This window comes from Rhamphochromis sp. 'chilingali' (assembly GCF_963969265.1).
Source record: "Rhamphochromis sp. 'chilingali' genome assembly, chromosome: 20".
Classification (NCBI taxonomy): domain Eukaryota; kingdom Metazoa; phylum Chordata; class Actinopteri; order Cichliformes; family Cichlidae; genus Rhamphochromis; species Rhamphochromis sp. 'chilingali'.
Window position 1 is genome coordinate 18,319,327 of NC_137947.1, and position 72,089 is coordinate 18,391,415.

Consider the following 72,089-nt stretch of genomic DNA (forward strand, 5'->3'; position numbering starts at 1 on the left):
CTTATTTGCCTGCAACCTAAGTCCTTGCAAGATCTGGAGAGGCACAATTTATATTTGCAGCACTTGATCTGGTATCACCCACACAAAGTCATGTCCGTCTAAAAGGATACACCATTGCCTTGTGTGACTATGTCAATCCCAAATTTAATATAATGTAATTCATTCAATTTATTTTTAGGTAGAAAAAGGTAAGTCTCAAGATTGTACAGAATTGTCAAACCAATAAATATTTATATTGTTTGCAGTGCTTACGGTAATGGACTGATCTGCTGGCTACAATCATGAAAAATTAGGTAGCAAATGCCCATTTATTTTAACTCATTGTTGATCAGCTTAGAATTTTCACAGTAAACGTATTGACTCCCTTAGGTGAAGCACAGATATTGCTAATAATTGCTGTTCCCATTAAGGCATCCAATAATAGCAGAGCATTTATAACAAAGTTGATTTCACCTAAATTAAACACACCTAGCTAAAATGTCTGCAGCGCTAAGATCAAGTTTATCCAACTGGTTGGTGAATGTGGCATGATATAAAAGTCTCCCAGATGAAGATGTATAGCGCACAAAACGACTCTGTTGCTGGATTTGTCGAGAATAAATTTATTGTTCTCATTGTGCGTACTTAATTTCTATTTGTCACAGCTTATTGTCATTATGGAGGATGAGACGTTAGAGGCCCCATTGTGGAGAAATGACTCACCCTGAGTTCGTTTAATGGTGGCACGTGTCCAAACACAGTCCACAAGGTGAAACAAAGAGAGGATTTGTCGTCTTTTAATTGCAGTTTAATAAAGATCTCGCACGGTATCAGCAAAACCTGACAGGCTGGTCCTTCTGGTGCTTGTAAATGCAATTGTGCTAGTCAGATGGTGCTATCGCAAATCATGCTGAAAGTTAGGTGACAGGTAGCAGAGCTCATGGATACTTCCTGAAAAGCTGTGACATGTTTTGGACACAGGCCAAGGATTGGCTGCATATACTGCTGTGTGGCTGAAAATCGAGTGCTGCGGGTTACTTGAGCAAAACAGGCAATTTTAAAATGGAATTTGTTTGAAAAATATGATTTTGTGCAGAGCTATCAAGGAATCTGGGACATTTTAAGTGACTCATTTTAGAGCATCTACACGTGACAGTATTTAAGACTAACCATGAAGAATAGTAAAGGTAGTTAATATTTACTGAACTTCATCTAATGTGTATGGTGAAAAAAAAAAGAGGTGCTGACAATTTGATGGAAAACATTTCCAAAATGGAGGCTCTTGAGGATTAAACAATGCCCTCTCTCGACACTGACACCACCCCCCTCCGCTGCTCTTGTTTCACCCCTCACTTTTAGTGCTGATGTATGGCTAATGTGTGACAGGGAGAGCTCCAGTAAAACCCTGCATACATGCCAAAATACATTTTACAAGCACTGCTCTAATCAGCTTGCAGCCAGAGGCTCATAAATTGCCTCAGTGTGTCTGGAGCTGGTGAACAAACGCAGCTTATGGTCACTGCTGGGTTGGATATACAACAGGCCACGCTCCTTGGGTAGAACCAACTCTGAGTGCTGCTGGTGTTGTTTGTGAGTCATTTCAATAAAGGGAGGGACAACCCAGTGCCGTTATATCAAAAAAAAAAAAAAATGACAGGGAGCAGTAATTTATGTGCTTGTTTAATCAGCTGAGTGCATGTAGGCAAATGTTTGCATAATGCTGCATGTTTTAAGTCAAGGCATGCATATCCCCATGCCTGGATGATCTCTCTCATGTGGAAAGTCTATAACATGTTAAAAGATGTCATCATACTCACATTTGAGGACCACTGGAGGAGTCATCAAAGTTTCCTACATTTCAAATTATCAAAATGATTAGGAACATTCCTGCAGGTAGGATGTGTCACCACTTCACCGGGGGGAGGTTGTTTTGTTCTTTTTAATCTCAGCTGTAACCTTCAGCGTCCTCCACTGACAGGAAATGCAGTTTATCAACTGGGGATGACACCAGCAGAGGTGATATATGCAGGACTGTACTTCCCCAGATAACTCTAATAACATAAATAAGCCCCGTTGCTGCTCTGTTCCCCCGTTTTCAACCAGCAGGGACATCCCTGAAGTAGGAGAGGTTGATCAAATGATACTTTGAAGTGTGCGGTTGAATCCTGCCATGACTTCGCCAAGTCCTTAAATGACATTCCAGAATTAAATAAAAGCACCTTGTCATTTCAGTAGAAGAAAACAGGAGGCGGCCTCTATCTGTGGTTGGTGTCGTCTTTTAAAGAACAATTTTTAAATATTTTCTGTGCCACAGCTTTATAATTTATAGGTGTGCTGCTTATACACATGAACTAATGTAATCCGAGTGTGTTGCTAATAAAGGAACAACCATAGTATGTGTTAGCCAAGCCCAGGATGTGTCTAAGGTCTAAGGCTACAACTGTTTGTGCAGAAAGGTTACAGAAGTATCTGTTTCCTTTACTATATTGAAGCAGATCCTCTTGTATTTACACTTAGCTGTGAATTAGAATTCTCATAGTCTTCTTTATTTATATCCTCTATTTTTCCTCATGTACTCAGATACATTTAATCCAATTTGGATCCATTGGATGGCAGCACTGAGAATGGCCTATATTTAGAGGTGCTTTTAATAAAACGTCTTATGGAAAGAATCCTATTGTTTTCAAAAATAAAGTGTGAAAGGGAAGAAATTTAGACTTTAAGTAACCACTGGCTAGCCCTAAAAAAAGGAGAAAACAGCAGTTCTCTGTCGTATGTTATACAATATAACGGTGCCCTGTAGATGTACACTGAAGCAAGGCAGATTTTGTGTTGAACAGTGTGCAGGACAAAGTCTTTTAATGACACATTTATAACAGTCTTCACCTTCAACATTTTTACATAGCTGTCAAATAAAACCTGAGCAGAGGAAGGCTCATAACTGCTGTGAGAGTATAGACTGTGTCTATGAAATCCAAGATTTGTTGCTTTTTATTCTGAGAGAGGATAAAGTTGAGCTTAGCCACACACACACACACACACACACACACACACACACACACACACACACACACACACACACACACACGCACGCACGCACGCAAACACACACGCACAAGTGCACAGACACTGCCTTCTGCTTGGGCAACCAATAAGTAGACTGTGGCTTTGGCAGTGCTCTATCTTATTTACAGGACGTTTGTTGCACTTGACATTTATCATGGCTCCGGGGCCGTGAACTTCATGCAAACGCCATCCATGCATTCAATGCCAAGAGCCTGAGGCCTCCTGTCTCAGCGTCATCACAAGTCTTTTCACGCTAAGATAAATCACTTCCACTGTACCCCAAGGAAGGAGAGGCATGGAGGTGGGGGATGAGAAGATGGAGAGAGTTAGATAGGGGGAGCAGGGACAAGGGGAGGAAGAGGGAGAGCTGAGGTTCAGGGAGAGGGGTGTTAACATCTAAGTAATACCCAGAGGTTAACGCCAGCCCCATTTCTCCCTCGTTAATTCATACAAATATCACTAACCATTATGAAGGCAGCATATGGTTTTGGGTAAATACTCTTTAGATCTTGGAGGGATGTAAACATTGTAACCACATGACTGCCCTCAGCCTCAGGACATGGAAGCACTCAGTCTTTATCATTTGATATATCTATTATATTGACCTGTAGGTTGAGCTTTTCTAAGAGATAAATGTTTATAGCTATTGCTGCAAGAAAATTAATAAATATAAAGCCAGAGTTCTTAAAACAGCATGTTCAGTTAAATTCTAAAGCTGATTGATGATATGGAGGGTGTGACATGATTAGCACTAATTATTCATGAGTGGTTAGAATTAAAGATTGTTACTTTACTTAATGGTCGGTCAAGCACTGCCCACAGGTACTTGAACTCCTTGAATATATCTATTTTACACTACTACACACTTATACTAAATGTCATAGGAAAATACTATATTTTTCTCCGCTCCGGTCATTTACAAGAACATAAATTTTTCAATATCTAATTTTATCAACAAATGATAAGCTGTGGAAATCACAGATGAGTCAATAATTTAATTGCTCGCAGATGGAACGTATAACACTGATCATCTCAACCAGTCAATCATCTCAAATGCTGGAAAATATTCAAATAGTTACTAATAAATAAGTTGCTGATGTGAGGAAAGTGTCAATACAGAGTGGATCTTACACTGTAATACAGTAAGTACTCTTATTGACCTATAATGACTTGGGAGCATCAGAAGTGAGCTTTGCAGTAATGAAAGTATTAGGACAATGACACAATGTTTTTAATTTTATCCAGATGTGATCAAAGTGAAGACTTTCAGCTTTAATTCAATAACTATTTAGGAATCGCAACTATTTGCATACGTAGTTCCGGATTTGCAGATGCCCAAAAGCAATTTAACAATTAACTGAAAAACAGCTTCATGTAGTCTGTTCCCTCTTTTTTCCGAATAATAGTTTATTATAGGTGTTGAACTTTGATAACTAACCATTTCAATTCTTAATATGAGGTCCAGAGAGATGCTGATGCAAGTTTATCAGGTCATCAATAGGCTAAAAAGCCTCAATAAACCCTTCAGAAAGATGTCAAATAAAACCTGGAGTGGCCAAAACAACAATCAATGTCCAAGTATACAATCAAGAGATGCTTTCATGAATGTAAATACTTTTACAACGAAGTGCAAACCAATGGTTACATTCAAAAACAGGAAGGCAAGATCAAACTTTCCCAGAAGACATCTACAAGAGCCTGCACAGTTTGGAGAAAAACTGATGTTTGGACAGGTCAGATTAAGTTGAACTTGAATGAAATAAAAATGGTAAAAATTGATTTACAGTTCAAATACAGCACACTACAGCCTTGAGTATTCTTGAGAATTGTTGCTCACAATTTTGCTGACCATTTATGACCACAGCGTATCCAGCTTGTGATGGCACCTTCCAATAAGATAACACATCATATCACAAAGGTCTAATAATCTCAGACTGGTTTTTGAACACGGCAATCAGTTCACTTTACCCACATGTCCTCCACAGTCACCAGATCAAAATACGCCTTTAAGAAGTGGAACTGGAAATTCACATCGTGGATGTGCAACTGACAAATCTGCAACAACTGTGTGACACTATAAGTTTCCTTGAAGATGTTTCACCTCTCATCCAAGATGCTTCTTCAGTTCTAAGAGTAACTGGTGGAGAGTCCCAGATTTTAAAGGATCAGGGATCTCTCTTTTAAGAACCCTTCGTCCTCTCTCTTTTGAGATCCCTTCCCAAACGCCATAATGCCCACTTACATCCTGGGCCATTTGACCTCAGTAAATCCCATGATAGGGTGGGGCTAGGATTCACAGTGGGTTCACCCGAAACCTTGGCTGATTGTGACCCACATCCGTTTTCACACCTTCACTCATGTGATTAGGTAGAGGATCAATAGAGGGTCTGTGACCCTCATGGGGACACTCCCATAGGGCTTAAAATCTGGGACTCTCCACAGGTTGCTCCTAGAACTGAAGAAGCTTCTCAGATGAGAGGTGAAACGTCTTCAAGGAGACTTAAAGAAGTCCAGATGCCTTTTTTCTTTCCAAGCTCCTTAGACTACGATGACCTGGATGACTGAGAACCTTCACAGGCATGTTTGACACTATCATGTCAACATGGACCAAAATGTTTTTGAATGTTTCCAGCACCTTGCTAAATCTATGCCATGAACAATTAAGACAGTGCTAAAGGTAAAAGAGGTCCAACCTGGAGTTAGCAAGGTGTACCTAATAAAATGCTCAGTGAGTGTATATTACCAGAGGTGTTTATAATTATATTAAAACAGGCAGTAATATTAATGTTGTTATGGTAATTTATACCCTGTCTCAAATAGCGATAATAACAGCAAATATTTCAGTTCACAAGAAACAACAGGAAAAGAATGTACACAACCCTGAGAGATATGATATGTGCAAAATAAATAAATAAAACAGACACTATAGACAACAAAACCCACTAAAACACTGACACTCGGACCACAGCACAGCCTATTACAGATAGAACAGTACAAGCTCTAATAGTGGTACACATTAAAAATGGCTTCAGTATACAATGATGAATGTGCCCACAGAGCCTACCAAATCCACCCAGCAGGTCTCAGTGCAATATATCTCCACGCAGTCAGCCCAAAATTATAAATCAAACGTCTCGCAGATCGGTATGATTCATGGCCATTTATTGACAATAATTTACAGAAGTGGTTTTCGGATGCTTTTAACTTTGCTGTGGCAGTAATTTACCAACGAAGGAAAAAAGAAAACAACACTGCTGTATGTCTTCTACTTGACTGGCAGTGCAGTAGCTAAGTGATATGGAGGGGTAAAAAATTAGATAGCTGATGAAAGCCCATTGATTCAAATGCTTGATGTTCTTGGAAAGGCAGAAGGATGACATTGAAGAATTTGCTTAGGGCTGCCTTCTGAGCATCTTGCAAAGTGCTACAGAGGTCTGACTCAGATCCAATGCAAAAATGTGATAATCATTTCAGGAAAAAACACACACCCAAGGCAAAGAACTAACAGACAGTACAACGTACAAAAAAAAAGAAGCAAAAACAAAAACCAGATATATTCATACCGAGTACGTTCTACTTGCATACCCTTCAAACATTTTCTACAGAGAAAACAACAGTGACAGTTTAAATCATTTAGGAGCCTATAAGGGCAACATCACTATTGTTTGACATTATGTTTGAATTGTATATCATAACCTATATCACTACAAGAATTCATTATGCCATGTTCCCCCAAAGGTGCTGCTGCTGATCACCACCGAGGCTATTTCTGGAGCTGTGTGACACTGATGATGTTGACAGCAATCACCTTCCCATATCACAGCTGCTTCAAAGGTCAGACCAAATGAGAGAGATGTGTAAGCAAGGCCAGTCCTCCTTCAACAGTCTGATCTGGCCTCAGGCACTCCGGCTGATGAGGCCTAAATATCAGCACTGGGTCATTATTTCAACTAGTGAAGCACTTAACTTCTTTACTCCCCGTCTCTGAGGACACTGCTGTAGCCATGATGATGGTAGATGAGGGAGAGAGAAAGGCAGGGCACAGTGTCAGGTTTTATCCCCAAAGTATGCAGAACAACTTTTTTTTCTTCTTCTCATGTCTCTCGGTGGATATAATTCCTGCACTACCAGGGTGAATTAATTAATTACAATGCTGGCTGGGTATCAAAGGTAAATGATTTAATTACATTCCCCGCGTCTTTGTTAAGAAGCCAACTGTCAGGCAGTGGTAAGTGGGGCTGTGGCCCTCTGTGGCGCCTAAGGGGTGTGTGTGTATGTGTGTGTGCATTTTGTGTTTCAGTATCTTTTTTACGTTTAAAGGGAAGGAATAGAGAAGGAGAATGTGCATCAGTTTATACCTTCCGACAGTACTTGCACATTTAAAAAGAATCTGAATCACCACTGAAAACACTCAAATTACTGTAAATGGAAGCTTTTATAGTCATACTGTTATTTGGCAGAATCGTATGAGTATATTAAGGCAAAATAAGTGTCATGTTCTGTACCACTTTGAGTAGCATCTGACTATACTAAATCTCATCTTCTAAAGTCATATTTCTCTAAGGCCAAGATACACCTTTTTAACCATATTTGAGTCTTCACCAGCTCTTTATCTGCTATTAATTGTAGCTGTTAATTTTACATGCCTATGGTTTGATTCTAAGCCAGCTGTCAGTTTATCAGAGTATGAAACAAAACCCTCATAATTCAGAACATTAACACTGAACAGAACCAGCCAAATCCCAGCATTGAGTTTAATACAGTTCTTAAATTATTACAGTCACCCATTTTAGTGTTAAACTTGCTATTTGGTCTATTTTCATGTAGAAATGCCCAGAGAGTGTGGATGAAAATAAGCTAGCAGCTATATCGAATACAATGGGCCTCTACTCTAAGGAGATTAAAGTTTTTGTAGATGGTCTTTGACAAATAAAAAAATAGAAGCATAAATATAAATTAGTTAAGCTGTTTTCATAGGGCTGGCAGATCAGGAAACCTAAGATCGGATCATTTTGTAATAGTTGTCAGTGTAGGTATTATGATGTGGTGGATAACATTACTACCATTTATGTATTTAACAAAAAACATTATTAAAGAACAAATACAATTAAAAAAAACGTTTGTTGCATCTTGTTTTGTTTTTAAGCCTGGAGTTTTGCATTTTCACAACACCCACTTGAATGGAACCATTTCTGGAAAAAATAGCGGCCCAGTCAGCTAATGCTAGCACTTGTTAGCTTGTTCGTTAGCAAGATGCATGGGTAATTCACTCTCGCAGTGCTAACTTTTGCTAATTTAAGACCTAATACATAAGATACTGGGGAAACTGGCCAGCTGATACCTTACGGTGTCTTTTATTACAACAAAAAGCCAAACAAGATGAATTAGCAGCCCCCTGCCAGTCATAGCGGCCCAAGCTATAAGTGGCTATTCAAGAAACTGTAATTTTTGGTACTTTCCATTTATGAGGTTGTTCTTTGTTTAAAAGTCATCCTGTATATTCAGAGGTGTTCACTTGCACTCAGAGATCTTAAAATTAGGCATCTGTTGCAAAGACAGTGAAAAAGATGGACCTAGCAGTTCTAAAACTGAAGCCAGTGTGGAAGTGCCTGAAGCCTGTATTGAGTCTGTGTTAAGTCTATGCTCTCAGATGAAGCAGATAAATTCAGGCTTGGTGTAGGACGGCACATAGAATCTCAAAATAACATGAATGTTATCTGTAGATACAGCATGTGATCACGCAGCTCATAAACAAAAGCTCCAAATGTACTAAATTCTCTTCAGCATCACCCAAGCCATTAATGATGTACACTGATAGCCTACGATCTCAAACGCTTATTTGATGAGCAACCTTAAAAAAAAAGAGAAGAACTCTTCAGGAAAATAAAGTCCACACATTTGGTGACAAAGCATCAGAAAGCACACACTGGCAGTAGGATCATGTTGTATTTTCAGACCAGTGGTTTATAGGGTGGATAAAGCTTTCATAATCCGGAGGCGGCCAGCGGCACACATCAGCTGATCTTGATTTTTATCTTTAACAGAAATGCTTTTGAGACATCACATACCACTGCACTGAAAAAGCGACCAAGTTAATGTTAATGAACAATCTGGGTTACAAATAATCCTCGTATCCACATGGCTGAATAATTGCTGAAGAAGCAGACCTGCATTTAAGATAAATCGAGCTGTTACTGAGGTTTTGTAACAGCACAAAGAAGCTGTTTATAGCACAGAGGCCTCAGATAAAACATTTTCTGGCCAAACAAGGTAAATGAAGCATAATTGGAAGCCCATTACCGAATTGAAAAACGGGTGTCTTTTGTTTTAACTGTGTTAGAATCGAACTGAGGGCGCCTCTCCTACTCTGTAAACCTACATTAAACTGCAGGACTCAATAATTATAATGTTCAGGATCCTTCTGAGGGGCGAAGAAAATCAATAGAGTAAGGACAAAGAACCTATAGCCATCACTTAATTCTCTTATCACTGTGATTTAGGGGAAGAGGAGGATGTTAAATAACTGTAAATCTTTAGCTATGACTTTGAGGGTGCTTTATGGCAGGTCTTACAGCGTCTCCCAGACAGAATGTCCATACTTTCCGCAGACCACACAATTTATAGCTTTATTACCCTTTGTCTTAAAGAGCAGGGAGACATAGCAGGGAGGAAGGAGATAACAGCCCTGCGCAGGGGCAGATGGGAAAAAAGTCGGATGCCATCATCGACAGAGACATATCTCTGTGACAGGTTTACGGCTCAGGAACAGAGCTTCTATTTGGGGGTGTCCCTCTTCAGCTGACTATCCCTCCCTGAACACCCACCTGTGTATCCCGAACACACACAACACATTTATTCCCAAACTGCAGCACATGAAAAGGCTGCCCCCTGTGGAAGGAGTGAAATTCAATTTCCGACTTATCCCTGGATGATCGGATTTACTCTGCTCTTCAGTTTCGTCCAAAACATCGCTGCCAAAATACCTTTCTAGAGGTCATAGGGAGGACTATAGGGAGAGAGGGCAGACAGAAGGAGGGAGGTGGAGCACTTTTTCACCACTGAGTCATGAGTTCCTCTGGTCCAGGCAGATGCTTCCTCATATTTTCTTGCAGAGCTGACAAGTGGCTTATTGTTTCCCTTGATAAGGGTACAGTGTTCTGGTAATGGGAATTAGAGGGAGGCATAAGTCACCAAAACGCAGGGTGAGACGGCATCAATAGCCTTTTGCATTTGTCATGGATGCAAAAGGCAAAGTTGTTATCAGTGCTATTTAAAAGAGCAAGGCCTCTTATTTGTCTTTGAGCTAAACTCATGGGTATTGTGAAAGCTAGAAATAAAAGTCACACTTTGCTTGAACCCTATGAAAGCTGTTTTATAGTGTTCAGGAACAAATGCCCCACTTTCCGAATTGTGTCAACTCATGATGGCTTGAGGATCCAAAAGATAATAACAGAAACCATGCTCAAACCGTGTGAATAGAAATAAAAGCAGCCCATGACGGAAGGCGATCTACAGAAATGTATTTATTGTACTAGTCCTTACCTTTACTCATTATGGGGGTTTTTTGTGTCAATTTACGACTGTTTCAAGTAGTTTCACTTAAATTAGGGTTGTGGCCATGGGTAACAGATGATTTGTTTCTTGTGCAGATGAAGAATACATTTTAAAGACATGTCTGTACACCTGACTCTGTACCTAAAATATGTACTTTTGTCTGTCAGGTATTTCTACTGATAATTTACAAATATACAGATAATTCAGAAATTAAAGGGAAAACAGGCTGTGTTTTGCTGTTTAGGACATTATGAAGAAACGTAGCTAGAGTAAAAGTAGGATAGCAACCTCCTTGCTACTAAGAAAAATTGATGGTTGCTCAGTGATTGCATTTTTTTTTCTGATTGCATGTAGTTGCAATGGACGCCCAGAGTGTACAACACTCTCAGACGATTGCACAGATCACTTGGTGGGAAACAATTACAGCCAGACTTGGATTGACTGCAGTCACTGTCAGACAGATTGGCGAAGATTTGCAAATAATTGGCATCTAATTTATAAATGCAGGCATATTTCTCATACGCTGCCATCAATCAGTCTGTGCTAATGAGCCAACTCATCTGCCACACATCTCTTTGCAATAGGTGACTCGACTCAACTGGTTGCAAGCAGGTTGGGTTCTGGTTATATTCCTATACAGAAACAAGGTTGCTGACATCCCGTTTCATTTTGCAGCTAAATTGCCATCCTGCAGCAACTACACCACTATTTGTGGAGTAATTTCTGAATTTATGTTTCTACTGTGTTCTGGCTGGACATAAGCAGTATATATGAGAACTTTTCTTAAATGTGAAAGTCTATGTATGTAGACTTTCAACAGATTTGCAATTTTGGCAAATTTATCACAGTTAATTGCTGGAATATTACAAAGAAAATTATGCGTAATTGCCAACTTGATCCTATTCAATGGCAAAATGACAGCAGACTGATAGTAGCAGAGTCTGTCTTGATGCTGCAAAGTAGTTTTGTAGATGGCAGCAGAGTGCAAATGGTCACAGACCATAAATACCAACATGTGTTCACCATCATCAGAGGGATTCTCTTTTGGAAGAATGGTGTTACATCTCACCTGAAGAGTCCAAAGATTTGGAGGATCTATACCCGGGTGTGCTGAAGCTGCTTTGGCAGCATGTGCTAAATGACTTTTTATTTAAACTATTATTTCTTTGGAGTGGCCAAACCACAACCAACAAAAGCAACTACAAATAACTACTGAACATTTGCACTGAAGTGCACCCTTAAAGTACACGAAGTGGGTTACAAGAAAAGCAGACCTATTTGTGAACACACTTTGACCCAGTTACTGACCATGTCCCCGAACAATGCTGAGATCAAAGGGAGACTTTGTATTCTGCTTTTTGATAAGTTATTGTCAACAGCTGCTGAGACAAGAAATGACTACTTGCCAGAACGTCACACTAAACAGTATACAGGAAGTCAACACAACAATAGTCTTCTCAAGTGATAAAGACAAATGTTTGATGGTTCAGACTTCAAAACCAGCAACAAATCCATAACAGTTTCCTTTTCTGGAAAAGCAGGTGCTTAAAAGCAAAACTGCTATGACTTCTCCAGTTGCCTCTCTTTAACACTGGGGGCGTGAAACCATGTAGCAATTTTTGTTCCTCTCAAGAAAGTTTGAATAGTATATCTAAGAAACTTTAGCAAGCATATTTGCAGAGCTGCAGAAACTAAGACCAAGGGACGAGGATCACGGGGGAAAAAATCATACCCTCAGAGAATGATTTGTGGTTGTACAGAGTGAATCTCAAATCCTGAACCTTCCAACATGGTCAGCGAGTAAAGCAGCTGAGATGACGTCCTCTTGCTGACAGCTCCCCTTAGGGCCCTGGAATACATTAACCACTGGGGTCCACAGGGGTGTTGGGAATAATTACTCATTCCTGCCATGTGACACCCTCAATAAATTAAACTCCCCCTTTAAGTTTTAAAGGCAAATGCGTATTGTGGCTATCACTTAAAGGCTGGCCTCTCCGTGCTTGTGCATAATTTCTTGTAAGAATGTGTTACCACAAATTGGTAACAGGACCGAGCATCTGACTATAGATGAGTGAGCAATGTGCCAATGAAGTCCGAGGGAAAGGGGACACTGTGGAGGAAAATGCATTAAAGGCTTTGTGTATGTGTCTTCATCATCATTAATAAATTCTACTCCATCAAGCTATAATCTAATTATAAATCATGCCTTCATCTGCCATGAATCATCTCTGCACTGTGTTAGCTAAATTGGGGGAAGAATTCAGACACATCAATAAGATTTAAATGATGATTTCTTTTTTTTTCTTTTTTTTGTTAAAAAAAGAGCATCAGAAAAGTTATTGGCCTGACACAAAGGGACTGTTAAACCTCTGTAACTAATGGCTTTAAAGAAAATGTAATTATGATTTAATAATTGACAGATTAAGCTGAGGGAGCTTACATTTTTTGGCAATGGCCGTGATCCATAAAAATCAGTTTTTCTAACAGCTGCATGTCTAAGAGAGGTAATTACATTCTCTGTAAACATGTATAAAACCTAAGCAAACACGCCCAGCAGAAGGCTGTGGATTAGGGGTGAGATGGAGATGTCATCCCATGCTTATAATGGCACATCTGGAAGATAACTCTGAAAAATACAGCTGGTGATAGGTTCTTTCAAAAAAAATAAATAAAAAAAAGTCTCTAAATAAAGTTCCACTGCGCAGGAGTTACTACAGCGGTGACAACCCAAAGACAAGTTGTGCAAAAGAACATCAACACCTCCCCTCAACAAACACATGACGACCTCAAAAGCTAATTATGTGTCACACTGAGCTCATACAGAAATAATTTTTCTTGCTTTGCTGTACTTATTTTGCAGACAAAGCAAGCATCTTGAAGATAATTCTCGCAAATAACTTGAAAAAAGTTGGTCCCTCCACTTTTCTTTGCCACTTTGTTGTTTGTGCAGTGCTGACATATAACAACACAGCAACATTTGTGAGCATCTGTGCCAGATTTCCAGAGCAGAAAGACCCTTTGTCCAATGAGAAATTTGACAGTTCCCGTCTTGTTAGACTCCTCAGAGCCAATGTTCTGTCACTGCACAAAGAGACCACCGACTTCAAGTCAGGTGAAACTTTATATGTCCCTTCTGTCTTTTCTCTTTTCAGTATGCACTAATGATCTCGATGAGCAACACATATGCTGGTGACACATACAGCGGGCGAGAAAAGAAGGCGCAGTGTTGATACAGATACCGAATGTAATGTGTGAGATGTGTAACGTGATTAGTCGAGTCCCCAGCCAAGGCCTTCAGTCAAAGGCAGCAAAGGCAAAGATCATAAGACCCATTAAGAGATCCTTTGTCATGACGTGAAAGAACATCTGAGTTCTCAGCTGCCGCCATTCATTTTCATAATGACAGTAAATGCAGTTGAAAGCATTGGGATCTCTGAATGGCATTAAGCTCTCTTCTTTCAGTTTTGATTAGGTGACTTGCAGAAGATGAAGATAAATCATTTAGAGGAGGATACGTGTGTCAGGAGATAATGCCTCCGCTGGTTGAACATGGCGAAGAAACACTGGCTCAAACTGAAGCTGATGAAACACAGCAACAACCTGAGAAATTCAGGTGCGTGCATGATACAGGCATTCATTTAAATGCGCGCTGCTTGCATGAACGCCTCGCTTTTGTGTGCGAGTGTGTGCACGCGTGCTCATATCTGCCTGGCAAATATCTCACGTTCTTTGTGTTTCATGTCAGGCATCTCGGTCTCCGTGACAGCATTTCACATTGATGCGGCACGTCTCGGAAAACAAAACTAAGAGGGTTAAGTATCTGCAGTAAATACTTTGTCTTAGCATATTTAGCCAAGTTAATGTCAAAAATTAATTTCTGTCTGATTGTTCACCTGATTGTCAGCCTTTGAGCTCATTAGAATTTGCAGACACACATATATTTTTGTTTTAATGTCACTTATGCTTGAGCTTATCTTAAAAAGAAAAAAAAAATACATATAAACCATCACCTGGAGATTCAAATGGTTACTGTGGAAGTGCTAAATCCTTCAAAATGTCTTTTAAAACTTTACGAATGTTCTCAGTGCCCTGACCAAAACAAAACATGATGACAGGTGCCAGTTTACGACATCGCTCTCTTTATCTCTGCGTCTCCTCAATTTCCCCCGACAGAAAGAAAAAAGACAGACAGAGAGAGGAGAGAAAGGGGGGGAGAGAGAGGAAGCGCAGGGGACCTGAAGTGTGTTTAGGAGGAAGATGGCTGTCAGTAGCTGTCAATCGTCAGCTTTTTGATGCCATCGTCTTGGCACAGGCCTGTCTGTCTCACAGTGCAACAGCTATCAAAGACTCACTCACAGCAGAGACAGGCGCCAGGGTGGAAACACGAGGAAATCCACACATTCTCTCATTTACACCTGGCATAAAAACTTTGTGAAATGTGGGTCTGTGAATTAGAACGGAGCTGATCGTTCTCACCTGGCCTTGAAGCAATAAACACGCTGAAGTGAAAAGGCAGGCCGGATAGTGCAGTGTGGTAAACGGCTGAAAAGAGATTTTGACTCAGATTGCTTTTTTGTGTTTTTTATGATTCACGCGATTGCGCTTGCACTCTCTACACTGTAATTTCACTATTTATTGTAATCTGGAACTATAATTATGTGTTAGACTGGTTTCAACAGCATTTAGTGAGGCACATATTTAAGGAAAACAGTCCAGTCATACATTTCCAGTGCTTGATATTGTGATAGAATTGGCGGTGATTTATTAAAAGAAAACTCACTAGTTGCCTCTATTTTCCTATTATTGGCTGTCAGAGAATGCTGTAAGGTCTGTAACTATACTGGTGATAACAGCAATGTGTTCTCTGTCCGTGGTGAACTGTCTGTTTTTCATTTTGTCTGAGACAGATCTTGTATGCGGCCTTCACTTTGCACACCACACCTCTCCATTGGTCCAAGATAACATCAGAATGACTGTGTCCAGACCACCAGATCAGAACACAAAATACAGACGGGAAGGTGGCCGGTTCACCTTCCAACCATGTATGTTCAGCTTGGCCCTTGAGTTGCTTTACTCTGGCCATTTGGCAGGTGCATACGCAGCCAGGAGAAACAAAAAATACAACCAGATCCCTGCTCATGCAAACAGCTCAATCTCCTCTTGCTGCAGAGCGTAGCTGCCTTTGGGAAGCCCTGTCAACGCTTACCATTTGGCCTTGAACCTGCGCTAAGCTATTGAATTCATCATGGATAAAACATTAAAGATGTACATCCAAAAGGCTGTGGCTGGCTGTTTATTGGCACTCACTGCTCCATAAACCATTTTTATCCCTTGCAGGATGAGACACACATGCTCTGCAGTCCTATTGATGGTGTTTAACACAGAATATAAACTATAAAGCACAATAATAAACATAAGAGGAGCAAATAAATCAGATTCATAATAACCCTGAGGTGGGATTTATGTAAGCAAAGATAGAGTCTTTGTGCAAATTGATGGTACAAGCTCTATCAAAGCACCAGTGAGACACTAATATAGTCTTATAAACACACCAGCAACACTCTAAAGTAGCTTCTTTGGCTGGCCTAAGTGCTTAAGTAATGTATTGCTTTCATAAGTGTGCAACTTTGCAGTACTTCCTATTGTGGAAATATGTCTCCATCCTCTGGGTGGTGTGATTAAGAATAAAATACAAAGACTATTACAGTGGAATAAATTCAAACTATGACATAAAGCAGGAAAGCATTAGCTGTGTTGAGCTGAGCTGCCGCAGCAGAGCTCTGTCTTAGAGGCCCCTGTGACAACACCAGGGAACTCCAGAGGTATCCATCACCAGCACACACTGCCCCCCTAGCACCCGAGCTAATGTATCACCTCTGGATTACAGTAATATCAGTCTGATAGATGTTTTCTGAGTGGAAAGGGCCACGCATGCCCCAAACAGGAGCTGCAGTTGCTGGGTGTAGCTCTGCGGAGATGGGGCTTCTGCTCCTGGAGGTTTATTATACTTCTACCCCCTTCCTCTCCTGAGTCCAGGATCCTATTCCTCCTCCCAGTCCATTCATCCTGCCTTCCTTCACCATTCTTGGGCTACTTGTGTGCGTATGTACATGCATGCATGCCTGCTTTCATGTGTTAGTCACAGGTCTCTACTATGAGGCCCGACAGCCATCCTGGGGCGATGCCTGGGTCCCTCCAGTCAACTTTACTGCCTTCATTTGGCCTGATGAATGGCTAGCTGCCTTATCAGTCCCTCTGCCTGCAATCTCAAGTGGTTCCCTGGAGCCTCACAGTGCCTGCAGCTTTGGTCGCTCTCTTCAGCAAGCAGTCTTTCTGCCTCTTTTTACACACACACACATAGAGCAGAGACATTGCAAACAGAGGCGCACAATTACATACAGATAATACTATTCTGGATGTACAGTTCAAAAACGACATGCACACGAATGAAAACAATGCACTGACTGTAGCAGCCAAAACTCTGCGGCGCTCAAACACACACACACACACAAGCATGCTGCTCACGTCAGCTAGCAAATCCATCATCTTTATTTCTTCCCCAATGTGCTCATATTTTTCTTGTGGCTGCACCATGCTCACAAAAATATTTATTTTTGCAGATTTTTTTTCTTGAGGAAACACAAAAGAAATCACACCTCTCTTTCTCCCTGGCTCATGCCAAAATAATCAATGCTTTCCAGAGAGGGACTTGTGGCGCGACATGAGTGGAGGGAAGGCAGAAGGATGCAGACATAGCTCCAGGGCTCTGGTTGTAGATAATAAGTGAGGAGCAGTCCTTGGGTATGTTTTACAGCTATCAAGACTCATCATATTTGACATGCATTCTGGTGTTTACACAGTCTCCTCCGTAAAATCCTCTCCAGCTATAGAAGGGAACAGGGTGCACGGAGCACACACAACGCAGCACGTACACATTCTGCACACAAAAGTGCTTTAGAAAAGAGGAGCCAGTTGTTGCCTTTGCTTTCTCTCTTTCTCTCCCCCTTTTCTCCATGTCCCATCTCTTATCCACGGCACAATTGGTGGAGTTAGCACCTGTCAGCTGACTGACTTCTTGTTCCCGGTGGCTTATGAAAAAATCATGGCTGCTGGGCTTCAGAGGCTGCTTTCCCATCAATATGAATTCACCATGGTCTTCATGCAACATTAGGCCAGGTCCTGTTTTCATACAGCAAGCCACACGCTCCTTCGTCTGTTATACACAAGAGGAAATGAAAAGAGTAAATAGTCCTTTTAGAATGTTGCATTCGATCATGGGTGGAACCAAGTCGCCTATGAAAAGGACCAGTATACTTGGCGCTCAAAAGCACATTTGCTTTTCATCCCCAGATATTACAGCACCGTGCTCTGTGTCTTTTATTAGTGTGTCCTGTTTTACTGTAAATAAAACAGTACGATTCTCAGCAGAGCCCTGCATGCTTGTCCCTTATTGTTATATTCCAAGCAAGCATTTACACACATGGTTTGTATACACAAAGCAGCACTGTATGTAATGCAGCAGAGTTATACAGAGGCAAGTAGATTATACTTATAGACTGCAGCACTGGATGAACCAAAAGATCTTCAGCCAAAAACAGCATGGATAATTGAACCCACTCAAATGCTGAATAATGCTAATTTAACTATTTTTACTAACGTAAAGAAAGATGCAGACATTCAGCTGTAAATTTTTCAAAACAATGACTGCGAGCTCATGGTCTTTAAAATAGTATTTGTTTTACAAAGTTAATTTTTTATCGTGTGTGTGTAAAAATTACACCATAAATTTACTGCATTTATACTACTTATATTATATCGCAAGAAGGTAACATTTCTTTTTTTTCATATAACTCTGATGATCTTTTTTCATTTAAAACTAACTCCCCGTTTTTATAAATTCCAAAAATACAAAAAAATAAAAATCAAGAGTTTCAAATGTTAAAACACAAACTCAACTGGACAAAAGCCACAAGAATTCAAACAAAATAATCTGACATTTTTGGACATTAAGTTTATGAAATCTGACATTAGATGCGGTTTGTGCCTTTTCCAAAGAGTCAGAGGACTAAATACTAATAACTTTCAGCTGGAAATTGGGATGTATTAATCACTAATGAAGAGAAAATGAAGCACTACTTTTGCAAACCTATAACAGCTAAATGGAAAAATAGTCAAATTGGGAATTTTTCTCATCAACCTGCTGATAAAATAATGACTAATATGGCCTTCCTTTCACATCTGCTTGACTCTACCTAAAAAAACCACTGCATTACTTAATTTCTCCGTCTCTCTCTAACCCTTTTAAACATTGCTGAAAGTCAATTATCTACACCACTTCTCCCTGACATCGCTGCGTTAATACAAGTTGCTCTTGACCTTATGTTTGTGTGTCTTAGGCGTATGGGAGCGCTGTGCTTTTCCCTGATTGGATTAACTTCAGATGTGGTGTGTGTCCGTGTCTATTACACAGGCTGTGTTGTGATTTCGAACCTCGAGCCCAGTCCCCCCCCACAACCCTCTTCCTCAGTCACTGTCCCACTCCTCTCCTCCTTTACACCTCCCTGAAGGCTTGCTCTCCCTGCATGCCATCTCCCAACACCCCCCACACAAGGATTTTTTTAATGGATACACACACAGAGACACACACACTCACATATGCCTCAGCTCATGCCTCCAAACAGTCATATCCCATGTGTCTATTGCGCTGTGATGGAATGCCTGAAGAAACCTTTCATCCCTCCATCTGCACTTCTCTCTCTGTTCAGTTTTTCCAAGTCTGGAGGGGTCATCTCAGACAGAGAGCTTATAATCAGCTCAATTAACTGAGTATGATCGCCATGGAAAATTGGTCTGGGTTATAACATTATCATTAGCGCCTCAAGTGCAGTCACAATGGGACAGGGCAGTCAGATGAGCGTGAGACTAATAGGAAGGGAGGATGTAGTGAAGAACAGGAAGCAAAGGCATGGACACAGTTTGTCTTTGTTGACACACATAATGTTGGAGGAAGTATATTATGAAAGAGAAAATGGGCCTTTAAAATATTAGTATTCAGAAGAGCTAAAAAGAGCAAGTGTCCTCTGACACTGCAGACTGACAGCCACAGTGAGGTGTTGCAGAAGGAGCTCCACTGTATACAGGATAGCTAGAATACCTGCTGGCTTAAAACCAGAAGTTCATCCGGTAATTGTAACCAAGAATATGACATTTGTCTCTTTTTGTGGCTTGCTCAAGGTGTCAACACCTTTCGTATACCCAAGATTTTCTTCACTGTGGCTCACGTGCCCCCAAGCAGCCTGTTTGATCTTCTTGAGGACTGTCAAGTTAATGCGTGACTCCATGGAAATTGAATTCTGCATTTATTTACACGGCAGGTTAATAGAATAGATGCCTACATGATTTGAAAGTCAAACAACCACACCTGCTATTCATTTCTGTCCCCCCCCCCCTTTTTTTTCCCCACAGAAGCAGATCCACTGTTTTGTTCTGTATAGCTCGAATGCACAAAGAGAGGATGATAATGAACTGGATGGCTTATCCTCAACATTCTCGCTGTAAAATACACCGTATTTTTAATACAGAAACGACAAATAAATATTTCCATGATGGAAAAGCAGGTCTTGAGAATATTTTCCAACATCCTCATCTACATTCTGCAATCCCCTTGAGTGGCCTATATAAACTGACGCTCTTTGTGTGCACGTGTGCCGAGAAACACTACCTAAGGTCTTGCACACACATTGGCCCAGTTTGAGTAAAATCAGTGTCAATGCGTCTCTAATCGTGCGTGCTGGTGCACGGGCACGTGTGTGAGCCTCTTCTGGAAGCTTTAAACAGACTTGTCATGTTGGGCGATGCTGCTGTCAAACACGGGACAAATCTGAGCACGCCGGTTGAATGCTGAGAAATGTCTGTCAGTCGTCTAGACGTTGGTCTCTCCATTGTGATTAGCATCACTTAATATTCATGCGCACTTATCTGACTGCTGAGATGGTGCCAAACTGACTCCGGCTGCTTGAGTGCATCAGTGAAGCAGTCTTCCTGAGATAAACACACGAATGACATAACACCCATGTGGCTTTACAAGAGTGTCAATATGTGGCGTCCTTGCACTCTCTGATGGTGTCACAGGTCAATTCAACAAGAGGAAAGTGATATCCTTCCCATACAGAGGACTGAAGGCCTGCCTCTTTGTGTGGTAAGCTTGTTTTTAGCTTGTGCACAGACAAAAATGTGGATAAGCTAAACAACATTGCCACTTGCTGGCTGTTTTAAAGTACTGAACTTTAAAGTACTCTAACTCGATTATCTAGTTAGAGTGAACTCATATGGGGTCACAGTCCTAAAATTGGCATAGATTTTTGTGCAGGCTTCTGTTAAAATCTATAGTAGTGAGTAGCACATATATGGGACGGTTTGTAAATCTACTATATCTTCTCTGCATGGTCTGCAAAATTTAAAAGGCTTTTCACGCGGCACACGGCATCTTCCTTCCCGAACGCTAAATGCATCAAAACAGGAACCTCTTGAATTATTTTGTTTCATATTAGCAGTTGTACGTGTCAGTTTTGTTTTCTTGCTTCTTTACCACATATTTTTTCCTACCTCTGAGAGAGTATGTGAATGTGTACCATTGTGGCACCATGACAGTCACGGCCGGGAGGAGGAACAGTGGTGTGCACGCTGCAGATGGCAGCACACATTTTTTCATTCCTTAAACAGACACAAAAAGCAGCTAAGGGACCAGGACCTGTCTGTAGAATGTGCTGAGGAAGAGTAGGTACTTGGCACAAGTAGCAGAAACAATTAGCGTCACATAAGCAGAGGCCTGAAGCAGCGGGAGAGAGGGAGCGGGAGAGGATGGTGGAAAAACACGGCATCTCATTTTCACCAAGAGGACTTTAGCAGAGCTGTGCGCACACTCTGAGACATCCTCTTCCTTTCCCCATCACAACTCAAACATTTTTCAGAGACAGTTTGTGTCATGGCTCATTTAAGTGATGCGTTCTTGTCTGCGGCATGTTTTTGTTTGTATCTGTGCATTCTTAATTAGGGAATAGACAGAGGAAGCTCTGTGTCCTTGGAGAGACCTTGCATCCCACTCACATCCCCAAAATTCCTTTTTGAACATTCCTGGCTACTGTCTTCCCTGTTCCTGTTTTGAAGTTGTAAGACGAGACGATCTGAAAGCGTGTTTTCTGAACACGCTCCGTCGCACTTGCTCTATGAAACACTGCTCGTTAAACTTTACCTGCTTTACAGATAAGCTCAACAAAGATGCAAAACATTAAAAAGAATAAACTCCCTGCAAAGCTTGTAGGTTCAGTTTTTCTTTTTTCAAGTCCGTCTTAATGTAATAGTCCCAAATGACAAAATGAATGATATTTTTCTGCAGTCAGTTCTGCTGTTCCCATACTGTTTGTGAAGTCATCTCTCTCCAGCATGGAGAGAGATGACTTCACTGTAAGGAGAATTCACCATTCTTGTGCTTTCTGAGCTACTGTGCATTCAGCGGTTCAATTCAAAGAATGAGTGGAGAACAAAAGGTGGAGCAGCAAACAGCAAGTAAACAATAAACACTGGACAGGTTGGCGAGGCCTGCAACCAAAGAAGAAAACATGCAGTTTCAAATCCAGAGGTACCTGCACAAAAGCACAAAAGCACACAGAACAAGAGAACATAAGAAAAAGCACAAACTGCATGAGTAAGAAGAGAAAAAGTTAATGGCATGCAATATTGACGTATACAGCAAATGTACTGGGAATTAAAGAGAGAAGAGTAGATCAAAGGGCCATCAGCTCATCACTGGAGGTCTCCCGGGCACCTCTCCCTGTAGAAGCTTATGAAAGAGATGGTTCGCATTCAGCTTTAACTGCAAGCTTTATCAGAATAGTTTTAGGCCTATTCTATTGATAGGAAGGCAACAGCAACTCAAATAACCACTCATTACACCCAAAGTAACCAGAAGAGCATCTCTTGATGCACAGCATGTTAAAGCTTGAGGCAGATGGCCTACAGCAGCAGAAGACCACGTCATGTATTGTTTGGATTTTTTGTGACAAGGTTAAAATTTGCTCTTTTTGGACTTCTGGAGAGTCGTCATTGTGTATAGGTACTGCTCCGGATTGTAAAACTTCCCAGCAGCCTACATCAATAGCAGCATAGCAAAGGTATGGAGTCACTTGTCAAGATTGGTTCATTGAAATCTCTGCCAAGGATGCCAGGTATCTGTCATCATCCTAAAATTGGAGTATTTGGACAGGAGAGATCAGGAAAGTGGAGGTGTGAAAGTGACCCAGATGACTCTACAACTTGCTTGTATCCGCCACAAAATTGTTGACTACTGTCAGTACCAACCTTTTATCAAATGTCCCAGAGGAAATATGCACATGCAACTCTGTCATTACTGTTACTGTTGCCTAAATAAGTCTTCGGTGTTTCTGATTGTAATTTGACAATATCATACTGAGCGTGTGGCCCTGTGTTGGCTATTTCCTCAGTGCTATATGTGAGCTCAGCCTTGACTGAACATGGGTTTGATGATTTGCTAGACTTTGCTTAGGTTCCAATTTCACCATTGATTTTTTTTTTTTTTTTTATAACTAGAGCATCCTCTCCTGGGCTTTGTCACTGTTACTGATGTGTGTGGGTTTTTTTTAACCTATAATGATCACTCTCTATGTAGCTGTGTAACTAAATTAGTAGTGATGTGTACACAGTACATGCTGAGGAGACAAAGACAGCTAATGTCAATTAATATCAATTATAATATCTATCTAAAATACACCAACATTAACAAATTTACAAATAACCCACTGGTAACATGAGAACAAGTGAGCCTGTGAAAGTAAAACTGCTAAACTCCTGAATGTACTTCACTTATGAGTCATTTTTAAAACGATAAAAGTGTTGATTCTGCTGTCCAAAGTTACATAAATAGGTTTTCGCCCTAACTTCATTCTTTATTTATTTCACCACTTTTTGACTTCTTGCCCCTGGGTTGCACATACTGGCTTGGTTTTGTTGGACAACTGCCCTTGAATAAACACTGCAGATGGTCTGGATGACCTCAGCTGAAATACTGTAGCCATAATTGCTGACTTGCTCAGCCACCCTTTAAACTGCACTTCTTCCATGATATCTTCCAAGATATAAAAATATTAGGACTTAAATTTAACAGGACAGTAAAAGTGGAATTTCTGTGGTTCGATAGTGTTCAGCTCATGCATACCTTTCAACAAGGTTAGAATATAGATCAAGTTTCAGAGGAGCCACATTTTTTTTTCCCACATCACAATAACTTTAACATTTGGTCTTAACTTTCTCATTATTTTTGTTAATGTCTCTGTTGTGGTGCTCAACATACCCAAATGCCTGTCGGATTAAGCAGGGCAGTACCAGTACATGCATTCAGTACACTACAAACGAAAACAAAAAAGAAAGCCTCTTTAGCCAGCCTACCACTAGGAGGCAGCAATGCAGGCTAGAAAACAATAAGAAAATGCGCTTGAATCTCAATGAAGGATTATTAAGTGTCAGATCACATATCTTCCCAATAAACGGATATGAAATCTTAGAGATAGCTGTCAGAAATAAATGAAATGGCTGATTTTTGATGGCTATATGAAACTGAAAGTCGTGATTTTGATACCTTACATATATTACAGCTTTGCAAATCTGCATCTTGCTTGGGAATAAAGCCGTTTTGTTAAGTGGCAAAACATAGGATGTTACTCTTCCTCTTACGGTGGCCGCTAGTTGTTTTTATTCAATTGTTTTAGCACATAAATTAACACAGGGGGATAAGGGGGAATTAAAGATTCAAGTTTCGAATAGTTGTTCGCATTGTTTATTACACAGTAATAAAGTGCAGATTAATAGATGGAAACTATAAATACAACAGTCTTTCTGTACTATTTTTAGAGGACTCGCTGTCAACCACGGGTAAATCTCAAAATCATTAAGAAAGATTTGTTAAATAACTAAATAAAATAAATAAATAAATGCAAGTTATTAAAAAATATATTTAAAAGATAGTTGTCCATCTTATGCTTTGTTTTCTGAGTTTCATTCCATCGTGTGTTTTCCTAAATGCATCAACCTTGTGCTATCTTTTGCAATATCATTACAAATCAATACGTTGAGCGAAACCCTCTTAAAGGTTAACCAAAACAAATACAGGCTGGCACAAAAAGGCCTGACACAGTGAGAACTGGTAGATTCAAACAAAGAAGCTGCCCTGTGTTTCTTTACGAGAGCCCACAGCAGTAAGATAATGGCTGCAGAGATTAAAGTGCTTTTCTGTGTTGGACTCGCTCTCATACTAACAGGTATGCGATGACTTAAGTAAGGATGTGTGGTTGCAGTTTCTTGGATATCTCTGTTATCTCCATCTGTTTCATATTTTGTTGGTCAGGTGTGGGAAAATCTGCCTTTACTGGGAAAATCCATGGTATAGAGAATGTTGATCCCGTGCTTCAGTATGTAGCTAACAACTCACTGAGGGAGCACCCGGTCCTCACCAAACTCAGACTGGTAAGGTAACCAGACGAGCATAAAGACTGGATGATAACTTCATCACTAATTTCATGATGTTTCTACTGTAACATTTGCCACTTATCTTAGCAAGAAATACGTGACTTTTTTCAGTAAGATGAAACCAACCAAAACCTCTCTTGTTACCTTCACCGTGTTGTTTTTAAATTGCAGTTAATGCAATTTTGTTTCCAGAGTTTAAAAGCATAAATAGTAGATCAGGTGGTGACTCTAAATTTCCCATATGTGTGTTTGTGAATGTCTATGGCTGCCTGTCTCTTTACGACCTGTCCTGGTTTGGCCCGGCCTCTCACCCAGTGTCACCCTCGAGGATAAATAAATGGATATGGCAAATGGATTGATCAGGATTCTCTTGAACACCTTTCACTTAACATGCGCAGTCGTGCTTTGCCAGCATTAATTTACATGCTGAGGCCACCAGCAGGTTATTTAGGTCAGGTGTAGGGCGGGTGGTCATTTCATGCTCCAGGCTAAAAAACTAAAGATGATTGTGTCTTTGAAGTTGGGGCACCCAAACTTTAGGTCTCACTGCCATCTGATTCAACAACAGAATATTTTTTTAAAAGTACCTGCTTAGAATAAAATGTATTTCCTGCTTTAGTGTAGTTTCTGTTTGAGTCAACTTTTTATCTATTGATACTTATATTTAAACAAGGGCAATACAAGTGGAGGAAGACAAAGAAGATAATTAACACAGGATTGAAGCAGTAATAGCTTTGATCACTAGAGGGCAGCATAGTGCAACAAAACCTTACCAAACTGCATGCAACCTTAGTTTCATGCAGTTTAACAACACAATGAGCGTGTTGTCTATTATGTTAGTCAGACATTATATACAGACAGGTAACGCATGAAAGGAAAAGCTAAACCATTATATGTGTGGTAGTGTGCTGATGGAGCCTGGGTATACTATCTCAGAGACAAAGCCAACATGAAGCTGTCTGAAGTTACCACCTTTATCCAGTTATGAAACATTTCAGCCCTTATGGTATGCTCTCTTCCGCAATGATAATGCTCAAATTGATGTATGAAGATCTACTGAATGGCTTGTTTGAATGAACTGAAACATGCGCTATAGCCATCGGATATTTTTCAGTTATGTCACAGTTGTTCGGCTGGATTGACATCTGGTGTCTTTGGACAGTTGTGCTCGAAAGCACACTCTGCTGTTATCTTTTTTTTTTCTTTCTTTTTTTTTTAAACAGCAAATGAAGCAATATATTTAGGAAGAACTGACTTTCATCCTTCTAGTAAAGTTCCAAAAACTGATGATAAATGTCAAGTATTGAAACTTTATGTTTTTTCTTCTTCTGGTTAGTCACCTGGATATTAAATTGCTTTATATTTTCAATTCAGAGAACCCTTGAAGACCAGTGGAGTACAATGATGGTTGCCAGTGATCAAGCCCAACTGATGGCAAATCTCATTAGGCTGATTAATGCCACTAAAGCTATTGAAATCGGTGAGTGAGACCAAAAAGAAAAAGAAAGGCCATTTTAAAAGGCAACAAAAACTACTGTGGAATTAAACTATTTCATAATTATACCAATGCTGAATGTACTAATTAGTATCAAAGTGCTGATCCCATAATAATAATAATATTATTAATATTATTAATATAATAATAAAGACATTCTAAGTATTCTTCCAACTTATTATAATTTAATGCTTGCTTGATTTTTTTTGTCTGAAAATGATTTTTTTGTCTTGAACTTTGCTGTCCGATTTTTTTCAACCAGCTTAGTCGCACAACTAAATCACATCTTTTGACTAAATAAAGATTTACTTATTTTGATCATCTTGAATATAGTGATTTGTTTGGGGTTTTTCAGACTTTGTAAATTTAAATCAGTGACTGGGAATTTTAACCAGAGGAAATCAAATGTTACAAATTCAGTCTTTTTAAAAGGCAGCAAAGTTACATTTGACAGATATTGAACTGTTTGTAGATTCAGGTCCTCGATGGTGTATTATCTGTTATCCATGTTATGCTGAAGATCCAAATCTAAAGTGATTCTCCTTCAAATTATTATGCAGGGATGTACACTGGGTACAATGCACTGAATATGGCTTTGGCCATGCCAGAAAGTGGACGTGTGGTTGCCTGTGAAATAGAAAGCACCTACATAGACATTGCCAAACCCTTTTTTAAAGAGGTAAGAACAGCACAAGACACTTGCACAACACCACAATTTGGCATTTTGCAAGTTAAGTAAAACTGATTGTTGCTTCTGTCAGAGCTAAATTGTGCAGAAGACAGCATGCTGTACATTCAGACTGTCAGTACATCTTCACAAAACACCGTGGTCTGGACAGTAAAAAGGTGTCTGTTCAGGAAAGTGTGTCACATTAGAAGGCACGGCTGAGCAGGAAAATCAATACCTTTTTTAGCTTTTGCAAACACTCACTTTAAAAATCCCTGCAGATTTTCTCAATTACTGCTATTTAACGTTTTCCATAGGCGGGAGTCGAAAACAAGATAGATGTTCGGCATCAAATCGCTATGAAGACACTGGGTAAACACTTTCATAAATCTGTGTCTGTTTCTTTCTTTAAAAACAAGCAATTAAACCATAAATACATATATTTATATCTCTGTTTCACCAGATGAACTGATAGCAGCTGGAGAAGCTGGGACATTTGACTTTGTGTTCATCGATGCTGATAAATTTAACTATGACAGATACTATGAAAAGTCTCTAGAGCTGATACGAAAAGGGGGCATTATTGCAATTGACAATGTAAGTCCACTTCACAGAAGCACAATTAAACTCTGTTAGGGAAGTCATGCTGCAGTGTTGACAATGGGGAGGTGTGCAGCATGTTTTTACAGCTCTGTTGTTGTTGTATTTGAAGGTGCTGTGGAATGGAAAGGTTGTGAATCCTGCTCCCAGTGACTTGACCTCACAAGGTCTAGATGCGCTCAATAAGAAGCTACACAAGGACCAGAGGATTGAACTGAGCATGCTCACTGTGGGGGATGGTCTGACTATTGCTATTAAACGCTAACATCTCTAGTTATAGGTCAGACATATTTTTTCAGTGCATCAGTTCTGATATCAAATAAAAGCACATAAATTCTTTATATTGAGTCTTTTGTTGGTGTATTTAACATCAAATTGAGTGTTATATTTTTTCAGTCTTTACTGTCTCAATGTGTTTTATAAGATAAAATGCCCACGTTATGGTGCTGACATTTCAACATTAATTTCCAGTGGAAAGACGAAAACTACGTCATTGATAATTGTTTTGTGCTTTTAGTTGCATAAGTTTTTTGTTTTTTTAAATTTGACTATACAGAGTAGAGTGCACTGGTATCAAGTATTGCAATTTTGCCTTTGTATAGCACCACATTGGATTTCAAAAGCAGCAATCATCACGTGATTGAAGTGCAGAGATAGGAAACTAGGTGAGAATAGGTCTGCAATTGATTCCATTTTCATGGAATGATGTCTCATTGCAGTCTGATATGCAGCTGGTGAAAGTGAAGCAGAAAAAAGGGAACAGAGCTCAATCAGAGTTCAGTCAGCAATCAGAACATTTAAGTTTCCAGAACAACACTTTGGTGTGTTCTTCTAAAGAATGCATAGACTGGTGAGCAAAAGGTCAGAGGTAACCAGATTCTGTTGACATATGAAACTGAGATCAACATTTACTGAAGCAATGCAGAACAGGGAGAAGGAAAAAAATGGCTCATAAATAAAACCTTATCATCTGGGGCTTAGTCGGGTATCACTACCAACAGCTGAACATGACCGCAGAGCTTACTATGGCAATAACCTCATAGTGAAGTTCACAGGTGACACAGCAGTGTTGGTGCTCGTCATCACCACAGGCAGAAGGTAGACAGACTTGGGCTGTGGTGTAAGGAGAACAACCTAATTTTAAACATCAACTAAACTAAGGGATGATTGCTAAATTCGAGAGATATTAAACTATCTCTACATCAGTGGGGCGGTTATGGAGTTTCCAGCTTCAAATACCTGGGAATACACCTCAACAACACCCTTACCTGGCGTGAACACAACATCATCGACTGCTGTATTTCTTGAGGAAGCCCTAGGCAGTGGGGCTGAACTCCAACACCCTCAGTTCCTGCTACAGGTGTGTTGTGGAGAACACACTGACTGCCTGCATCTCTGTGTGGAACTGCAACTGCACTGTGGCAGAGAAGCAGGCACTGCGCAGCATCAAGTCGAGGTCCACCAGGGTGATGAACAGCTTTTGTTCCCAGATGCTGTGAGACTGCTGAACAGTACCCAACCGCCACGCCTCTGAATACACACAATTTTCATTCTGTATTTTTAATGGACTTAATAAACTTTTAATGGAATTAATAGGTCATTTATTCATTTAAAAGTGTTTTATTTATGTTAGTATTATTCTTTAATTACATTTATATATATTTTTTTAGCTTGACATTACTTTTATTATATTTTAATTAGGTCGTTACTTATTCTAATCATTATGAGCACTGAGACCTCAGTAACTTCATCTCATCCTGTCTTATTTCTCCATGATGGATGACAATAAAGAACTTTGAACCTTGACCTGCATCACTGGCCTTTATTCATGATGTAACTGCTGACAGACGTCACAGGATGAATTCTGAAGCATGCAAGACTTCACTTTCTCCTGAGATTCAGTCAAATGATGAAAACCAAATGGGATAGTGCTTCACAGTACAAATGGCTAATGACCCAAAACATACTGAGAAAGCAATCCAAGGGTGTTACCTGGCAAAGAAATGAAATGTTGTCGAATGGCTGAATTGGTTACCTGACCTCAGTGCAAACGAACATGTCTCTCACTCTTTGAAGACAAACAATCAGCAGCTGAAGGCAGCAGAAGGCAGCTGCTAAAGCCTCTCAAAAGATAAAACAGAATTTGAGGGTGGAGGGTAGGGAGAAAGGTACATGTAGTTATGTAGTTAATTGCTGGAAATATTAAAAATATTCCTAAAATTCATACTAATTAATTACGCCAATCTGAATCTGTCCAATTACTTTATGAAAATAGGAGAATAGGTACATACAACGACGCTGTACAGATTGTTATGATGTTGTTGTTGTTGTTGTTGATGATGATGATGATGATGATGATGATGATGATGATGATGATGATGATGATGTTGAATGGTCATGTTACCGGCGTCACATGCTTAAAATGTGGTGTAAGCGCTGATCAGGTATTAGCTGATGCTACACCCTCTCAGCACCGTGGACAGCTCCATTCTGCATACCTAGCATATGGCGACGGTTATAAAAACCCTCGTGGAGCCTCTCTTTACTGCACCTTTACAGCGCCGACACGATTCACAGCATGGATAACAGACTCTGCAACGCACACAGAATCGCAAAAGAGCTCGATTCACAACAAAAAGCTAGACATTTGCGACCGGATAGCGGTGTCGCCATCAGGGGGACGAACTGGACCAACCCGGTAAATGTACATGCAAAGTTTAATGACAAAGAAGTGATGCAGGGCTTGAATGATCGGCTGGCGGGATTCATAGAGAAGGTGCACCAGCTGGAACACAAGAACCACGAGCTGGAGAGAGAAATTGAAGAGATACGAGGCAAAGCAAAGCCCGCATCTTGTTTAGAGGAGGAGTATGGAGAAGAAGTCAGGAAGATGAGACAGCTGGTTCAGGAAATTGCACATCAGAAGCATCAGATTGATATTGAGCATCAGAATTTAGAGGAAGAGCTTTCCACCTTGAGACGGCAATGTGAACAAGAGGTTCGTAGCAGATCCGATACTGAGAGTAAAATCATGGTCCTGAAGAAGGACGTCAGCGACGCGTATCAGGCTAAACTACACCTGGACAAGAAAGCGCAGTCCCTCGTAGATGAAATCCACTTCCTGAAGAACAACCATGAGGCCCAGGTGGCAGAGATATTGGACCAAATCCAGGGAGCGCAAGTAACTGTGAAAGACCACGAATTTGGACACCCTGGCGTCACTGCGGCACTCCGAGACATCAGGGCACAGCTGGAAGGTCACAGCGCGTCCGACATTCAGCAGATAGGAGAAACTTTCCGATCTCAGATTGCAAGATTAACGGAGGCAGTTGACACCAAGAGAAAGGCTTTAAAAGCGAGCCAGCAAGAGATTCAGCAGTACAGGAAGAGCTTGCAGGCCAAAAACATCGAGTTGGATTGCGCTAAAGGTACCAGAGAAGCGTTGGAGAAGCAACTTCATGACGTCGAGGATCGCCACATGGAGGAAATTATTCACTATCAGGTAAAGTGGTTTTCATGTTATAATTAAGCCGTGCGCATTGTTTATATGCTCACTTAACAAATGTTATCTTTTCTGCCCTAGAACACAATCAAAGAACTTGAAAATGAGCTCATTAGTTGCAAATTCGACATGTCTGGTTATCTGCGGGAATATCAGGATCTGTTGAACGTGAAGATGGCTTTGGATGTGGAGATACTGTCTTACAGGTATTATTATCACGGTGGCTAACTTTTGTCTTCTATGGGAAAGAGATTATTTATGTACTCCATAGACTTTCACATAGATCCCACTTTTCAGACTCTTAGATTAAAGCAGCTCATAGTGCTTTGATCAGGCACTAAGAGCCCTGCATTTATCTAGACTGAAGCTAACTTCATTGTCCCAGGAAATCAATGACAGTGCAGTGCTGTGGAAATGATGTTACTGCAACAGTCAGTTGGTAATGTAATGAGAACAGTTCTTTTAAGGGTCTAGATGGAGAACATTACATTACAGTGTCTATGTCATGTATGAGGTCAGCCTTTGGTAAACTTTAGGTGAAATGTCAGGTGTTTGATGACATTTAAAAGACAACCAACACTTAACATAAGATTTGTCTTTCTTGTCCTGCAGGAAACTTCTCTGTGGTGAGGAGGCTCGGCTGTCCACAGAGTCAGACACACACATCTCTTTGCCCTATATCTACCATCAGTCCCCTATTTACACGCTTCCTTGCCATAACCGACCGGGAGGCCCACGCAGGCGAGCAGAGCCCCACTACAAGTTTGTAGAGGAAATCATAACAGAGACCACCAGGGAAATTGAGATGTCAGAATTTGAGGATACAGGCTCAGAAGAGGGAAATAATGAGCAGGGATGTTCCAAAAGTGAGAGAGGGAGCGGTAAGAAAGAGAATGATAGCAACGATACGAGAGAGAGAGAAGGTGACCAGATATCTGACAGTCAGCAGAATCAAGTATCAGTGGTAAATGAAGAGAATGGACGTGATGGTGGGGGTAAAGAGAGTCCTGATCAGGATGAAGGTAGTGAAAAGGGTTATAAAAATAAAGAAGGGTCACAGGAGACTGAAGTGGCTGAGAATGACGAAGAGAACAGCATAGATAAAGTTGCACAAAAGGAAGATTTATTGGGTGAAAGCTTTGTTGTTGAAGAGCTTGAGCATCAAGAAAAAGCTGAAAGCACAGAAAAGGTGGATATGACAACAGTTACAGTGGAAAAGGCTCAGACAGAGCTTTCTGTTAAACTTCATGATAAACTCCAAGTTAATACTGAGAACAAATCTGAGGCATGTGATCAAGGACATGGTGAGCAAATAAGTTTGACCTCAGCTCTTGCAAATAAGTCTGTTGGCGAAATCTCTGTTCATGAGTCTGAACAATCAGAAAAAACTCAAGAGCTAGGCAACGCTATTCAGGTTCAGGATAAGGTTAATCTTAATTCTGAAACAGATGAGAAGGCCACAGGTTTGACTGCTCAATCAAATTCACATACAGCACTTGTGAATGAGAGAAAGGAACATGCTGATACAGAGCCAAAGGAAAGCAGCAAATCTGATGCTGCAGCTGAGCACAAAGTAGCAAAAAGCATTCAAGATACAAGTAATGATAGCAATAAAGACCAAGAGAAAGAATCATCTCTTACATCTAATGTAAAAAGTCTTCCTAAAGTGGAAAGTCTACAAGCAAATGCTGGGGATAGAATTCAAACGGTTCAATCTGCAGTGCCAAAGGAAAAAACAACCTTAACTGCAGAAATCAATGAGTTTCATCAGGGGGCAGCAGACAGAAACCAAGCACAGCAACCAAAGGGGTCTGATGACTCCGATCGTAAATGATCCGGAAGGTGGACAGTGTAAAGTCAGAGAAACACAAGGGCAATAAAACCAAAACAGGGTTATGGAAGATGTGAAGAATGCTTCCATTTAATGAGACAGCAGTTTAAACAGGCAAATATCAGGCAAACAAAAAGAGAATGGCTTATCTAATTCAAGCATGAAGCAGAGTCAAGCAAAGAGAACAAATCTCAAGGCTGCAACTTCTTTTCCAACACAGAGAACACAATTTCTCTAATGTTTGCTGGAGTCTTGCCTCTAAACCTTAAATCAGCTTGTGATGTATCAAAAAATCCCTTTGAATCACAACAAAACATGTATGAATGTAAAATGAAAGCTGCCTTTAATTGTTTTTTGTCCATCATTATCTGCTTTGGTATGTGCTGACAAATAAATGTGAGATTAAAAGATCCTGATTCTTACTGTGAATGGAGCTGTTATATTTATGAAACAGCTAGCTCGTAACATACATACTGTTTACACTGATACTGTGATGCTCTAAACATATTAAACGCTTCTAATAAAGCTACTTCACTTACTTTGATTTTGAATGCATAAATGTGACATTCCTTTTAAGCCTATACCTAAAGAATTAAACCTGCTAGTACAATTAGGAGACATATCACATGAAATCAGCTGTATTTTCATTTCAAAACCTTTCTTTTTAAATGATTAAAAATAAGTTTGTATTTATTTTTTGCATTTTACACAAAATCCCAACTTTTTTGGAAAGGAAAGGAGTTGTAGGCTTCCATGAGGATTGATTCTCTCATGTCGTGCTGTTGCTTGTTCGTTAGTTTATTGATTGTTCAACGGTGTCCACTCTGTGCTCAACATCTGTTTTTGATATTTTATACCATATCATTCTCTACTGGACTTGATATTTCCAGAACTTTCCCCCCGTTTCCGTCTACTAAATATATCAGATGAATGTGGGTTTGACAGTAAAATCATCTATCATCCTTCCCAAAATATCACTTAAAAGACTCTGAATAACTAAGTAACACACATACACACACAAAAAAAGCCCTCAAGTGGCATGCTAGCTCCAACTTCAATCACCTTTGCAAGACTTGAAGCAGTTGATGGTCCTCATTAAATCTGACAACCTTAGATGGCTGAAGGGTGAATGGCATAAAGTGCTTTAATTTTGGTGTTCAAAGCACACAGAAGACTCAAGGAAGTTGAGACTGCTGTCTGTGCTGCAAAAACGCTGACAGTCTGATTACAGAATTACTAAATTACCTTTCTTGCAATATATTTGAACTATTTTTTCCTGCTCTGTCAGAACAACTTTAATTTGACAGAGGCTTAACAGTTTAAGTTTCTTAAAATATTTTGCCTCATTTAAGAGGTATTCACAAGTCAGATAAGCAAGCAAATTTGACTGAGCTAAGAGACCCTGATCCTCTTTCAAAGTTTAATATTAACCAGTTAATAAATATGGTATGGTTAGTGGTAATCTACCATCGAATACTAGAGTACATTTGTGGAGTTCAAAGACTTTATTGAAAATTAATACACACACAGAAGGACCTTCCAGTGGGCTCTTTGCTCTGAGTAGGGAAGCACTTTTGAGGGTGTACACGTGCAACTTCAAGTGAGAACTCTTGTTCTAGAGATTGACAGTTTGGCATTACTAAGAACATCAATGATGCGTCTCCCAGATCTGTTAGTACAGAAACAAAAGCTTGTTCCCGTTTGTTTGGCCTTGTACACAGGTGTCTTTCAAACTTGCAGTTCCAACTTTAAGCAACCCCCCAAACTATCAAGTTTTAGGGAAGGTAACATGTGCAGCTTTAACAGAACATGAAAAACTGCAATGGACAAAGCAAAACAAAACATCACAGGGATTTATTTTGTCCTTGTGTGCATCGACAGGTAGGTTTCGACCACATTTAAATATTAGCAGAAAAAAAAAAAAAAAAAAGTAGTGTACTAGTGTACTTAACAAGGTTGCAAATAACTGGATGACAAAGGAATATCAGATGGTCATGAGTGTGAATTCAGAGCAAGTATGACAATGCTCCCCAAAGATCAATGTATTGATGTTTACACATTAAAAAAAATAAAGAGGAGTGTCTTGGATTATCACAATAAAGCCACACAGAATTGATGACAAAGTGATTGTATTTATCGGATTATTATGGCAGTGCTGGACAGGAACAATGACATGATTTATAAATATTATGCCAAGAACTGTCTCTTGAACAGATGTGACTACAAAGTAAAAAGCAACAAAAGATAAAATGTACCACTGACAGAAGCACCAACTTGAAGTGGTACTCAAGAGTTTGTTGCAGTAGCCTTTGAACCATTCTCTCCAAGATATCCCCTTGCTGGCTTGAGTTGGACATTTAAGGCCAGGTTCTTCTGATATTCCCTAGTCCTTCCAGTATGAGGAAAGCTTAGGCTTCCAATTCCAAGCCAAGACCCAGCTTGTGGCCTCCTGCGTTGATGTTCTTTCCGTCGACCATACCAGAAAGGGTGAGTTTCACACCTGCACACAAGATGAACTCACATTAACCGTTACAACATTCCTTGCTTAAATCACATTCTGATACTTGTGAGAAAAACGTAGGCGGTTAAGTGTTTCTATAAATGTCTCTGTTATAGGTCAGTTTAGGGCTGTGCGATATGACCAAAATCTCATATCCCGATATAAGAATTCTATCGTCCTGATAACGATATAAATCACAAAAATGTAACATTTTCTGTAAATTCTGTGAATCTCGGGCAGCTCGACTTGTGGGAAGTGTTTCCAGCTGCGCGTCATGTAGCTGGAGTCGAGTGTTTTAACAGATGCATGAAACTATACATTTTTAGACATAAGTTGTAACAGCCGCCGTTTTCTTTGTGAGTATTTATTACACGGCGTGCTGCGGGGAAAAGCCTGTTCTAACGTTTGAGTCTAAGGTTTATTTTTTAGCACCTGGCGGCTCTCTTTTTACTTCTCTTTTAACAGGATCTTGAGCTTTATTGTGAAAGGTTTATGTGGAACATAAACAAGCGGACACGCGATGGCGTTACCGTCGTTGTTGCTAACGACGACGCATAAAAACAGGCGCTTGTCCGTCCGTAGTGTGGTTATATTAAATATAAGAGAAAGAGAGAACTTTAAGAAATTAATATAGCCACTACAGTGACCATCAAAACAATGAAAAAATATTACCGTAAACTGTTTATTTTGCGACACCACGAAACAAACGATAGCGTAAAATGAAACGATAGACGTTTTTAGATCCTCATCAGATATATATATCGTTATATCGAACAGCCCTAGGTCAGTTCATTTATTTATATATAGATCAACAAGTCTAAACTTCTGTGTGGAACAGCGTTAGATTAAAGGATACAAGATTAATACGTGTCGTAAGAATAGATGTTAATTAACTTTTCAGCAGTTGATGAACCTGTAGAAAAGCAACTCACCTGGTCTAAGGGTTTGGGTGTACCCAACACCAACAAGACTATTGTTGTTCACTTTAGCCTAAAGGGTGGGGGAGGGAAAAAAAGTATTTAAGAGTCAGTGTAAGACAATCACTTTTCCTTTTCCACGTTATTCTGAAACCCTGTGCTCAACTACTTACACTGATGGAGGCATCGTTGTCCAGCTGGTATTTGGCTGCAATACCAAAGCGTGTGCTGTTGCTGCCAGCAGTCCATGCCAGGTTGACTGCAGTCTCCAGATTGTCGCTCACCTTCTGGTAGATGGAGCCACCAAACTCAGCACCGTCATTGCTTTAAAGATCATAACACAGATTTTAGGCAACAAGAATCCAAATATGGGATTTCTTAAGAAAGTGTCAATTGACTATAACTCATATGCTTCCAATTTCTCAGAGTTAGGCAGCGGTTTTGGAACTATTTTGAAATTATTTATTATAAATTTGGGGAAAACATTTTAAAATTAAAATCCAAATGAGTAAAACATGATCTCTACTTACACATTGGTATGCAGTTGGAAGTCTCCAGTCTTGTAGCCAATGGCAAAGTTGTTGCGCGCCATTTTTGATTTGGCGGTGTCAAAGCTCATCTGGTAACCAGCGAGCCATCCCTCGTATCCAATGACAGCAGCTCCGTGGATGGTGGGGCCAGCAAAGTCAAAGTCAACATCGCAGCCCAAGTTGACGTACTCACGCTTGTAGGCAGCCTTAACTTTGCCGCTCTTCTTGCTGTTGATGAGAAAAAAAGTCCGTTTTCTAAAACTCAAATAAAAACTTTTAAATCAAGTCCAGCTGAGAGGTTACATTTCTCATAGTATAATAATAAAAACCCATTTGTCTCAGCAGTGGTGTTTAGTTTTAGCATGACACTGTAGCTGTAAACATGCCATCTCCATGTAGCCACGTAACTCCACCCTCACTATGAAAGATGACACGCTTCCTCTGGGCCATGTTCCCTTTCCTCATGTGATTTATATACTCCAGAAAGAAAGCTTACTTGTTGTTGCCTCACCATATGAGCAGCATAGTAAAGTCCAACATATTTCTTCTAATGAAGTTCAACTAACTGCTAAAGCACATTTAAGTAAAAAGTAAAGTAAAAATAACTAAATAGGAATGACTGAGAGCCAGTCTCTGTAATGGCTTTTTAAAAAGACTACCTCCATACTCTGATTAAGGTCACATGGCCAGCAACAACAACTCTCAGAAGGACATGGAGCAAAGATCTGGCTCCTATAATTACTAGTCTAAAGAAACGATGGTCATAACAAGATTCATTCATTAAGATTTCAATAAGAAATCACAGAAATTTTCATTTGATTCATCTTACCCAGTGTTTGGTGAGAAGGTTGTGTCAAAAGTCAACTTCAGTCCTTTGGCAATCTGTAAGAAACAATAATAAATCACTAATGAATGCTGTGTGGTCATCTTTAGAGTGTGTGTGTGTGTATATATATATATATATATATATATATATATATATATATATATATATATATATATATATATGCTTTTCTGTGACATGTTGTTAAATAACAGCAAACGAATACATTCCTAACCTGATCTTCAACGGTGATTTCTGTTCCCAAGGTGTTGTCGGTATTCCACTTCTCAGTGAAGGTCAGGCCATATTCTGACCGCTTGTATTTAGTTTCCAGACTTCCCACGACTTTGCTGGTATCAGTGTTGGAGGAACCAGATGTTTTGAATTCCTGTAAGAGGCAATTTTAGAAAAAATGCCAACAACAAGCATAAGGACAAATTGCTTTGGCATCAAATTACCATAAGGCTGCGCTCTTATTGCAGTTTTTGCCTCACAAATAAAATGACGAAAGAAATCTTACCACTCCGCTGGCTGACTTTGTCTTGACATCAAGCTTCACCTGGCCAAATCCTTAAGGAAAGACACATTGATTTTTTTTTTCAAATTATTTTAAAGCTTTCCTACAATTTTAACACATTGGCCAAACCTTCAAAAATCAAATCATACCATAGCCTTTGTTGAAGATGTCCTTGGCAGACTTGCCCAGGTCAGCATATGAAGGAGGCACAGCCATTGTATCTGTGAACAGAATTAACATACTGTGGTACAATTATCTTAATTTTTAATAAAAGAAGCTCCTTTCTGCTTGCTTTTTCACAAGTGGTCACAGTGGGTAGCTGTACTTGTGTCTGTTCATGATGTGAATGGAAACTGCACATGAATATAATAGGTAGACGTTGCTTTCACATTTTATCCCATCGAAGTGTGAAATACTGTCAGAGTCTGGAGGACATCTTCAGCATAATAATCTACTCTTTCTAAAGTTTTGACATCTGTAATGAAAACTAAGCCTTGCATTGAGGAGTTATAACCATTTCACCATCCCGCTGATGACCTGATGAGCAATGTACACTGCAGCAAAGTCAAACTTGTACTACTGTACTCGTCAGAATACAGTCTACAACTCTATGGTGAAAGCAGCCTATCTGGCTGATAAGAGGCAGCGGGCCTGGCTCTAATTAAACTACGCCTCCGCATTAACTGACAGTCACAGCTAGGCGTGGCGAGGTACATGCCTGTTCCTATTAGGGAGAGGTGTTACTTAAAATGATCGTTCGCTCAAGGAGTCCTCTAGTAGCATGGATAACCAACCATTCTACGTAGTGGATAACCAAAGCATAGCTAATGTTAAAGTTGTGAATGTTTTCCTAAAGTGCTTTTAAGCCACACATCTTACATTTTAGCAGCATTAAGCGCATAACAGCAAAACTGGCCAGTATTCCACGCGACATGTGTCAGGCGCAGCTAAAGCTAGCAGCTAACTTTGCTAGCCTGGAGAGTGCCGGTGTGTCAAGCGCTTCACAACTGATTAATCCGTGCTGTGAAGAAGAATAACATCGTAAGCCTAAATTAAGGAGTCTCTTACCAGTGGAAGATGATGCTAGCGGCGTAGGAAAGTGGCTTTTATTACAAATATTCCTCACAACGCAAAACCGAGGAAGGCGTCACCGGTTGGAGGGCGAGCTGAAGGAGACTTACGGCAACCAAATCCTGACCTATCACGTCGTAGCTCAGGACCCCAGGCAGCCACAAGGATGCCTGGGTAAAATCAAACTTGCGTCATTCTCGCGGGCAACCTACTTGTTTTGGGGCCTAGTTGCCACAAAGTATGAAAGCAAATTTTGGAATGGTTCCTATTTTCGTACACGTCTAAGTAGCAAAAAAGAATCGTAGTGCGAGTTGTTTTGTGTAATTTAAATACTTTTGCGATGCAAAATCTGAAAGGAAGTTTAACGGTATGTTTCTTTGTTTCCTTTTGTACGTAGCCTGTCAGTGCTAAAGGAAGTTAGCTAGCTCGAGCGACCGATTTTTAGCTTTTAATTGCTTCTGCTCACAAAAAGGACCAGACCTTTGTGATTTTTGAGGTGGATATTCGGGATACAACAACAGGTATGTCTGTGTTCTTGGTTATAAGAACAATCGTGATCGTTAGGTTAACTTTCAGCCGTAAAAAGGAACAGTTAAGCTAACGGCATTTGTTGTACTAAAGAAAAGCTAACGGAAAGAAGTCAAAACACACGTGAACGCCTTTATTAAACGGCCGTGTTAACTGACTCATTTTTTCCTGCATTCATGTCTTTATTTTCTACAGTGCGTGTAGTATTTTTCCCCGGTTAAGCTGTGTGTGTGTGTTTTTTTTCTTTTATAAAGTGGCGTAGTTATTTTTTTTCGTGTTACTAGAAAACCATACAAGAGAACCCCAAGGTGCTCATAATAAACTCTTGTGTCAGATAGTCTATTTATTTTGTCGTTTATTCAGTCCTGGGTCCTGGGCCCAGACCGACCACATGTACTACACCACCTCCTTTCAGGTCACTTGGGGCAATACCGGGTCAGGCTAGAGATGTAATTAGGAGCTTGTGGGTCTACCTTCGAGGGCACTTCCTGGTTGGATGTGCCCAGAGGGGAACTGGTTAGATGCCTGAACCACTTTAACTGGTGCCTTTTGGTGCGAAGGAGTAGTGGCCCTACTGTCCCTGTTGAAAGGATGAGGAGTTCAGTCGTTTGCAAAGGGAAAGTCCAGCTGACCTTTGGGGATATCAAAGTTCACTACTCACATCTCGTGACCATAGGTGAAGGTATGGTCATAGATAGTGAATTGACAGCTTTGCGTCTATGCTGTGCTCTCTCTTCACCACGCCAATACAGAATCCGCAACACTGCAGAAGTTACCCTACTTGTCAATAAGACCCCAAAATATTTAAACTTCTCCCCTTGGGGCAGCAACTCGTCTGCTTACACTTATCTTTGTACAGAAGCTTTAATAAATGACTGAAAGCTCCAATGTTTGATTTTTGTTATAGTGGCCATGGCTATGATTATGACTGTGGATCAGTTGGAGACGAAAACATTGTTACTTCAGGAGTCCTTGAAGACAGAAGAAAACCTGTTGGATTATGAATGTGAGGAGTCCTTGAAGACAGAAGAAAACCTGTTGGATTATGAATGTGAGGATGAAAGTAAGTATGTTGTTGTTATATCACTTTGAGCCTTCCACTTGACCATTTGTCAAAAAAAATTCATAGTCCAGAGTTTGGACTTATCCCTGCTTCGGACTGCTCCCGGCCAGACCTAATGGGTCAAGGCCCGACCACCAGGCACACACCTCCCCTGAACTATTCCCTAGATTATTCACTCATAAGGGTCTTTTGACTCTCTCTTTGTCTGGTCCCTCACCAGTCCCATGAGAGTAAATCAAAACTCTCGATTTGCAAATGTAGTCACAAGCTAAAATATATTTGGAAAGAACTACACCGAGGCGAGGTGTAGTGCATGTAGTATGATGAACATGCCCAAAAAAAAAGGAAATCAGGAAAGATGCAAACGCTTTTTCACATCACTGTACAAAATCATTGCTTTAAAATTTTAGTTTCATATATCAAGTAATTTTCAAGCTGTAGATCTGAAAAATGTTCTTTCGACTTCCATCCAGCATGTTTGCTTGCCCTTCAAAGTCTGAGACAATGTTTAAATATGAATATCTAAAAAAAAAACTGTTAAAGATAAACACCTGAAATTGTCTTTAATGTCTCTTATCATAAAACGAATCAGGATCTGTAAATTGGGACAGAGGCATCAAAAGTGTATATTGTATGTAGTTGTATTTAATGGTAATGCAAAATAAAACACACAAAATGTATTGTGACATGAAATTCTTAGTAACTGGATTGGAGATGAAATGGCCCATGTATTGTACTAGTGACCAAAAATCTCATCCATGTCCACATGGTATCTTAAGCTTTTTATTGAACAATAAAATGAGTATTTAAAAAATAAGTTATCAAAAGTTTCTTATTAATTTAACATCTAATTAGACTGCAACATAAACATAATGTTTGTTTTAGTTTAGTTTTGCTTTTGTATTTATTTTTATTTTTGTCTTAATTGCACATCACATTTTACACTTGTGTTTTTCTTTGCAGAACATATGTTTGAGTCTCCAAATGACTCAGTTTGCTGTGTAAATGAAACTGCCAGAAAGAGGAAACTATGCCAAAACGGCTTGGACTGTCCCAGACCATTTAAAAAGCCAGTGGTAGTGTTGACTAGACTTCCTGAATATAAGGTGAGGTCTCTGCGACCACCAACGCCTCAGCAGTTCTACAGTGAAGATGAGTCTCTCAGCAGCTCCGATTCTGATATGCAGTGGGAGCCAGAAGTTGATTCCAGTGATTCAGATTTTTCACCCTCCAACAATACACAGAAACCTGCAAGAATGAACAAATGCAGTGAGAGCGACAGAACACCACCACCTGCTTCACCTCCGAGCACCAGCACCAATGGTAAGGTCACAGACGCCATAAAATTAGCGTAACTTATCTTTACAGATGAACAGCAGTGGTTTAAAGAATTTTAAACATTTGTGTCGTTCCCCCCCCCCAAAGCGGCAGATGTGGCTCCTGTTATAATATCATCAGTGTTTGGCCATTCCTCCAAGGAAATAATAACTGCCCGACCTGAGGCACAGAAGGATGAACTCAAATTGAACATGGTGGTTCTGGCTAGGAGAAGACCTATGAGGTGGCAACGGGGGAAAATAGTCGAGATAGTTACAAGGGGTAAGAGAAAATTCTGCCAGATATTACAGTAATGTTTGAAAGAATTCATGCATTGAAAAAAGTTGATTCAAAATCCTGCATTAGAAAAGGCTGAAAGTAATTGATAACTGTTAATTGTATTTAGTTTCAGATGATCTAGAGATTTGAAATATCTTCTGATGTGTTTTGTTCTTTTCTCTCTCCTCTGTTTTTGTGAATGCTTTTGAGGTTTTTACTCTAGGACCAGCAAAAATGCGATTCATCTTATGCTCAGTAGAAATTGAAAGCTTTTTTTTTTTTTTTTCCTTGTCACAGCGTCATTTTCCTTAGACATAAGAACAACACTGCACATTAATGGCAGTGAATGAGTTTGGAAAAGACAACTTTTGTATATTTTGTTTTTCTGGTGGCTGGGTATATGTAAGTAGAGCTGGGCGATATGAGATTTTTTCATATCACGATATGTTTTTTTCATTTCAGGCGATAACGATATCTATCACGATATAAGCCAAATAACTATTTGTAAGATTTAAATGTGCCGTTGCTCACAAGTAAAATGTGAAATAATCAGCAGCTTGTTTTTATTTAAATATTTATTTCCCATAATAAGTTCAACAGGGTAGATGTACTTAAGGAACATGAGACTTTTTCAGATAAATAAAGGCAAATATTGCAAACTACACAAAAGGCAGCCGCTAAAGCGTTTAAGTTTCAAAATAGAACAAACAAAACAGACTAAATTGTCAATTCCACTTAGAAACAAAATATTAATTCTAAAAATAAATCTTAGTTTGTTTTACAGAAGAACAGACAAAACTGACTAACTTTTGTCAATATCAAATAAACTGAGAACTAAAAGGAAATTCTCAATCTCTCCTTGTTGTATAGCTTAGCTTTTAAAACAGTTTTAACATTTACTTTAGTCTGACAAAAGCCGAATGACGAATTAGCGCTTCCAGTCAGAGACTGAGGCTACGTCCACACGTACACGGGTATTTTTGAAAACGGAGATTTTCCGTTTTCGTTTTAAAAAATAATCCCGTCCACACATAAAGGGAGAAATGAAGGAAAACGCTGCTATGAACATGCCAAAGCAGCAGGTGGCGCTAGATTCCTAACCGTGCAGAAATGTTGGCCAATCAGAAGTCTAGAAGCCTCGGTGGGAAAAAGTAAACAAAGCTGGGGCATAGAAGCAGAACCGAGTCGTATGTGTGGAGGGACAGTAACTGTGTGTATATGTAAGCATTTAAACACTGCAGAGAGTACAATTAACAGTAACAGTATTGTAGAAATTCATTTCACCGAAACAATAACGTGGCGCACAGTGTGACGCATGCACCAGTTCATTGTATTTCCAGACTTGCTTTCGGCACAATTTACAGTGCACGCTACTCTGTTTTTTGTCAGACTTGAAATAGCCGAAATGCCTTCAAACTACGGAACTTCTTTGGCTCTTCCGTTCGACAATCTCTCCGGCATTGGAACCATCATCTGTTTTCTCTTCGGTCACGCTCGGTTGATTTTTCTAGTCGGCACACTCATTTCCTCCATTACGCGCTGGCTCCATTACCCGCTGGCTGCTTCCCAAACAAACACACGTGCGGCTTGGCACTTGTGCTGTACGTAACAAGTCACGCGACGTGACGCTGCGGCTGTGATTGGTTCGGCTCTGCGCTACTTAATTTGGATTGGCTGACCTGTTTTTTATTTTATTTTTTATTTTTTTAAGAGGACAAGAGCGGCGAGGTCTATCGCAATAGCTTAATTTCTCTATCGAGTAAAAGTTATATCGCGATACATATCGTTATCGTTCTATCGCCCAGAAGCAGTGCACCTGAAATTTGTTTGCCTGTCCTTAAATAGGAAAAGTAAAGTGCATTTGCTGTCATTTGACTGATTTTAAAAACATGTGACATGATGAGATTAGATGCCAGGTGAAGCAAGGTAGGCACAGTGAGCTGAGTGCAGAAAGAAATTTCAAAGTTTTGCTTTTCTGAAAATATTTTTTTAAGAGAGAGAAAATAAATTGATAAAACTGAAGTGAAAATTGGTCTCTTTTTTTCCCCTCTTTTTGCAGAAGACGGACGGTTAAAATACAAAGTCAGTTTTGAAGAAAAAGGGAAGAGTCTAGTATCTGGACACCATGTTGCTTTTGACACCACAGCAAAGGTGGAGCAGCTGTATGTTGGTGCCCGTGTGGTGATTCAGTGTCAAGATAACAAGTACCGGTTCCAGCCTGGTGTCGTAGGCGAGCTCCCCAGCAGAAAGAACCGCCTAAGGTGTTTATTTTAATTTTATGATTAAAATTGCTAGAAAACTTGTGTACCCTTTTGGCCATGGTTAACCCAATGAATTTATAGCGTGCTGTGCAATCAGATTTGACTGTTTAGCCAAGATTTTCTGTTAGGAACTGCTAACGCTGGAAGTTTGACTTGATGCTAACACATTTTACAATTCCAGGTTCTTGATCTTTTTGGATGATCACACGCCGGTCTATGTTGGGTTACCTTTAATTCATTTGGTTTGGAAACCTTGTAAGTTGAATTGTTTTTATACTTTGGGGGGGTTCATATTCATATACTCAGAAATCCTGTCAAGTGTTTTTATTTACTGACTGTACAGCTCTTAGACACATAAAACGAGTAACCAACTTTTTCTTTCTTCTTTTTAATTTTGTTTCAAAGTGGAAAACGTTGCAGATGACATTCCAGAGGGCCCTCACAAAGACTTCATAGAACATTACCTGAATAAGTGGCCGTACCCTCAGTTAACCCAGTACAGGCTTGGACAGACCCTTAATGCTGAATTGAACGGAGTCCTGCAAAAGTGTGAAGTGCAGATTATTGACTGCAGCTTAATGCAGGTTATCTTTCAGGTCAGTATTTCATTTATCTTTTAGTTTAAAAATTTTTACATTTGATTTTCAGCTGAATTTTATAACATTTATGAATCTAGAACAATACTAACACAAAGCATTCACAGGTAATTTTTTTAAGGTAAATTTTAAGTTTTATACGAGATATAATAGATAAAGTTGAGACACTGACACTGCTTTATGGAGACTGAGTGGCTCCAGTCACACAGGCCTAGAGATCGGTCGATGATTTAGCAACCGCTGATCGCTAGGAAAAAGCATGTATTCCCCAACCAGTTGGCAGATGGTTGCTGGCAGGCTGTGAAATCGATTGCTTTAACTCTGATCTTGCAGGCTTAGAAACTGTTCTTTGATTCGCTAAAGAGAGATGTGTATTCTGCAGCTGGTTGGTGAGTGGTTTCTGGAGGTTGCTAGATGAAATTGGTCACCCTATCCTTGGATTTGCAAAGATGCTGTAGTCGCCAGTAGTTTGCATGGAAGATGCAAACACTGTCCAACTATTCAAACATGGGAAAAACTGGGTCTGTGTTCTCTTTCAAAGCAAAAGTTCAAGTTTAAGAGAATTTGTTGAAAATATTTAGTTAGTGTCTTAGTGGAAAAATATTTGATATTTGTGGCATCTGCTTGTAGATGGTTGGCACATTCTTACAAACATCTGCATCAATATGCTTTTTTTAAGGCAGAAATAAAAGAATTCATCACTGCCGTAGGCTATACTTGTATTGCTATTTCAATTTCTTATATACATAGAAACTTAAAATTGATGCCATAGGTGCATCTGCTAAAAATCAGTGACAAATAAGAATCTTAGTGACCACTAGCTAAAGGGCGGAGGTGAAGTTTTCAGAAAATCACATGAATTAGATGACTTGAAAATAAGGCGAAGTAGGATTTTGAAATTGATAGCATAGTTGCATCTACTAGGATCTGATGTGTAGCATGAGCAGCTGCTGGTTCTTTTCCTTTAATTACTTACTTAGTTGCTTTATTAATTAAGTCTTTTTCTCATAGGAGAGTGAACATAAGGAGTGGATATACCGAGGTTCGTCACGACTGGAGCACATGGCAAAGTTTTTGGAGATGAAACACAGAGAACAGCTTGAGTGCGACTCTGACTGAACGTCCCCTGATGCAGTAGCTGCAAAAATTGAAACTATTTTACAATCGGACGAGATGCCATTTTTTTTAAAAAAAATTTTGGTTTTTTTTTTTTTTTTTTTAAATTTTTTTTTTTTGTGGAGAACCAGCAGCCAGTAACAAATGAGTGTGATGGTACAAGCATACTCACACTCATTTTAAGCTGTTCCAGCTTGAAACAGGTTTTATTTCTCCTTTTTTTTTTTTTTTTTTGTATTTACTTTTAATGTACAGACTTGAAGAAATATATATATATGTGTGTAGTTGGTGGATTAATGCATTTCCAAATGTTTGTCCAACATAAACAAATTACCCAATAATCGTTATAGTCACTCATTTTCTGTCCTTTTTTTTTTTTTTTTTTTTTTTTTAAAACACTTCTACACTGATTTATGATTGAAACGTGTCCTGTGCTGAGACGGGATAAACATTGTGTAACTTGGTTTCAGGTATCCCCCCCCCCCCCCGTATTATTTTATCCTGTAGATGTCTAAAGTAAAAAAAACAAAACAGATTTTCATAGTGAGAATTTTGAAGGAATGGAGATTGTGCTTTGAAGCATTAGTTAAAATGTGTTAGTTTTAATGCTTGCTCACATTTTCAGTGACTGTTTTCACACAGGAGAATTTTCTGAGGAAGTTCTGACATCACGCCCTTTTTCTTGCTACTTTTCAACTCCATAACTCAGGAACTGAATTGGATACTCATGGGTGAAGCAGTTCATGTCTGCCCACCATAATAGTGTAATTTTTCTGTTCTGCCACATTGAAAGGGCGTATGCAGATTTTTGTGAATAGTATTGACTGTTTAGCCACCAAAATAAACCAGTTGCCTAATGTTGTGTTTATCCTCCTTGTTCCACCTTCCAAAGCTGTAAATAGTTTCTGAGTCCTGTAGTTTTCTCTTGTCTTGTTGCATGTAGTGGGGCTCACACTTTGAGATGGGGTGAGGAGTTGTGCAATTTGTAAAAGGCTCAGCTCCTCTGTGTGAAAAGATGCTTCCTGGATGTGTCCCAGGAGAGCTGTTCTGGTCTTTTTACTGGAAAAAAAAACCCCCATAGGGGCAGTAGAAGAAGGGTGGATGGAAATCAAACAAAAGCCAGAATCACTGTGGCATGAAGGTTGTTTTACTTAAAAATTGGCACATTTTGTAATACAATAAAGATGAAGCTACAATGAACACAGAAGTTAATGAATGCTGATGACATACTGTAATGATGACAATAATTAACATGCAATTGTATCGTCCTAATATTATGGACTACATCTAAAACAAACAAATTATGGGAAATGAAATATATTTTATTTTTAGATTGTAACAGTATCACTTAAAAGTAAAGAAAAAATCAATTGACCTATACTGTACAAAAAATAAAAAGCTTCTGAAAAGCACTTGTATATAATATATAAAAATATATATGACATATATATCACTAATTCAGCCTATCTATGATTACAATAGCACTAGTAAATGGTTGGTAAGTGCTGTGTCAGATACAAAAGAGAAATACATAGATTTTTAAAAAAAATAATTTCCTGAGTATGGCTACTAACCACTGAGTTACTATTGAGCTTTTAAAATCTCAGTTTTTGTGTCCAATTCCTATAGAAGCTTGTTTCCACCAGTAAAAAAAAATGTTATCCATAAGTTACATTTCCAGGCTGTCTCAAAAATTTGGCTTGCTCAGAAGTTTGAGCCAGTGACTTGAAATTTTGAGATAACCCAGATATTTGACTTGCCTCTGGGCAAATTTATTATTATTATTTTCATACAAGCGCTGCTGCATGCCTCAGTGTGAGGGAAGCACAGATCATCCCGAGTAGAATAAATAACTGGTTTCCTGCATGTTTGCACAGACGTTTGTTCTGTAGTTACCTAGTTATTAGTCTCTGATCAGGGAATGTGACCTGAACTGAGAAATATGGTAAAAAAAAAAAAAAATCTGATGCCTGAAACACGTCAACTGGGCTGTAGTTAGCAAACAAAGCACAAACTGACAAATTATTATAACTCATTTTAAACCATCCAATAATTAGGTGCCTTGAGCTTGGTAGTCAGCCAAAGTGCTGTATGTAACATCTTCTGCGCCTCTTTCAGTCTGTGGGAGAACAGAAGCAAAGATGAGAGTTAGGCAGAATGAGTAAAGATGAGCTAGACCAGAGGATACTGCAACATCAGCTCTTGGAATGCATGCTTAAGTAAGCATGTGATGCTTAAGCTAAAGAGAGAACTATACAGTGTTTATATGTTATGGTCACTTTATTTACCATCTAAATTCAGCATTCATACATGCCAGCATTTGTTAACACTAAACAGTTGATGGCAATGCAAATGCTTTTGCCAGCCCTGATCACAAATTACTAAAAAGGTTTAATCTGATCTAGATGAAAAGAGGAATTATTACCTTTTAGGCTACAGAGAAAAGTATTCAGTCATCTAACTATTTAATATTTCAGTCTAAACAAACAGAACAATAACACTCGCTTATGAATGACTTTTAGTGCAACTGATAAACAAGCGAGTGTCTGCATTCTTTAAGCTTTGATCCTTTTCACAGTAGTGCTACTGATATAGCACTGAAGATTTAGAGTTGAACGTGTTGCTAATATTTACAGTATTTGGTCTGAATTAAAGCAGTGGTCTAGCCACCAGACACACTAAGACTGAGCCATGCTGTTTGTGTGGTGACGATGTAAAAAAAGAACATAAGTTTTAATGTCTGAGAAACATTGTGATACGGAGCTCTTATAACGCACCCTTTGTGTGGTTTGTTGAGTCATAGTAAACACAGAGCTGTATGTCACATCCACATCGCATTTAGCAGTGAAACTCTGAGAAAGAAAGAAGAGACAGATATGAAACAGATCAAAACAGACTTTAAACCTTTTTTATCCAATTACAAGCACGTGTAGTAAAATAAATTACTTGCGTGTAACATTATGTTTGTGAATGTTTATGGCTGTCACTTCTGAACTTTTCTTACATACACTGTTCACTGTATCTTAGTCCCTCTGATAACTGATATCAATATAACATTTTAAAGAGGAACTTTTTTTAACAGTGTGCACTAGACCAAATGTGGCAATTTACTAAGGTTGAGACACTTCACATGAATAGTTCCCTTTCAAGGGGAATATGTGGACTAAGAAGTTAGAGTATGAGATAAGATGTTTTCTCCTTAAAGTTTATTAGCACTTTAAGACTTCCTATCACATTCAAATATTAAATATACATAAATTTGATGGAAGATATGTATTCTTTTAAAAAATGGAATATAAAATGTGTTTTACCCAATACAGCTATTAGATGTGTTTTCTTTGTATATCCTTTTTCAAGGGGCAACATCTGTGAATATTTATCAGTCCTATGATCTTTAATAATTATTGGACAAAATCTCCAAACAGAACATACAAGTTTCTTTAATGTTATTAGTAAGTATCAGAGGTGGGACCAAGTCATTGTTTTGCAAGTCTCAAGTAAGTCTCAAGTCTTTATCCTCAAGTCTCAAGTCAAGTCTCAAGTAATGTCAGGCAAGTCAGAGTCGAGTCTCAAGTCACTGGTGTAAAAGTCCGAGTCAAGTCACAAGTCTGAAACTTTGAATTTCAAGTCCTTTCGAGTCTTTAAAAAAAAAAAACGAAAAAATAATGTTGCAGTTATGCTAAATGTAAATATTAGACCATGTAATTTTAAAATCTGTGTTTTTCTCAACACATGACAAAATAGTGAACTTAGAAAATATACACAAATTGTGAAATTGCACCTCTTTAAAATGCAGCTCAATTAAACCTAGCTCCAAGAATAATTTTCACCGACAGTTCTGAGATAAGCTGCATGTTATTCTTGGATGCGGTTGTAGGACCGGCTTTAAAATCGCATGACAAAAATATCATACACATTAAAAAAAAACTGTATCACCAACATAGCCTGGACAACATTTGCTAGTTAGATGAAGTCAGCTATCTCATCTTAGCATATTTATATGCATATTTATAATCATACGGTTCTTGGAGTGAGTGCACACACTCATGAAGTTTAGTAACTTCCGGTCACTGCAACAAGCCCAGGTACAGTTTACCGACGGATGGGTACAGGACCTTGAAATGCACCGTGTAGAACGAAAGACCATCGTACGTATCATAAGTTTACCAGTCTCACAAATCGTCGTCATAAATACACATTCCTTAACCGTTTATTAATAGGACCTTTGAGCTCAACGGTAATTAATTAGTAGTGGAAATAATTTCTGGTAGCATCACAGAAATGTAGCAGTGACAACAATATTGTATGCTGTAATCGTACTGGGCAATTAGTGATACAAAAAACCTGTTTTATCCTGTGAATAAAAGCATATGTTTTTGTCAATGTACCATAATAACAGAAGCGAAACACAATATTGAGTCAGGACAATTCACTATTTATGCACAATAAACAAAGGAGCATAGCGCGACAATTTCTGTTCAGCACCAGACTTGCTTGTAACCTATATCACCAATTATGTTATGAAAATGACGTATTAACTACTAAAAAACACTGACCTTCGTGTAAATGCTTGGAGCAGACTAACCTGTGAGCTGGAGTGTTCTGGGACGTTATATTTGATCTTTGAATGGCTGCAATCCAGGCCATCCGTCGCATCTTTGTTACTTCGGAAACATGGCTTGAACAATTTCTCTTCAACGACGTAATCCGATAACAACCGATCTCTTTACCCGTCGGCTTCCCGTGGCTGTCATGCGACCGGCTATTGCAGTTAATAATACAACAGCTTCTTGACATTTTTGTGTTTCTTTTTATCGCTGTATAACTGATTTTAATTGAAAGCCTGCGTGCGCTAGTACCGCTTGCCACGAGTTCCCAGAATCCTTTGCGGTTCTACCCGTGAATGACGTCACATTTTCAATCTCTATATAATATGCATGTTAAATTTTATATTTGGGGTGAAATATCAAGTCTTTTCAAGTAAACCGGTTCAAGTCCAATTCAAGTCCCAAGTCATTGGTGTAAAAGTCCAAGTCAAGTCACAAGTCTTAGAACATTTTTTCAAGTCAAGTCTAAAGTCATAAAATTAATGACTCGAGTCTGACTCGAGTCCAAGTCATGTGACTCGAGTCCACACCTCTGGTAAGTATATCACACATGGAAGCAGAGCAACAGTAAAGTGTAATGTTATTTTTAAATTTACACTCCATACTCTAGCTGGTGTGAAACACATGAAAAATATGATTTCCCACTTCGCTTTACAGTGCCAGTAACAACCGTTAACCACAGATCTTTATTGCAGCAGGATTGGATATAGTCCTTTCCTCTATGTTTGTCACATTTATGTTTCACTTCTGCATCTGCTGCTGTAAATGGGATTCTCCTCACTCTGTAAGTGTTCATTTTTTGTAACTAGGGAACCAAATTTGTTTTCTATGTGTAACAGACGTATACACTTCCCCGTGAGCCTGTGTCCAAAAGAGAAACCGTAATGCAACAGATATCCATTATTAAGGAAGTTATTTACATGATATGATTACCATTTATTCATGTGCTGCAGCTGTATTGCACTACTGCATCTACAAAGAGTACTTGGTTTTTCTTACCAGATTATTCTTGTTCTTAAATAATGAAAAATTAATTAGAAAAAAATGAATTCATAATGAATTAGCATCACATACCAGTGCCGTCCCTGATGATTCTCTTTTGGTCCATTCTGAAAGAGAAACAAGAACTTACTCTCAAAGCGCGACTGCAGTGTCGTCAACATTTAACGTTAAATTATGTAAGAAGAACGAACTGGTTTCATCAACGGTGAGCGCAAACTTACTGGATCCTTTGAGCAAAAACCAAATGACCAAGCTCACTGTTACAAAGAAGATCAACAAAGTCAAAGAGATGATGAGAACTGTTAGGGAACCACTGTGGAATAAAAACAAACAATTATCATTTCCATAGGTCAAAGTTTTCACATAATGGCAATAAATACATAGCGTGTAACCACAGTTGTATAGCTAGTGCATGTCAGTGCAGTCCTTTTGACCTTGATTGCTCATCCTGATCTTTAGTACTTGTTTTATCTGGGAAAGACAATGAATCAATAAACAAAAAAAACTGTGAGATTCAGTGAGGAATGACTGAGGCTACGAGCAAGAACAAACTGAATAATATTTTCTAATATCACATCAAAGCATTGCTAATCATGATGCATGTGGAATATTCATACAAACATATTTCAGGTTCAGAGTTGTTGTACTTACTGGGTGTGAAAGCTTCATTCACAGTTAAATGCACTGGCACCTGGAGGTCTCCTTTATAACATAAGTACCATCCGCTGCTCTTTGTGGTCACTCGACTCATGGTGACAGTGAAAACATTGTGGGCACTTTCATTAATGCTCACTCTTGTTCCATCTATTGATCCAGTTGGCTGTGTTACACACTCGCTGCCCAACTTGCACCACTTTATTTTCCCAGTTTGTGTACTGTAAAACTTGATGGTGATGTTTCCTCCATTAAAACCTGTAATATCCTGATGATCCACATAGAAACTGGGTGGACCTTGATGGAGAACAAGTAGTAAGTTGTTACTAGTCTTCTACTTTACATTTATAGCTTCTTGAGCATTTTTTAAAAACATGTTTATCATGACTCACATAATGATTCTAATATTACAACCAAGTCTTTCCTAATATTTTGGCTTATTTGAAATGTACTTGAATGTACTTATGGATTCTTACCCCTGGTGACAGACAGATGAAAATAGACTTTCACATCTTTCCATATCCCAGGAATCTCCACAGCACACCAGTAATGACTGTCCTGATCTGCGTTTAATTTTTTAATAGTCACAGTGAAGATTCTTTGTTTTTTGTCATCAGAGATTGAATATTTTCCTGACTGGCCTGGCTGGTTTGTTTTTACTGCATATGTGCATTCTCGATAATAGTATCCTTTACACAGATATTTAAGATAATTTTCGTACTGGGAGTCATAAAGACATGGGATGGAGATAGATTCTCCAGCTTTCACTGATACTTGACTGACTGTAGTTAAGCTGTGATCTCCTGCAACAAGAACAAATAAAGTACTTTAATGATTATATTTACTTAAACTGGTTATCTTTAATTAAAATATTATTCCTTCATGTGATTTCTCTATTATACATCTACTAACATTTGAACATTGGCAAGTATGAAAGTGCCAATAAAAAAACTATTCATTAATTTTATCATTTGCTGTTGAAACACGAGGCAATTAAATTATTTCTATGACTGACCTTTAAGTACAATGAAGAGGAGAAACATGATGAGATGAGCAGCCATGCCTGTGAGTGAATAGACTTAAACCACACAAACCAGTTATGTGGTTTACTGCTAGTTCCTCATGCTGTATTTATACTAGTACTAGTTGCATGATGGTGTCTGCAAGGAAGAATGACAGATATGCAGTGACATTTGAAGTATATGTGAAGGCTGACTGGCCTCAAGAAAGCCAGCAGAAAGATGATTGGACTAGACCAGTGATGTCACAGCCAGCTTGATGACATGGGAAAGTGGAAATGATCTAAAGCTTAGATTAGCTGCCAGTACTTGGGAAGCACACAGATGTGTAACTGAAGATCTTCCTTATTGAACTTACACATCATCACAAAGGGGGAAGAGGCTGGTTACAGAGAGGGGCTGTGGCTGCTGACAGAGTGGTGTGCTGCTAACAATCTGCTTCTAAACACCACAAAAACCAAGGAGGTCATCTTAGACTTCTGTAAGACTGCAGAGGATTATACCCCTCTCTACATAAACGGAGACTGGGTAGAGACGATGGCCTCCTTCTGATTATGATCTCAAATGATCCGTCACAGTCGGAGAATACACGAGTGATGGCAGTGAAGATGATACAGTGTCTTTACTTCCTGCAAATCTTCAGTAAAAACAGACTGAACCAGAAGCTGCTTGTGTCCTTCTACCGTGCCACAATCGAGAGTGTCATTACTTACTGCAGAGGGTCATACACACATCACAGAAGATCATCAGATGCTCTCTGCCCTCTCTGGAGGAGATTGCCACTTCCAGATGCATAGGAAGAGCCAAGAGAGCCCTTGAACAGTTTTGACCTTGTAGTGTGAACTTTCTGTCATGTACAATATATATTTCATATATTGTATTTTTAATTGTTGAATTATTCAATTATTCTAAAACTATATAACATTCATGCTGGTCAAGATCTGCAGCTTCAGCAGTGATTTTCATTTCTCCATGATTTCTCTTCATTATTATGTAACTTAACAAATAATATTATTGCCTTTAGTACTGGCTTCAGAACTGCATCAGTCCCATATAGTTAAGCGTTCAAAGTCTTCTGGAAGTTGAATAATCTGGCACTCAAATAATAAAGCAATATTTACAATACTGAGTTAGCAACAGTTGGAGAAATAACATCCCTTCATATAGAGAATAAACACATTTTTCCACTTCCACAAACAACATGAAACAGATACATCAATCCACTCAGTCATAATTAGTGATTATCGTTCTTATTTCTCTTACATTAAACAGGCAATTACAGAACCCAACACAAAATGGCGCCTTAATCCATCCTTTCTCTACACACTTTATTTCAATAGTTTGATTCATGTAGACTCAGAAATCTTACTGGGGATGAATGACTCACCAGAAATCAGTGCCCGTAGCTTCCCAGTGCCCCCACCAGTTTTCCCAACAGCAAACACACCAACATTGCTGTCCATTGAGTTGTACTGTTCATGTGGTGAAAATGTGTAAAAGGAGCAACACTTCGCTGTGTGAGAAACCATGTGGAGTTCTTTAAACATAGCTTGTGTGTGTGTGTGTTTGAATTACAAAACCACAGAGCTGTATGTCACATTCTCATCACAGTTTGCAAATGACCTCTGGGAAGCAAAGAAAAAACATGAGAGAGGTGAAATGGAAATCAAAACAGAGTTTAAACTTCTTTTGTATTGAATTCTAAGCATATGTAGTAAGATAAATCATCTAAATCACAGACGTTATATTTTATGAAAGTACAAGTACAACATATTCTCTGAAATTTTTTAACTTGATTTTGCTCATCAGATGGCATTCTGGTTCCTATCAATAAATAGTAGTTCTGTCAGCATTAATCTGCAGCCACATGCACACGGTGATCCGCGCTAACTCACTAACGGAGATTTGCCACATTAATGCGGTTATGGCGTTAACGTCATTATAACGAGATTAACGCTGACAGCACTAATAAATAGATAAAAAATAATAAGCTTAATGCAAAATGAATTAGCATGTCATAACAGGGATGATGATAGCCTCTAGGAAAACACAGTGGAATAAAAACAATACAACAAACTAAATGAAATTCATTACAGTTTTGTTTCCTCTTTGTTTTTATTGTCCGTCTGTACATCTAATTCAGGGTCACAGGACATACATTGTTGTAAGTTTACTTTTGGAAACCAACAATTTCTTAAAATACACAACAGAGTAGACCCAGCTATCAGGGTGAACTGTAACAGGCTGGAGTTGGGACCGAAATGCACAACTCAGCAACAAGGGCTATAAAACTCAACAACAGCTTTACAACAAATTACAAAGAAAACAGATCAGGTACAAAATAATTTGAATCTATAACTCTTCTAGGGAAACACAAGGTGTTCAGAAGTGGAGCCGGGGACTGCTATAGTACAGGCTCAGTAAAGAAGTGGACAGTGCTAAACATCAGCACTCTGAGAAGATGCAGCAGCAGATCTCAGACAATGACTCGGCCTCTGTGTGGAAAAGTTTTAGGAATATCACCAACTACAAGCCTAAAACCTCCCACTCCACTGATGACTTGCTTTTGGCCAACACCCTCAACGACTTTTACTGCCGTGTTGATGAGCAATCAAGCAGCCTTCACACCTCCATCAGCCCCAACAATAGAGACACCCTGAACACTCATTACCCCCACTTCCCCCTCTCCCTCCACAAGAAAGCCATCACCATCGTCAAAGACTTCACCCATAACACCCCCCTTCTCACCCCACACCAAGGAGAATTTCACACCACCTTCTCCCACTACAACCCTTCATATTTATGAAGCAGATGTGAGGAAGCAGTTTAAAAGCCTGAATGCTCTGTAAGCTCCTGGCCCAGACGGTGTGTCTACTGCCACTCTCTGTGCAAATGAGCTGGCCCCAGTGTTTTCTGGCATTTTCAACTCCTCACTGAAGGCATGTCATGTACCTGGCTGCTTCAAGTCATCCACCATAGCCCTGTAGCATCTGGACTTCCCTGGAACCTACGCCAAGATTCTGTTTGTGGGCTTCTGCCTTCAACACCATCCTTTCAGACCATCTACAAGGCAAGCTTTCCCAGAGGACTGTGCCTGATCCCATCTGCCGGTGGATCACTGACTTCCTGAAAGACAGGAACCAGCATGTGAGGCTGGGGAAGAATGTCTTGGACTACCGGACCATCAGCACCGGCTCCCCCTAGGGCTGTGTTCTTTCTCCTCTGCTCTTCTCCTTGTACACCAACTGCTGCACCTCCACCCACCAGACTGTCAAGCTAATTAAGTTTGCAGATGACACCACCGTTATCGGACTCATCTCAGACGGGGATGAGTCTGCCTACAGGAGGGAGGTTGAATGTCGGGTGTCCTGGTGCAGCCACAACAACCTGGTGCTGAACGCCCAGAAGACAGTGGAGATTACTGTGGACTTCAGGAAGCACACAGCCCCACTTCCCCCCATCATCCTGACTGACACCCTCATCACCACTGTGGACTCATTCCGCTTCCTGGGCCACCATCACCCAGGAACTCAAGTGGGAGCCCACCATCACCAAGATGTACTTCCTGAGGCAGCTGAAGAAATTCAACCTGCCAACACGGACGATGATGCAATTCTACACTGCAATCATCAAGTCCATCCTCACCTTTTCCATGACCGTGTGGTATGCTGGAGCCACCGTCAGGGACAAACAGAGACTGCAGCGTTTTGTGCACTCTGCTGAGAAGGTGATGGTGGCTGCAGTCTCCCATCTCTGCAGTACAGGTCCTGCAGAGTACACCTCCAGGACACTGGGCATGCAGCTCGGATCACAGCTGACCCTTCTCACCCTGGACACAGTCTGTTTGACCTTCTCCCCTCAGGCAGGAGGCTCTGGTCCATTCGCACCAGAACTTCTCGCCATAAGAACAGTTTCTTTCCCTCTGCTGTTGGACTCATGAACAATAACCACATAACTGTTCCCACCACAAACACATGACCCTATACTGTGTTCTCTGCATCTGTTCCATTTTTGCACCGATCATCACCTGCACACATGTATATATTAATCTGCTTAGCACTTTTAATTCTTATTTTTATGTTTATTTAAGTGTTGTCTTACAGTATGTTTTGCACTAAGCACCGCAGCAATTTCCTAATGTTGTAAACCTGCTCAACATTTGGCAATAAAACCCTTTCTGATTCTGAACAGGAAGGACACGGCCATGAAAGATGACACAATGAAGATCAGAGGGAAAATGAGACAGTAAATACAAACACAGGATAAGGAGGGGATGGGAAACAGGTGGGAACACAGCTGAGACTAATCACCAAAAACATGCAAAGCTAAACTAGATACAGAGTATAAATAGTGACGCAAAATGGGAACAGAAACTCAAACTTGACACAGAGACAGAAAGCTAAGCAAAAATAGAAACAAGATTAAGCCAAATATGGAAACACAGAGATTAAAGGAATATTGTAAACCAAACTGAAACCAGGAACAAAAGACCAAATATAGACACTCTAGAATATGAAACCAAAATACAAGGACAATCAAACCAATTAAAATAGAAAAAAAGTCCCCAAAAACTCAAAACCACAACAAAGGTTTTTACATGATGCATAAAGATTCCTTATAAGCCATAAAATAAACATAGTTGTATATGTAGTACAGTCCTTCAGACCTTGGTTTTTCATCCTGATTTCCGGTAAGTGTTTCATCTGTATAAAGAAAGAAATAATAAACAAACAGTGCGATTCAGTGACTCAGGAATGAGTGAGTTTTCTACAAAGGATTTGCAGAGAATGGCAACAATAACAAGTTCTAATTTTATAACAAAACATTAACTGTGCATGAGAAATATTCATGAACACATATTTTAAATTTACAGTTGTTCTTAATTGGTTGTAAGCGTACTATTAACAGTTAAATGCACTGGAGGTCACTTTCATTAATGCTCACACTTGTTTCGTCTATTGATCCAGACAACTGTGCTACACATTTGCTGCCAGACTTGCACCACTTTATTTTTCCAGTTTGTGTACTGTAAAACTTGATGGTGATTTTTCTCCATTAAACCCCTTAATATTCTTCTTTTTTTTTTTGCCTGTCCCGTTTAGTTCTTTTACCATCAGAATTATTGGCTAAAGGCAAAGAAAGATGCCCAACGGATTTACTTTACCAAATAGACCATCCCAGCCTTGCCGTATTGGTCTATTTGATTTACCTTTGTTTTTATTGTTTATTTTATTTTCACTTACTACACATGGGACAGACATGACTGGGGGAAAGTAAAGGGAGAAAGAACGAGGTAGGGAAAGAAAAACAGCGGGGAAGAGGAACAGTGATAAAGGGCAAAAAACAAAAAACCAACAAAACAAACAGACAAAACATACATATATCAATCACCTGGATGACCTGTTGAGAAACAAAAAGAGAAAACAAAAAAAGAGAGCAATATAATAAACAACATCATCATGATAATCTATGTGAATATAACAGTAAATACTAAATATTGAATATTATTATGCAGCCCTATAATAATAGTAATAACCCTGTAATATTCTTGTGATCCACATAGAAACTGGATGAACCTTAATGGAAAAAAGTAGAACTTTTTTGTGTTATTATTCATATATGATTCCTTTTTAACTCCCTCAACACTTGTTAAATGTTTTTACTATAACATGTATAAATGTTGTCTATGAAAGTTGATTATTTGAAATGTCAAGTCTTACCTCTGGTGACAGACAGACGAAGCCTGTCTTCCATGTCTGGTGTTCATGTACCTGAAACTCCACAAAACACCAGTAATGACTGACCTCACATGTCATGTTTTTAACTGTCACAGTGAAGTTTTTTTGGTTTTTAAATCTTCTGTCATATAACAAATCACTTTTGTGTTTGTCAGTGTAGTTGTCATAGACCCTGACATTTGTCCTAGATATCTACATTATAAGTCTTTATTCTGGTTTATTTGTGGTGTTGTTCAACCAATGATTCTTTATATCATATTTTATATTTTATTTATATTATATAAATTTTTTGATTTCCTATAGGTTCGGTTGTCATTCTGGTACTTTGTATTTTGTACTGGTTACTTTAGAGATCTTGTTGCTGTTACTGTTCATACAGTTTGTTATATGTATTGGGTTCATTGTATTTTTGTTTATTATTCTAACCTCTCTACCTCCATATCTGAATTCAGACAAAACCTCTTTTTTCTAATGTAGTCTCTTTACATTAGTAAAACATTTACGAGACACTTCATTAGAAGAACAGTTACCTGTCCACAGAGTAATGGACAGGGAACTGGAATAATGCAAAGAAATAATGCAGAAAAATACAAAAGATATCCGAGCTGGGTTGCCCCTTTTTTAAATATGCTGTCTCCCATATAGTATGAGTAGTATCTACAATTTAAAAAAGGCAGTAATTAGTATAGTAATCGAATGTATTCTAATCTCTCTCTCTCTAAGAGTGGGTCCATATTACAGTATGTTCATGTGGCAAGTGAAAGGTTGCTGATTCAGTTCCATCTAAAAACACAAATCTTCATTGAGATTATGTCAGAAAAGAAATCCAACATGAATTTCTGTTAAATCAAACATGTGGTGCCAACTGCTGTGGTGACCTCTTGTGACAATAAAGTATCTTCTCTGTCTTCAGGTATTAAAATTTACTGATATTTGGAATTAATGTAGAATTTATAATCACTTGCAGTAGTTAGTGATGGTTTTAGTAGCATATGTGACATTAGCTGGTAACATGTACCATGCTCATGGAGAAATGTTAAATAAATGAACATTCCTTCATGTAGATATCATATTTGAGTCTCCCCTTGTGAGCAGCCATTCTTCAGCCCACCCCCCTCAGTAACTCAATCATACAGCAGATCCACTCAATCATAATTAGTAATGTCACTCAGTTCTCTCAAATTAAATGTCTAACTACATATCAAACCCACCACAAGATGGAGCCTTATTGCATCCTTCTTTCACACCAGCAGTAGGACTAGTAGCAGCCTATTACCAGTAACAGCCAATAGTTTCATTAAAGGGAGAGGGTGCATTCTTTCTAGAGATGGACAACTCTCTATAAATCCTACCGTTAGTCTTGCACCAAAACAGGTAAATCCATAATCATAATATAATCATAGAAAAAAACAAAAAAGAGAAAACAACAAAAACATTAATTAAAGAAAACAACTTAGAGCAAAAATAAAATAAGATCAAATAAAAATCTGGTTTGTGTAACTGTCTCAGCTCTACAACATTCTTACTCTGAACAAATGTAAAAAAAAAAAAAAGTAAAATAAAAAATCATCAACAATAATAGTCTATGTAAAATATACTGAAATATACTTATGATACACCTGGTGCCACATATATAACAATACTTCATGTCATCTGACCTTCCATTGATCTCAACTACATACACGTAATAAATGCACTACATTTCTGATTAGACAAAATTACCAACAATATCCATCATACAAGAACTTTATACAAGTACAAGTATATATATTTGGAGTCATAGAAACATTGGATGAAGACACATTTTCCATCTGTTATTGAAACTTTACTGAATGTAGTTATGCTGTGAACTCTTGGAACAAGAACAAATATAATAATACAAGTATTTTCATGGTTATGTTTACTTAAAAATTCTTCCTTCACATTACTGGATTTTATTGTTATCTTCATTATCATCTGTTGGTGTTAGCTTGTGGAACATTAGGTATTTAAACAGCTCATTTGACTGACCTTGAATACACTGAAGAGAAAAAAACAATAAGATGAGCAGCTATACCTGTGAGTAAATAGACTTACACCACATAAACCAGCATCGAGTCTGGATCTATTTTTAATTTATGCAATAGAAAATGCAACACTTCATATGTGCCTTGGTACTAGTTCTTCATAGGTATGGTCTTATTATTAGTTACTTCAATGACATAATTAGCTGTAATTTACTGGGTGCAAAGTCAATGTGGACTGAATTACTTAAAACATAACAGCAAGAAGTTACTATTTGGATTAAATTAAGAAAATATACAATATGGACAAAAGTACAAGGCCAGATAAATATTAAGCCTATAGGAACTGCTCAGATATATATGAAGAAAAATTACCCTCTTGCCCCTGTGGGCGGTCTATCTTTCAAGCTCGGGTCATCTACCAGAGGAATGGGAGCGTAGGGTCCTGCGCAATATCTTAACTGTTCCTAGGACTGCGCTCTTCCAGACAGAGATCTCTGATGTTGTTCCTGGGATCTGCTAGAGCCACTTTCCTGGGAATCACTGCACCTGGTGATCCGATTACCACTGGGACCACTGTTACCTTCACCCTCCACATCTTTTTGAGCTCTTCTCTGAGCCCTTGGTACTTCTCATGCTTCTTGTGTTCATTCTTCCTGGTGTTGCTGTCATTCAGTATTGCTACTGAATGACCCATTTTGACCTCGGGACTTCTATGTTATACTCGGCACAGATGGTAAATCGCCTGTATTTGTATAGCCCTTTGCTTAGTCCCTGAGGACCCCAAAGCGCGTTTAGTCATCCACCCATTCACACACACATTCACACACTGGTGATGGCAAGCTACATTGTAGCCAGCCGCCCTGGGGCGCACTGACAGAGGCGAGGCTGCCGGACACTGGCACCACCAGGCCCTCTGACCACCACCAGTAGGCAACGGGTGAAGTATCTTGCCCAAGGGCACAACGACCGAGACTGTCGAGACTGAGATGTTGCTATGCTGGCCACTTAGTTATGGCGTTCCATGTATGCCCTGTCTGCTAGCATCTTGCACCCTGCTGTTATGTGCTGAATTGTCTGAGGGCCATCTTTACACAGCTCGCATCTGGGGTCTTGCCTGTTGTGAAAGACCTCACCCTTTATGAATCTCTTGCTCAGAGCTTGCTCCTATTCTGCCATGATTAGTGCCTCTGTGCTGTCTTTCAGTCCAGCTTTGGCTAGCCACTGGTAGGACTTCTGGATGTCACCCACTTTCTTGATCTGCCAGTGGTACGTACCGTGCCGGGGCCTGTCCTTCCATGAAGCTGCCTCCTCTTTCTTGGGTTTCTGCTGCCTGAGGTATTCACTGAGCATGCAGTCAGTTGGAGCCATTTTCCTTATGTATTCATGGATGTTTGTTGTCTTATGCTGGACTGTGGTACTGACACTCACCATTCCCTGGCCTCCTTCCTTCCACTTAGCATACAGCCTCAGGGTGACCAATGCATGGTCAGGAGCTTCCTGGTCTTAATGTCAGTGGCTTCCATCTCCTCTATTGGCCAGCTTATTATCCCAGCAGGGTACCTGATCAGGGGCAGAGCGTAGGTGTTAATAGCCTGTTCGGCTGACTCTTCGGGACTTGCCTGACCCTCTGCAGTTACTTGGTGGTTGCAGCTTTCCTAGCTGCCTCTTCATGGTTCCCATTTGCCTGCGGTATCCCCAGGCACTTGTAACTGTCCTCTATGTCTGCAATGTTGCCTTCTGGTAGTTCGATCCCCTTAGTTCTGAATACTTTGCCCTCTCTTTGTTATCATCCAGCTACACTTCTCCAGTCCGAATGACATTCTGATGTCATTGCTATACATCTGGGTGGTGGGGATCAGTGAATCGATGTCTTGTTCACTCTTGGCATACAGCTTGATGTCATCCATGTAGAGGAGGTGACTAACAACTGCTCCACTCCGTAGTCGGTATCCATAGCCAGTGATGATCTCACTGGGGGGGTTCAGGCCTATGCAGAACAGAAGTGGGGACAGAGCATCTCCTTGGTAGATCCCACACTTGATGGTGAATTGAGTTCCTGATGAAGGCTCTTAGAGTCCTATTGTTCTTGTATATTTCTAGGCATTCCAGGATCCAGATGTGGGGCATCGAGTCATAGGCCTTCTTGTAGTCAATCCAGGCAGTGCACAGGCATCTATCTATTGATCTATCTATCGATCGATAGATACAAACCACAAACAATATATTCATAAACATAATGATACATAATATATCTAACAGACAAATAGAAATGTTGATGCTGATGATTACAATCCCTTTTTATTACAAAACTAAGAATCACATCAATGATCTTGAAAAAGAACAAGCAAACTGGCCAATGCTTCTTTGAATAAATCTGCAGCTATGCAGAATAAAATTTGTTACAAAGCAGTTAAAAGGAGAAGAAAAAAGCTACTACATCACAACCTGACACATTGCAGCATTTATCTGACAATACTTCAGTAATATAGGTACAGATAAAAAAGTAAAAACTGCAAAAAGATTTTAATGTTTGCACATTTCAACGCTTGTTAGCTAATATGCTCTAATGCTCCGAAACTTCTGTATAATTTCCTTCATCCTGTTTGAGAACAGAAACAAATGGGACAATTAGGGAAAAAGCTAAGAAAAATGTGACGAAATTAAAAAAAGAAATCATGAAACACTAGGACAACAAGCAAAATAATTGAACAAATTAAGAGATAAAGGGAAGTGACATCTAGTGTGTGGTTGGCTTCAGGTCTTTTAATATTTACCCATTTAATGCGCTGTTTCTTAACAACAGAACTATACGTGAGTTCCACGTCACATTCAGCAAATAAACTCTAGGGGGAAACAGAAATAGAAAGTGAGCACTTTACACTTCTGTTGAGCTTTAAGGAAAAAAGTATTCCTATATATAAATCTGCAATCGTAGTGTGTTACAATATTGAAGTACTCTAGTACTACTGCAAGGTGTCAGTGTTGTTGAAAAATATCAATATTTAAATTCATTATAAGAGTTAAAGGTTTAAATTATCAGAAGGAAAATGTAGCTTTATGAATTATGTCTTCTTCTGGTAGCTGTTGCTGTGTTTTACAAGTTATAAAATACACAAGAACAGTTTACTATATGAGGTAACATATTAGTAATCAATCTCTAATAGACTAAACCTATCTCCAAAAGTTGCTTCTATTCATCTGCACCTAGCGTTTTCAGTGGGAGAAACATTTCGTCACTCATCTTTGACTTCTTCAGTCTAAACTGACTGCAATGTCGAAACAACAATATTGCAGAAGTAGAAGCAGAGCAACTACAGACGAAAGTTTGGGCCTCTCTCAGGAATGCAAAGCCCCCAGCAGACAACATCACCATGGAGGAGAGGAAGGCACTCACATTACTTAGTAATGACAACAACATTATCATCCTTCCGGCAGACAAGGGTAGGTGCACAGTTTTGCGAAACCAGAAAGACTATCATGAGAAAATTGTGTCATTGCTCAGTGACGAAAATACTTATGAGCCCCTGAAACGAGACCCAGGAAGTGGTTACAGGAAGAGGTTGATAGACTGTCTGAAGCAGTTAGAACAAGACAAGGCTATCGACATGACCTCATACCATAGGCTATACCCAGGGGAGTCTACACCAAGTCTGTATGGTTTACCAAAGATACATAAACAGGGTGCACCTTTAAGACCAATTGTCTGTATGATCAACTCGGTCACCTATAACATTTCTAAGTTTGTGGCTTCGAATCTCACCCCGCTGGTAGGCAGCTCTGAACACCACATCCAGAACACCTTGGCTTTTGTTGAGAAGGTGAGAGATGTCACTATGATGGCAGATGAAACCATGGTCTCGTACGATGTTACATCTCTTTTCACTTGCATCCCAGTCAGCGTTGGAGGTAGTTCGTTAGAGATTACAGGATGACCCCAACCTCAGCATCGACCGAGTGTGTTTGCTTTTGGAACTGTGTCTTCATTCCACCTACTTCACATACAAGGGTCAGTTCTGCAGTCCGAAACATGGGTGTGCCATGGGCTCCCCAGTTTCACCCATCGTGGCCAATTTGTACATGGACGAAGTGGAAAAGAGGGCTTTGTTATCCTACACCACCAAGTCATTGGTTCAGGTATGTGGATGACACCTGGGTGAAAATTAAATCTCAGTACGTACCACATTTCACGGATCACATTAACTCTGTGGACTGACACATCAAATTCACCAGAGAGGATATGAAAAGTGGCAGGTTAGCCTTCTTAGACTGTGAGATTTCCATCAGTAATGGGAGACATTTATGTGAAAAGGGAAAGACCATTTCTGAATCGAGGAGGGGGCCTAAGAGTACATCTTTCGCCATCTTACAATGCTGTGATTGCAGCCATTCCCCAACTCTATGTGAATGGTGCTCATGGCCATTGATCAGCGGTCTTTGAACGGTGGTTGTTGATCAATGGTCATGAGTATTTGTATTAGTGGTCAAGGAACTGAACTCCCAGCCCATTGTTCCTTCTAGTTTCGGTCATTATGCAAATGTACTGTTTATAAGGTTGGGGAAACCTGCAGTCAGCTGAGACTGAAGAGGTCACTTGGATGAGTGACAAAACGTTTTTCCCACTGAAAACGCTACGTCCACATGAACAGAATCGACTTTTGGAGATTTACTTACCTGGATGATTGAGCATGCATCAAGAAGTCTACACCTACTGTATATTTTCAGATGGCCAATATGTTCACTGAAAATTGTAAACATTTCTTGATAGCACTGCAGTTGGTTACCTTGGTTGAACTTTTTTTCTTAGGTTTAATTTCAGAGTATATCACTTCTTTGTCCACCTGTATGAAATGAGCATAATACAATGCATTTAGACACACTGAGTGCCCTGTAGCAAGCGCAGGGTGCCAAAATTAATAAAATACCAATATTTAAGTGAACAAGAAGGGACAGAGGTTTGAATCTCCAGAAGCAAAATACAGCTTTGTGACTCATGCTCTCATTTCATCTGATGTTGTTTTATTTTGTGAGTTGTAACCCCCCCCCCCCCCCACACACACACACACACACACAAGAACAGTTTACCCTATGAGGATTTTCATTATCAAATAGTCTGGATCTGTAGCAAGCACTCAGATGAAATCTTTGCTGAAAATTGGAAACTTGATTTCTTGATGGCACTTACCCTGGGTGAACTATTTTCTTTGAGTCCAATTTCAGAGTATCTTACATCCTCTCCAGTCTTCATTGAAGAACATAACACAATTAAAACATCTGCCATAAATATGTTTTTAGTATCATGTACCGTGCACACAGAGAAATAAATCAGCATAACTTACCATTGCTGTCGCTGATAATTCTACTTTGCGCTTCTCTAGCAAAACAAAATTGCCGTTACTGACTCACTGTAACAATGCTCAATAACCTAACTATTAATTCAGTTCTTAATATTCATTAGAAAATTTAGTGTGGATTGAAATCAAGCTCCATTAAGACTTACTGTGACTCAGTATAAACCAGATCAACACCATAATTAAAATCAAGACCAACACACTCAGAGGGATGATGAGGATCTTTGTGTCATATGAAGCTCTGCAACATACAGGTTGAGAACATAATTTAGTTTACTTTAACAAGTAATAATAGTGTCCGTAAAAATTTGTATGCATAATCCCTTAAAATATTTTACGTCTAAATACTGCAAATAAATATAAAAAAATATCTGACCTGTGTTCTTTATTTTCTTGTACTGTAGAATTGTTCCATTTTGATAATTGTTTCACTTATGGCAACAGTATGAGTAGTAGATATAGAAGTAGAACATAGTAGAACATTATAACAAGAGTACTGTAACAGTTACAAACCTAAAGTACAAATATTTATAAAAGTATTGAATTCATTTACATGTAAAATCTTTGATAACTTGCAATACTCACTCTTAATCGGTTTCTCAGTAACATTTTAATATACTGGTATCTGAATGTCCCCTTCAGAACACCAATACCAGCCACTGTCCTCTGACCTTAGTCCAGTCATGGTCACTGTGGAAACATCTGGGTCTCTCATATGAGTGGTCACTGTTGTTCCATCTATGGATCCAGATGATCCTGTCACACAGTTCCTGCCCAGCCTGCACCACTTCATTTCTCCAGAGTTACTCAGGTGACATCTAATAGTTATGTTTTCTCCAATATATCCTGTAATCTTCTGATGATCCACGTAGAGACTGGGGGTATCTTCAAGTAAAATTCAGTTTAAAGAAAGCAAAAAACCCAAAATGCCAATACTTTTTTCAGTGCTGAATAAAAAGAATATAGGTGATTAAGATTTCATGTTGATTCTCATTAGCTTTGAATGACAAGTGCATACTCAGTCTTAAAAAATGTTATTTTTTCTTTTTTTTTTTTTTTTCCAAAAAACGACATTGTAAAGAATTTGAAATTTTAATAGAGATGTGCACTTACCACTGGTAACTGATAGTTGAAAATACTGTCCGCAGTCCGGTCCATTATTAATCTCCACCACACACCAGTAATCAGTATTTTGATTTGTCAGATTTTTTATAGTCACAGTAAAAATTTGTTCTTTTTTGTCATCAGAGATTGAATATTTTCCTGAAGGGTCTGGTTTGTTTGTTTTTACTGCATAGCTGCAGGAGCTCCATATGTGTCCTTCACACAAGTACTTCACATGGTCTATATATTGTGACTCATAGAGACATGGGATGGAGATAGATTTTCCAGCTTCCACTGATACTTTACTGACTGTAGTTATGCTGTGAACTCCTGCAACAGGAACAAAGTATTTTATTGGTTACGTTTAATTAAAACATTCTTCCTTCATTTGTCTCTTGTACATGTAGACGCTTAGAGTGTTGTTAAGTACAAAACAGAATAAACTAAAAATTATTAAAAGCCATTATTTTTATCATCTACTGACACTAACCTTTGAAAAACATGAAGTATTTTAATGATTCCTGTGACCGACCTTTGAGCACACTGAAAAGAAGAAGAACGATGAGATGAGCAGCCATGCCTGTGAGAGAGTAGAATGAAAACACCTGAACCACAGTCAAGTCTGGTTCTATTTTTGAATTTAAGCAACATGCAAATGCAACACTTAAAACCTGCCTTCCTGATAGTTCGTCATACAATAAGGTGTTTTTTTTCTGCTGTCTTTTGCTGTAAACTAAGTATGAAAATTACCATCCACAACATTGCTACAAGTAAACAATAATATGCATTCTCATAATATATAATAGCACTGACAGTGCAGGAAGCGAAAACAGTAAAAAAAAAATCTATTAAACAGGATGAGTTCTCACAAATCCTGAAAATAGGGTTCAGGCTTATCCTTTGGTGTCGATGCTTTTGATAATTCTTTATTTCTTTTAAACCAGAAATCACGTGATCTTAAAGAAAGGAAATGGTAACAAAGAAATTGTGCAATAAACTTTCCTGCTTTGCAAGAATAAAGCTTTGTTGTTGTAAAAGAGATGAAAAGAGTCACTAGGACAGGAAACAAAATATTGCAGCAGTAAGTCCAATAACTTAGGGACAGATAAAAAGGCTTAGTATTGAAATATTTCATTGATGATTAAATGCACTCAGATGACCTTTTTTTTTCACCCTGATGGAGAACAGAAATAAATATGACAATTAGGAAGGAAAAGCAACAAAAAAGGTAATAAATTTGAATGGAAAGCTGAATATTTGCCCTTTTCATATCTTTTATGATTGAAGCATAACTGTACATGCTGTCCGCATCATTTTGATTAAATCACCTTCATGTTTTTAACTCTAATATCTGTACTTCTACTTAAGCACAGAATGTCTGTACTTTTTCCACCTCTGCTCAGAGCTAAGTTGCTAAATGTGATGATGAGGATGTGGTATAGCTCTGTGGTTATTATAGTTCAGCAAACCACACAGAGGGTACATGCTTCATCAGCACTGTTTCTCACACACTGAAGTGTTTGTTCTTTGTACATATTTTCACCGCATGTGCTGGATGGCAATGTTGGTTTTTCCACTGGTCAGATCACGACTTTATATTGAAATATTCTAAAGGGTAGCAGCACATTTAACTCCAAATCTTGAATCAGTCTCAGGTGGACCCCTTGTGAAAAATCAACATAAAAATATTAGTAACCAATTATCTGTGAGTCCTGGTATTCTGTCTGTTTCAGCCTAGAAAAGAAAAATACAAAGTAAACATCATGTAAAAAAAGTATTAAAGAAAGATGTTTGTGGGCCAGAAGGGGTGGGAGCACTGGGAAAGTATGTGTATCTCTCATGAGAGATAGAGACACTCAAATGAGTCAGGATGAAGTCATTAGGAGCCCACATGGCAATCCAGGAAGTTATTTAGAGCCAGATCTGCAGAGTTTTTATTCTGTGTTCATATTGTTTATACTGTGATTTCTTTTTAGTTACTTGAAGGAAGTTCTTGTTTTTTTGTTTTTCTCTGTTTTTACAAATTATGAAATTTTGAAAAATGAATTCTGGGTCTGTAAATCTTTAAATTTTAGCATATCTTTAGATTAAACCTAAAAGTTCTTGTTGGACAAGGTGGTGTTGACATTTTGTTGGGCCAGTCATTCAATGCAATCTTCAAAGTTTACAAAAATATAATTAACACCAGTTCATCAAAATAAGTAGCTTTTAATTGAAATGTTAATACAAATTTAAGTAAATACTGAAAGGGCATGCTTTCTCCAGGTGCAAGGCAGCCTTAAAAGTGGAGGGAAAATCCTTTACAGCTTTAACAGAAGTAAACATTTTTTTTATTAGTTTTTTTTAAGCCAAACACACAGCAAAACAGTCATTAACAGCCTCTCAGTGTGTTCAAAATGTCCAGAAATATAACATAACCAAGAAAGAGAACGTAACTTTCATGACATCAATTTTAAATAAAGATTTTGTGTATTTAGTTGTTTGGTATTTTTTTTGACATTTTAACACAGTGTTACCTGTTTAAGGTAAATAATTATTGTACCGGTAAATTTATTACAATAATTTCGAGGCCATTTTCATGGACATTTTGATCTGTCACAGTAAAAAAAACCCCACAGGGCTGCACTCTGTTTATTGCACCGAATTATTTCCTTGTGAGCATGGTACTAAAAGAATAATAAATTACAATGTGAAATATTATACTCAATAAGTAAATATGTCTGGGATTAAATGCTGAGTGCTGCATTCTGTGTTGCAAGTGAGATCAGGCTGACACTGTTTAATCTTTCTGTAAATTATATTTTCTCAGTCAGGAAGAGGTGATAACATCACATAAATAAAATAATCTCATTATCCCCAATAAGCTGTAAGCATCAGCATCAAAGGATTATCCTAACCTCTATTTTCAGATTTTGTGACAACTCATAGCGCATTTTAAACATTTTTGTTTTTATATTACTCCCAATTCCTGCACTTTCAGTGTTATTCTGTGTTATTATATTATGAAAATGCATATTCTTATTAGTAAATGAGTTCATAAAGATTTTGAATATTGTGGATGATAATTTTTATATCTTGTCTACAGCAGAAAAAAAATACAGCTTATAGTAGAGGAACTAGGAGGAAGGCAGTTTGAAGTGTTGCATTTGCACGTTTCAAAAATACGAATTCAAAAATAGATCCAGACTTGACTGTGGTTCATGTGTTTTAATTCTACTCACTCACAGGCATGGCTGCTCATCTCATCGTTCTTCTCCTCTTCAGTGTGCTCAAAGGTTGGTCACAGCAATCATTTAAATACCTCATGTTTCAATGACTAATCTCAGCAGATTATTACATTAAAGACATTTTGTGTTATTCACTTTTGTACTTAACAATACTCTAAGTGTCCAAATGTACAAGAGACAAGTGAAAGAAGAATGTTTTAATTAAACATAAACATGAAGATTATTAATTTGTTTATATTTATTTATTTGTTCTTGTTGCAGGAGTTCACAGCATAACTACAGTCAGTAAAGTATCAGTGGAAGCTGGAAAATCTATCTCCATCCCATGTCTCTATGAGTCACAATATATAGACCATGTGAAGTACTTGTGTGAAGGACATACAGTGGGGCAAAAAAGTATTTAGTCAGCCACCGATTGTGCAAGTTCCCCCACTTAAAATGATGACAGAGGTCAGTAATTTGCACCAGAGGTACACTTCAACTGTGAGAGACAGAATGTGAAAAAAAAATCCATGAATTCACATGGTAGGATTTGTAAAGAATTTATTCGTAAATTAGGGTGGAAAATAACTATTTGGTCACCTCAAACAAGGAAAATCTCTGGCTCTCACAGACCTGTAACGTCGTCTGTAAA

General features: G+C 39.0%; 4 protein-coding genes and 1 long non-coding RNA gene across 6 annotated transcripts; 3 read left to right on the top strand and 2 right to left on the bottom strand.

Moving 5' to 3' along the window:
* The first annotated feature begins 24,844 nt into the window (after positions 1-24,844).
* comtd1 (catechol-O-methyltransferase domain containing 1) lies at positions 24,845-28,195 on the top strand. The gene is made up of 7 exons (XM_080869472.1): positions 24,845-24,929; positions 25,016-25,134; positions 26,512-26,617; positions 27,193-27,311; positions 27,617-27,671; positions 27,763-27,896; positions 28,012-28,195. Exons 1-7 carry the CDS (start codon positions 24,875-24,877, stop codon positions 28,162-28,164), a joined length of 741 nt encoding a protein of 246 aa, XP_080725598.1. The 5' UTR covers positions 24,845-24,874; the 3' UTR covers positions 28,165-28,195.
* Positions 28,196-30,477: 2,282 nt separating this feature from the next.
* Positions 30,478-34,572, top strand: LOC308388170 (uncharacterized protein; the record flags this gene model as incomplete). The annotated part of the gene is made up of 3 exons (XM_080868718.1): positions 30,478-31,401; positions 31,483-31,607; positions 32,014-34,572. 3 exons carry the CDS (start codon positions 30,478-30,480, stop codon positions 33,233-33,235), a joined length of 2,271 nt encoding a protein of 756 aa, XP_080724844.1. The 3' UTR covers positions 33,236-34,572.
* A 146-nt stretch (positions 34,573-34,718) lies between these two features.
* Positions 34,719-39,732, bottom strand: vdac2 (voltage-dependent anion channel 2). Its single transcript, XM_080868721.1, has 9 exons — positions 39,588-39,732; positions 38,669-38,740; positions 38,523-38,572; positions 38,238-38,390; positions 38,009-38,061; positions 37,180-37,407; positions 36,823-36,973; positions 36,665-36,722; positions 34,719-35,732 (listed from the first exon to the last, which is right to left on the bottom strand). Exons 2-9 carry the CDS (start codon positions 38,733-38,735, stop codon positions 35,641-35,643), a joined length of 852 nt encoding a protein of 283 aa, XP_080724847.1. The 5' UTR covers positions 38,736-38,740; positions 39,588-39,732; the 3' UTR covers positions 34,719-35,640.
* A 61-nt stretch (positions 39,733-39,793) lies between these two features.
* Positions 39,794-47,146, top strand: LOC308388171 (histone-lysine N-methyltransferase SETDB1-B-like). Of its 2 annotated transcripts, none has more exons than XM_080868719.1 (8): positions 39,794-40,111; positions 41,026-41,181; positions 42,145-42,504; positions 42,607-42,780; positions 44,837-45,038; positions 45,220-45,293; positions 45,444-45,634; positions 46,646-47,146. In XM_080868719.1, exons 2-8 carry the CDS (start codon positions 41,031-41,033, stop codon positions 46,751-46,753), a joined length of 1,260 nt encoding a protein of 419 aa, XP_080724845.1. In that variant the 5' UTR covers positions 39,794-40,111; positions 41,026-41,030; the 3' UTR covers positions 46,754-47,146. The 2 variants fall into 2 exon arrangements, with proteins under 2 accessions (XP_080724845.1, XP_080724846.1); XM_080868720.1 differs by having other exon boundaries at positions 39,794-39,957.
* Positions 47,147-66,480: 19,334 nt separating this feature from the next.
* On the bottom strand, positions 66,481-67,589 carry LOC308388465. Its single transcript, XR_013970103.1, has 5 exons — positions 67,501-67,589; positions 67,274-67,365; positions 67,113-67,147; positions 66,959-67,015; positions 66,481-66,614 (listed from the first exon to the last, which is right to left on the bottom strand). It is a non-coding gene; the product is annotated as an uncharacterized lncRNA (long non-coding RNA).
* Between the last annotated feature and the right edge of the window lie 4,500 nt (positions 67,590-72,089).

Coding starts and splice junctions, on each gene's coding strand:
- LOC308388171 (XM_080868719.1), top strand. CDS start 41,031: ATGGCTATGATTATGACTGTGGATCAGTTGGAGACGAAAACATTGTTA. Junction 42,505..42,606: donor TCCGAGCACCAGCACCAATG/GTAAGGTCACAG, acceptor CCCCCCCCAAAG/CGGCAGATGTGGCTCCTGTT. Junction 45,294..45,443: donor TCATTTGGTTTGGAAACCTT/GTAAGTTGAATT, acceptor TTTGTTTCAAAG/TGGAAAACGTTGCAGATGAC.
- vdac2 (XM_080868721.1), bottom strand. CDS start 38,735: ATGGCTGTGCCTCCTTCATATGCTGACCTGGGCAAGTCTGCCAAGGAC. Junction 38,062..38,237: donor AAATCACCGTTGAAGATCAG/GTTAGGAATGTA, acceptor TGTTTCTTACAG/ATTGCCAAAGGACTGAAGTT. Junction 37,408..38,008: donor ACCTTCTCACCAAACACTGG/GTAAGATGAATC, acceptor TCTCATCAACAG/CAAGAAGAGCGGCAAAGTTA.
- comtd1 (XM_080869472.1), top strand. CDS start 24,875: ATGGCTGCAGAGATTAAAGTGCTTTTCTGTGTTGGACTCGCTCTCATA. Junction 25,135..26,511: donor TCCTCACCAAACTCAGACTG/GTAAGGTAACCA, acceptor TTTTCAATTCAG/AGAACCCTTGAAGACCAGTG. Junction 27,672..27,762: donor AATCGCTATGAAGACACTGG/GTAAACACTTTC, acceptor CTGTTTCACCAG/ATGAACTGATAGCAGCTGGA.